This window comes from Rattus norvegicus, chromosome 2, assembly GCF_021556685.1.
Source record: "Rattus norvegicus strain SHRSP/BbbUtx chromosome 2, alternate assembly SHRSP_T2T, whole genome shotgun sequence".
Taxonomy (NCBI): Eukaryota; Metazoa; Chordata; class Mammalia; order Rodentia; family Muridae; genus Rattus; species Rattus norvegicus.
Genome location: NC_141535.1, coordinates 103992267 through 104064355, shown reverse-complemented (window position 1 = coordinate 104064355; position 72089 = coordinate 103992267). Strand labels below are relative to the sequence as shown.

At 38.2% G+C, this 72089-nt stretch overlaps 1 protein-coding gene across 3 annotated transcripts; it reads left to right on the top strand.

The window, feature by feature from the left end:
* The first annotated feature begins 13867 nt into the window (after positions 1-13867).
* Positions 13868-71668, top strand: Cpb1 (carboxypeptidase B1). 3 transcript variants are annotated; one of them, XM_087615958.1, is made up of 12 exons: positions 13868-14093; positions 41203-41346; positions 41438-41513; positions 50568-50692; positions 56597-56696; positions 56787-56888; positions 57785-57886; positions 59619-59729; positions 59811-59901; positions 60777-60979; positions 69154-69238; positions 71348-71668. In XM_087615958.1, exons 2-12 carry the CDS (start codon positions 41282-41284, stop codon positions 71533-71535), a joined length of 1248 nt encoding a protein of 415 aa, XP_087472084.1. In that variant the 5' UTR covers positions 13868-14093; positions 41203-41281; the 3' UTR covers positions 71536-71668.
* Positions 71669-72089: the final 421 nt, after the last annotated feature.

Genomic DNA, 72089 nt, shown 5'->3' with positions numbered 1-72089 from the left:
GTGATACTGACAGAGCCTCATAGTATCTTTGAAGTCAGTTAATGCACTCTAAACTCCCCAGCAGGTGCAAACATGCTCCTCACTACTCACCCAAATGTTTTGGTTTCAGAATGAAACAGAGAGAGAGAGAGAGAGAGAGAGAGAGAGAGTCAGTCTTATTTTTTATGTGCCCTAACCAGCTCAACAGCTGGGCCACTCCCAAACTTCTCTGTTACTAATGCCTCCCCTCCAATATTCCTGAATTATTACTTACTAAAATCTATATTTCATCTCTGCTACTCCAGACCCAATTAGAGGAGTGGCTGCTTCTCTGTCTTCTGCAGCTCCCATGCTCGTTTCCTATTCTTTTCTTGGTATGGTAATTCTCCTCCTCCTTCAAGTTCATTGCCCAGGAACCTCAAAGTCCCTGACTCTGTCTCCCTTCCCAGCCATTGCCACCTGCAATTTTATTTCCCAATTAGAACCAGCTGGGATCATGTACCATTGCTGTCTCACAGGCAGACATGCAGATTCCTGCATAATTTGGGAACACAACATAATATAAGCAATAAACTAAATCCTCATTTCTAATGGATGGAACTGCAGTTACTGATTGGTAAGTGGTGTTTGTGAGTGAATCAAGCTACTGGTGCTGATTTGTGTGAACTAAACTGCTGACATCCTGACAGCAAAGATTGGGATCACCACAAAGAACTATTTCTAAACAGGTCCCTTTGCTCTATTAACCGTTACTTTTGACTTCTGGTAGATGGTGAACTAGAAGGGAGGTTAAAGTGTTAAAGAACCCTTATTAAAGTAGGCTTTAAAAAAATCTAAGCCTACAGGTATCCTGCGTGCAAATAGACTATTAGGGCTAAGATGGCATACAGTTTGTGGGAGTAACCAACCAATATGTGACTTGACTTAAGGCCAACTCCATGAGATGGAACCCATACCTCACACTGTGTGGGTGACCAAGAGCCAGAGACTAGATAACCCAGGAACTTAGAGTAAAACCAAATACTATTGGTCTTAAAATCAAACAAAACAGAGTAATAAAAATGACTCCTAAATGGCATGCTACTACGCTGAAAGATCAGTGCCTTGCTTCGCCATCATCAGAGAAGCTTCTTCTACAGGATATGAGAGCAAATACGGTGAACCACAGCTGGACATTATGCATAGGAAGAGGGAAACTGGAACACTCAGTCCTACATGGGATGTCTCCTCAAAACCCTCTCCTAAGAACCCTGTGGAGGAGGAGGAAGAAAGAATGTAAGAATCCAAAGAGATGGAGGACACCATGAAAACAAGAACCTGTAAAGCATCATGAATAAAGCTCATAGGAACTCACAGAGACTGAGCCAGCATAAACAGACCCTGCAAAGGTCTACATCAGGTCCTCTGTGTATACATCATGGTCTTCAGTTTACTGTTTTTATGGAATTCCTGAGGGCAGGAATTGGTGGGGCTCTGATTCTTGGGACTTTTCTGGGGCTCTTTTCCTTCTGCTAGTTTGTCCTATCCAACTCTGATGTGATTTGTTTTGTTCTGTCTTATATTTTAATTTGTTATTTTTTGTTATTATCCCTTAGAAGCATATTTGTTTAATAATGAAAGACATAAAGGGAATGGAACTGTGATGCAAGACAGATGAGATAAATTAGGAAACATTGAAGGAAAAGAAACTGGAATGAAAATATATTACATGAGGAAAAATATCTATTTTCAATAAGGTGGGGAAAATGTGATAGGAAATATATCACATTGTAACATACAAACTGAAGAGATTATTAGTTACAGAGGAGTTATTTTTTATTAAATTGCCATTGAACTACTATATATTTCAAAATATGGATAAATAATGGCTTTATGACTATTTTTCATGTATAGACATTCTATGCACTAAGATGTATTTACAGTTTTAGTTTATGATTGGATAGAAATTTCCATTTGGCTATAATAATACATTTTTTATCCATGTTATAATCATTTTAAACACTGTTCCCTGAAAAATAAATTTCTCTATCCTTGATCCTAATGAAGCTTGTTTGTGTTTTCCAGAATAGAATCTACCTCCTCTCTCAGAGAGTAAATTGTGAACTGTATCCATATGGACCCATTGCATTGCATACGTAAACTTGGCAGCTCTGATAAGTTCACGTCTAAACTTCAGTAGAATGGATGCCAAGGCAGAATCCAGGGGTTTTGAGCAGATTTGCACCTTCAGTGCATTAAGGTTCATCGCACTGTTCTCTAAGAATAAGCCAAAAATTATCTTTTAACTGCTGTCTAGTACAAACCAAATATTTTTTCACTGTGGGTTTGGGGTTTGTTTTGTGACCATGACTTTAAAAATATTTAATGGAAATCATTGTATATCTACTCAGCTTCCTTCTTGGTTTTTCCAAGAAAGACTTGGCACCCACAGCAACAGAGGCAAATCATAGAAGTTCCACAATGAGAAAACGTTGAAAAGAGCTATTTTAATAATAAATCCTCCAGCTGGACATTCTTCCTGATAGTGGGAGCAAAAGTCTGATGTAGACCTTAAAACTGAGTAGCAACAGCAGGTAATATTATCTCAGAAATTATGCCAACTCTTAGGAAAGACGTGAAAACTAATAAGAAAAATACATTTGGGTTATTTGTAGTTTGCATTAACATTTATACCCTCCCATAAAGGTCACTGTTGTGAAGTTATGCATCCTTTTTATGTGACCAGTGTTCTTTGCGTCTCTGTCTCCAGTCACATAAGTGTCAAATAACCCACTGAGAGCTTAGGGAGAGAAGCCAAAAAGTTTCGGAGCTAATACAGATGATATCACACACAGATGACTAGATATTAATATAGTCTGTGTATCTAGGAGGCAGCAGTTGAACCACATTAATCAAGACACTTTCTAAGAAGAGAGACACTGTTGGTGTGGATATAATTTTAAAAATTAAACTTATGATTGATAGTTGAAGAAGATGATTATATGCATGTATTAATTGAGGGTTTTCCAATGTGAAACCCTATGTGGAGGGTCAGAAGAATAATCTGTTTTCCAGGGAGGTATGGGGCTCATTAAAAGGTCAGCCTTAAGAGTATTTTCCTCATATGTTGAATGTGTTGTGTTGCTATAAATGTGTGTTTCAAAATGAAATAACAGGCCTGAGTTTGGAACAAGGTACTAACCTTCCATTTTTCAAAGAAGATGTAATGCTTTTATCCATTTATTGATCACTTAGATGTATAACGATCTACATGATGGGAAACTTCTGGACTTTCTATCTAACTATGACATAATTCAAGATGTTTCCAGAAAATGAACCAAAATATTTTTCTTTTGGCTTGCATGCACAGTACTGAATTCTAATTGTGTTTCTCTAAACCTCTGAATGACAAGATCAATTAATTTTGATACATCAGATGTTTTGGTAAATATTTTTAAAAGGGTAACCTTTTTTCCCTCCAACCCTGGTGCTGGCACCTTTGGGTCACATGGCACTGTGGGGTACTCTTATCTCAGCAGCTCCATGCTGCCCCAAGTACTCTCAGACCCAGGCAGTCCACAAGCCGTTCCAGCGTGGAACCTTGCCATGCTAGTCCCTAGAGTTAGTTCTGGCACTGAAGAGCCATATGGAACTAACCATAATTTATCTCTGGTTAGTATCTCTCCCAGTGGCTCTCTACTAGCTGTCAACTCTCTGGTTCCAGCTACCCAATAAAATTCCAGGTCTAGAAGTCCAGCATGTGTTGGCCTATTGTGGCTCCCTGCCACGGACTCTGCCCACATCCCAGCAACCGCCCCATTGTAGTTAAGATTAAAAACTCTCAACTACTGGGTGAAATCATGACTCAATAAACTGTAACTTAACAATCAGATTTATATGTTAAATTCTCAATCTATAATACATCCACACAAACTCATAACCAAATTATAAATATATAAACCACTCACCTAGATAAGATAAATTGACCTATATAAATCCATCCCTTAAGAGATATTCATAACAACCTGTATCTATTTAGAGATGGATGGCGATGGATCATTTATGTCTGCCTCCATGTTGCCTCTCCCTTTTGTCTGCTTCTCCCTCTCCTTCTCTAAAACTTTGTTCCCTGCTACGACAGGCCTCATTTTATCTTGTGTCTGGCATCACCTGCATAATGACATCAAACTACAATCAGCTACTTCTAATGGTTACCTACACAAAACTTCAGCTACTATATTTTCCTATACAAAATAATGAAATAAACATGTCTCAACTATTGCTGAATTATGAATTATTCAAGTGACTTAATGAACTGCAAAGCCTGTTATGAGAAATCTGGCTCCCTTATTATGGGCAAATTACTTAAAAGGAATTGTGTCATGATTATGCCTATGTTATTGCCTGTCCTGATTAATAAATTACTTGGGAGAATGGAGGAGTTGTGGGGACATTCAAGAACTTTGATGTTTAATGTTTTTTACTTACTTTAACCAACTTGGTTCACAAGAGGAAAAAGACTTTTTATTCCCTTTACAAAATATATCCTTAAAGTATGAGAAAGGCAAGTATATGACCATGTAGCAATACTTTTGATAACACTCATCTCAATCAAACTGAAAAAAAATCTATTTCAGTGTCACCACCATATTATTTCAGCTCCTCTGTTACATGTATGTTGCCAACAAGAACTTTTACCAGATCAAAATGATCGAAGAATTAGACTCTAAAAAACTTTATCTTAAATAAGGAAAATGAAATGACTTTCAGGCTAAGATTTTATTAATATTGGCTACACAACAGGAGCCTGAAATCATCTCACGGTTAGTTAATATGTGGCTTATACTATGTGACCAGAAGTAGGAGGCATGTGACTTAGATTGTTTGGCAGGATTTACTGTTTATCTGGGTTAGAGAATAGGGTGTGGTCAGTGTGTTAGCCATGCAACAGGACAACAATAAAGCTGCTTCTAATCCTTGGGCAGAGAGAAGGAGAGATGAAGAAAGGCGACATTGTTGCTCTGTTTGATACTCACTCTTTATAGGGACTGGTAACCTAGAAGGTTTGAAGTCTCCTATTGACTCCATTTTCTATTTCTGTCCAAAAGATCATTAAGTCTATTGTTATAATAAAGCTCTCTGACCACAGGTAACTTAAGAAAGGACACATCAATCTGCAGATAGATAGGTAGATAGATAGATAGATAGATAGATAGATAGATAGATAGATAGATAGAGATAGAGATAGAGATATGCAGAAAGGAGAGAGCAAACTGAGAGATAAGTGAGATAAGGCTACAAATTCAAAACCCACTCACAGGGGTATATGTCCCTCGTCAAGGCTCCACATCCTAAACTAATGCCATCAACTAGTGAGTAGGTATTCAAATACATGAGCCTATGGATGGATGACATTTCTTATTTAAATTATTACATGTATAAAATTATTCTTCAGTATCACTAATAATTAGCATTTCCAGTAAATTAATTATGTCAAATATTAGTACTCTTCAAATACGTTTTTGAGTGATTATGTAACATGTAATGGCTCATTCCAGGTCTGCTTAGACCTTGGCCACCAAGTGCTGCAATTGGAGAAGACCTGACACATAAATGAAAAGACTTGTCAATCCAATAAGCAATGGCATATTTTCTAATTGTTGTCCTACCTGGACACTGGGAAAGAAATTGGCATAGGTATTAAAATTTGTTCTTGCATACTGTACAAAAGAATGGGACAGCAACATTAAGAAAAAAGTGTTAGCATCTCACAGAAGATTTGAACATCGGTAAGAAATTGACCCTGGATAGCTACCCACAAGAATTTAAAAACAATGTTTTGTTCTGTGAGATGAAATCAAAATTTAAGAGTCATTGGGTCAGATCAGTGCTGGGATGGTCAAAGTCATTTGCACTTTATTGCCAAATAAAAGAGATTCTCTAGATAGTATGTATTCAGAGAAACCCATGAAGTATTTTCTTCCTTCCCCCATGGAAGCTAAGGGGATTCCATTTTCTTGGCTACTTGAGCTCTAGTTCCCTCCTTAGCACTCAGAAATCTTTAAGAGTATTCTCTAAGTTCTTATTCCTTTCTGTAATGAAACTTCTCTCTCCCTAAAATAAAGACAGCCAATACCATTTATGAAGAAGTGTGATGTCACTGTAACACCAATGCCAAGAATCAGAGTCATTAGTAACAGTTTAGAGTTTGGAACAGTATTCTGAACTTATTTAATCTCAGAGAAAATAGGAGGCTCAGGTTTGCATAGATAAAAATCAGGCTATTTGAGTTCACAGCCTGAGGCCTTTGTCCCCAGTGACCAAGAGCTTAATTACTGATAATATTCGTGTCACAGACCTCTTTGCTATCTCTAAATACTGAGAACTCAAAATATTTTTAAGAAAAAGCTATTTTAACATGATCCTTATCTTGAAGGGAAAACTATTTAGACATCTTTTTTTAGAGAAATTACTTCAGCTTCATGATACATTACCCTATGCGAAACTGCTACATGCAAAATAAAATGAAATAAAATCATGTTTGGTTTTACAATCATAAACAAAAAAACCAAAAATTTTCTAATCAAAGTATGCAAGAATGTTTGTGTTGTTGATAGTTCTTTCCTGCTAAAAATATTGAGAGGAAAATAACTCACTAAATAAGATAAGAGTGTAATGAACATGCCACTAATAAAGGAAGGGCTTCTCCTTCCATGAGTACCCAACAAGGCCATCTCTGCTACATATCCAGCTGGAGCCCAGGGTCAGTCCATGTATAGTCTTTGGGTAGTGGTGTAGTCCCTGGAATCTCTGGTTGGTTTGCATTGTTCTTATGTGGTTGCAAGACCCTTCATCTCTTTCAACCCTTTCTCTAATTCCTACAATGGGGGTCCCCTTCTCAGTTCAATGGTTTGTTGCTAGCATTCGCCTCTGTATTTGTCACTCTCTGGCTGAGCCTCTCAGGAGACAGCTATATCAGGCTCCTGTCAGCATGTACTTCTTAGCTTCATCAATATTATCTAGTTTTGGTCACTGTATATGTATGGGCTGTATACCCCTATGGGGCAGGCTCTGAATGGCCATTACTGCTGTCTCTGCTCCTAATTGTGCCTCCATATCTCCTCCTATGAATATCTTTGTTCCCCTTTTTAAGAAGGACTGAAGAATCCACAGTTTGCTCATCTTTCTTCTTGAGCTTCATGTGCTCTGTGGATTGTATCTTGGGTAGTCCAAGGTTTTGGGCTAATATCCACTTATACGGATAAGTGCATGCCATATGTGTTTTTCTGTGATGGGTTACCTCACTCAGGATGATATTGCTATGAAAATATTGCCTATGAAATTCATGAAGTCATTGTTTTCCATAGCTGAGTAGTACTCCATTATGTAGATGTACCACATACTCTGTATCCATTCCTCTATTGGATCTGGGTGCTTTCCAGCTTCTGGATGTTGTAAGTAATTCTATGAAGAGAGTGGAGCATGTGTCTTTGTCCTGTGTTGGAGCTTCTTTTGGGTATATGCCGAGGAGGGGTATAGCTGGGTTCTCAGGTAGTGGAATGTTCAATTTTCTGAGGAACCTCCAGACTGATTTCCAGAATGGTTGTACCAGTCTGCAATCCCACCAACAATGGAGGAGTGTTCCTCTTTCTCCACATCCTCGCCAGCATCTGCTGTCACCTGAGTTTTTGATCTTAGCCATTCTCACTGGTATGAGGTGGAATCTCAGGGTTGTTTTGATTTGCATTTCCCTGATGACTAAGGATGCTGAACATTTCTTTAGGTGTTTCTCAGCCATTCGATATTCCTCAGCTGAGAATTCTTTGTTTAGCTCTGTAGCCCATTTTAATAGGGTTATTTGTCTCCCTGCTAACTTCCTGAGTTCTTTGTATATTTTGGATATTAGCTCTCTATCAGATGTAGGATTGGTAAAAATCTTTTCCCAATCTGTTGGTTGCATTTTGTCCTAATGACAGTCTCCTTTGCCTTACAGAAGCTTTGCAGTTTTATGAGATCCCATTTGCCAATTCTTGATCTTAAAGCATAAGCCATTGGTGTTTTGTTCAGGAAATTTTCCCCAGTACCCATGTGTTTGAGACCCTTCCCCACTTTTTCTTCTATTAGTTTGAATGTATCTGGTTTAATGTGGAGGTCCTTGGTCCACTTGGACTTAGGCTTTGCACAGGGTGATAAAAATTGGCCCATTTGCATTCTTCTACATGCTGACCTCCAGTTGAAGCAGCACCATTTGTTGAAAATGCTATCTTTTTTTCCATTGGATGGTTTCAGCTCCTTTGACAAAGATCAAGTGACCATAGGTGTGTGGGTTCATTTCTGGGTCTTCAATTCTATTTCACTTATCTAGTTGCCTGTCTCTGTACCAATAACATACAGTTTTTATCACTATTGCTCTGTAATATTACTTGAGATCAGGGATGGTAATTCCCCCGGAAGTTTTTATTTTTTTGTTGAGGATAGTTTTTGCTATCCCAGGTTTTTTTTTTTTTATACTCCAATTGAATTTGCAAATTTCTCTTTCTATCTCTATGAAGAATTGTGTTGGAATTTTAATGGGGATTGCATTGAATCTGCAGATTGCTTTTGCCACAATGGCCATTTTTACTATATTAATCCTGCCAATCCATGAGCATGTGAGGTCTTTCCATCTTCTGAGATCTTCTTCAATTCTTTCTTCAGAGACTTGAAGTTCTTGTCATACAGATCTTTCATTTGCTTGGTTAGTCACATTTGGGACTATTGCCAAGGGTATCATTTCTCTAATTTCTTTCTCAGCCTATTATCCTTTGAGTAGAATAAAGCTACTGATTTGTTTGAGTTAATTTTATACCCAGCCACTTTGCTAAAGTTGTTTATCAGGCTTAGTAGTTCTTCGGTGGAACTTTTGTGGTGACATAAGTCATATCATTTGCAAATAGTGATGTTTTGACTTATTCCTTTCCAATCTGTATCCCTTTGACCTTTTGTTGTCTGATTGCTCTGGCTAGGACTTCGAGTACTATACTTAATAAGTAGGGAGAGAGTGGGCAGCCTTGTCTAGTCCCTGATTTTAATGGAATTGCTTCAAGTTTCTCTCCATTTAGTTTAATATTAGCTACTGGTTTGCTGTGTGTTGCTTTTACTATGTTGAGGTATGAGCCTTGAACTCCTAATCTTTCCAGGACTTTTATCATGAAGGTATATGGAATTTTGTCAAATGTTTCTCAGTATCTAATGAAATGATCATGTGTGTTTTTTTTCTTTAGAGTTTATTTATATAGTGGATTACATTGATGTATTTCCATATATTGAATCATCCCTGCATCCTTCAGATAAAGCCTACTTGATCGTGATGGATGATCATTTTGATGTGTTCTTGGATTCTGTTTTCAAGAATTTTAGTGAATATTTTCGCATCAATATTCATAAGGGAAATTGGTCTAAAGTACTCTTTCTTTGTTGGGCCTTCATGTGGCTTAGATATAAGTGTATTTGTGGCTTCATGGAAGAAATTGGGTAGTGCTCCTTCTGTTTCTATTTTGTGGAATAGTTTGAACAGAATTGGTGTGAGGTCTTCTATAAAGGGCTGGCAGAATTCTGTAGTAAACCCACCTGGTCTTTGAATCTTTTTGGTTGGGAGACTTTTAATAATGTCTCCTATTTCTATAGGAGTTATAGGGTTGTTTAGATAGTTTATCTGTTCTTGATTTAACTTTGGTACCTGGTATTTGTCTAGAAAATTGTCCATTTCCTCCAGACTTTCCAGTTTTGTTGAATATAGGCTTTCGTAGTAGAATCTGATGATTTTTTTAATTTCCTCAGATTCTGTTGTTAGGTCTCCTTTTTCATTTCTGATTTTGTTAATTTGAATACATTCTCTGTGTCCTCTGGTTAGTCTGGCTAAGGGTTTATTTATCTTGTTGATTTTCTCAAAGAACCAGATCCTGGTTTCGTTGATTTTTATATAGTCCTTTTTGTTTCTACTTGGTTGATTTCAGTCCTGAGTTTGATTATTTCCTGCCTTCTATTCCTCTTAGGTGTAGTTTCTTCTTTTTGTTCCAGAGGTTTTTGTTGTGCTGTCAAGGTGCTGGTGTATGCTCTCTCCCGTTTCTTTCTGCAGACACTAAGAGCTGCGAGTTTTCCTCTTAGCAGAGCTTTCATTCTGTTCTATAAGTTTGGGTATGTTGTATCTTCATTTTCATTAATTTCTAAAAAGTCTTTAATTTCTTTCTTTATTTCTTCCTTGACCAAGTTGTCATTGAGTAGAGCGTTCTTCAACTTCCATGTATATGTGAGCTTTCTGTCTTTTTTGTTGTTATTGAAGTCCAGCCTTAGTCCATGGTGATCTGATGGGATGCATGGATTATTTCTTTCTTCTTTCATCTGTTGAGGCCTGTTCTGTGGCTGATTTTATGGTCAGTTTTGGAAAAGGTATAATGAGGTGCTGAGAAAAAGGTATATTCTTCTCTTTAAGAATCAAATGTTCTATAAATATCTGTTAAGTTCATTTGGTTCAAAACTTCTGTTGGTTTCTCTATGTCTGTGTTTAATTTCTGTTCCCATGATCTGTCCATTGATGAGCGTGGAGTGTTGAAATCTCCTACTATTATTGTGTGAGGTGCAATATGTGCTTTGAGATTTAGTAAGGTGTCTTTTATGAATGTAGGTGCCCTTGCATTTGGAGCATAGATATTTAGGATTGAGAGTTTATCTTGTGAATTTTTCCTTTGATGAATATGATGTGTCCTTCCTTTTCTCTTCTGATAACTTTTGGTTGAAAGTCAATTTTATTCGATATTAGAATGGTTACTCCAGCTTGTTTCTTCAGACCATTTGCTTGGAAAGGTTTTTTCCAGCCTTTTACTCTGAGGTAGTGTCTGTCCTTGTCACTGAGGTGTGTTTCCTGTGTGCAGCAAAATGCTGAGTCCTCTTTATGTATCCAGTCTGTTAGTTTATATCTTTTTATTGGGGGAATTGAGTCTATTGATGTTAAGAGATATTAAGGAGTAGTGATTGCTGCTTACTGATATTTTTGTTGTTAGATGTGGAAATATGTTTGCATGCCTCTCTTCTTTTGGTTTCATTACAAGGTTACCTTCTTACTTTGTCTCCCTCCTTATGTTGGAGTTTTCCATGTATTATCCTGTGTAAGGCTGGATTTGTAGAAAGATGTTGTGTAAATTTGGTTTTGTCAATGGAATATCTTGCTTTCTCCATCTATGTTAATTGAGAGTTTTGCTGGATATAGTAGCCTGGGCTGGCATTTGTGTTTTGTTTAGCGTCTGTATGACATCTGCCCAAGTCTTGGGCTTTCATAGTGTCTTGTGAGAAGTCTTGTGTAATTCTAATAGGTCTGCCTTTATACATTACTTGATTTTTTTCCCTTATTGGTTTTAATATTCTTTCTTCGATTTGTGCATTTGGCGTTTTGACTATTATGTGACTGGAAATTAACATAAGAAATTCTTTTCTTTTCTGGTCCAATCTATTTGGAGTTCTTTAGGCTTCTTGTATTTTTATGGGCATCTCTTTCCTCAGGTTATAGAAGTTTTCTTCTATAATTTTGTTGAAGATATTTACTCGTCCTTTGAGTTGAGAGTCCTCACTCTCTTCTATACCTATTAATTAGCCTTAGGTTTGATCTTCTCATTATGTCATAGAATTCCTGGATGTTTTGGGCTAGGAGCTTTTTATGTTTTACATTCTCTTTGATGGTTGTGTCAATGTTTTCTTTGGTATCTTCTGACCCCGAGGTTCTCTCTTCTATCTTTCGTATTCTGTTGGTGATGTTTACATCTATGACTCCTGATCTCTTCCCTAGGCTTTCTATCTTCAGAGTTGTCTCCATTTGTGTTTTCCTTATTGTTTCTATCTCTATTTTTATATCCTGAATGGTTTTGTTCAATTCCTTCACCAGTTTGTTTGTGTTTTCCTGTAATTATTTAAGGGACTTTTGTGTTTCCTCTTTAAGGACTTCTAGTTTTTTACTTGTGTTTTCTTGCATTTCTTTAAGGGAGTTATTTATGCCCTTCTTAAAATACTCCATCAACATCATAAAATGTAATTTTAAATCCAAATCTTGGTTTTCGGGTTTGTTTAGGTGTCCAGTATTTGCTCTGGTGGGAGAACTGGGAGCTGATGTTGCCAAGCAGTCTTGGTTTCTGTTGCTTAAGTGCCTGTGTTTGCCTCTCACCCTCAAGTTGTCTCTGGTGGTAGCTTGTCTTGCTGTCTCTGACAGTGCCTTGACCCTTCTGTAGGCCTGTGTGTCAACACTCCTGTAGACCTGTTTTCTTTTAGCCGGATCTGGGAATGGAGAGCTGCTCCTAGGTTTGTGTGACCTGAAGCCTTCAGTCAGGTTTCTTGGTGCAGAAGAGTTGGTCTTACCTATGCTTTCTGGTATAGAGGCACTCCTGGCAACTGACTTTCAGCTCTCAGTGCATGTAGAAACCCAAACTCTCCTGCCCCTGACTGCTCCTAGGTCCCCATGCCCAGTGGGCAGATGGCACTAGGCGATTTTTCTTTGGGTGAGGAATGTGGGCAGCAAGTAGTTGTCTCCTCCACATTCTCAGGATTGTCCACACTTCTGGGAATTCAGCTCTCTCTCCCACAATGGATTTTTGTTCAGGAAGCTGTTTGACAGGTTCAGTTCAGTTCCAGGTGCAGGCAGAAACCAGTAGGTTTCTGCTGCTGACTGCTCCTATATTCCGGTATCCAGAGGCCACTACATAGGTTCCTCTTTTGCCAGGAATGTGAGCAGAAGTGGGCAGAAGTGGTGGTCTTCCCTGAGGTCTCAGGATTGTCCACACTTTCTTGGAGTTCCTAAAGGATCTATTTTTAAGAATCAGTATTTTAAGAAATACTCAAGTTAATAATAAAAAAAAGAATCAGTATTTTTCTCTATATTGTTGCCATTTGATTTAAATTAAGACATAACATTTGCCATTCAATCTTTTCCCCAAAGCAATATGCATTTATCTGTGCACCAGCTACTTTGTATGCAATAAAGAAATGAGGAAAAGAAAATGAAATGTCAGAGAAGAGTATAGCACTCAGCATGTGGTTGAATTAATATCTCTCTCTCTCTCTCTCTCTCTCTCTCTCTCTCTCTCTCTCTCTCTCTCTCTCTCTCTTAGCATGCCCATTCTCTCTTTCTCCCCCCAACCCATAGTGACTTCCCTGACCTTGGTCCTTGGGGCCACTGAACTTGCCTAAGAGCAGCTTACCCTAAACCTGCATTTAATATAATATAATCTGGCTTGAACTGGCTCATTTCACTCATTTCACCAGCAGAGAAATAATTTATTAATACTCTCCAAGGTAGATTTTGTAAGGCTCTGAAAATTGCTCAGATAGTATGCAAAGAAAAGAGTATTTATTCTGTAAGGACAACATAAACCCCATTTGTCTCCATTCAAAACCTGTTTTGGAAAAGCAGTGTAAGGCACCAGCTCCAGGAACAGACCCTAAATCCCAAAAACTGGGTCATAAGACACCAGTTCCATGGACAGACCATAAAATCCAGAACAAGATCATAAAACCTCCTCCCAATGAACAGTCTAGGGATAACCACAAAAATGGGGAAACATCTCATCTCAGAATGGAACATGTGCTCTGGCAGCCCAATCTCATCCTATGGTTAAACGTTCATGACATAGGAATGCAGACCACTGACCGCCTGTGACCCCTAGCATCCACCAATGAAATTTTCGATTACCTAATCCTTCTAGAGAGCTCCCCCAATTCCCAGTTCCCTATAAGAAGGTCTGTGTGCCTTTGTCTGGGGTTACTTTTTTACAGAATGGTTCATTCCCACCCCCAACCCCATCCCCATCCTCACATGCTGGATGTTTCTGCAGAATAAGCAATGCTCTCTGCTTGTGCCTACTATCCGAGTCTGGAGTCTTCTTTCAGTGATTTTCCAGCCCTCACAATTCTGCAGAAGCATCTAGCAAGCAGGGATGAACAATTCTTCAGAATGCTCCACTCAGGCTGAAATCCTAAACTATATAAAAAAGGAAGAGAGCTGAGAGAACAACCTGTCCTTCATTGCTCACTTAATCCTGGCTCCAAACACAATGTGGTCAACTACTTCAAGCTTCTGCTGCTTTGACTTTGCATCCTGAGACACTGCACTGTCTGTGAGTCAAAATAAACCCTTTCTTACTTAGTCTGTTTCATCAGGTAATTTTGTCACCTCTACAGAGTAATAACAGAGTAGTTTAAAAAGAATTCTAAAGAAATAGAAAATCAAGAGTTTTTCAAATTAATGAATTTGAGACAGGACAGGGAAAATTATGAGTCTTATTGAAAAAACTCATTAGGTGAGAAGCCAAAATTCCAGTGTTATAAACATTTGCCATATAGTGACATACAGTTAATATTTTATTATATATAGACATTTTATTGAGAGAAACAATGAAGCAGGCTCAAAGCCTGAGTGTGTTTGACCTAGGATAGGGTCTCATTCTTTCCCTATGCAGTGCCTGCCAATCTCAAACAAGACTGGTAACTGTGCATACATGAAAGTTCCTGCCTCCTTGTATCTCCGTATTCTTTACCTTACCAACTATAGTCCTGTGAGTACCCAATGATCTCATTTCAAATCTCTAGCTGCCCTTTGTAATTGGAATATAGTAACATGAAAACCCAGTAAAACATTATATAGAAGTCATATCCACACTTGTAGATGTCTTTTAACATTCTTTTTTTCCATTTTTATTAAATTGGGTATTTCTTATTTACATTTCAAATGTTATTCCCTTTCCCAGTTTCTATGCAAAGACCCCTCTAACCCTTCCCCATCCCATTTTATATGGGTGTTTCCCTCCCAATGCTCCCCCAATTACCGCCCTCCCCGAAAGAATTCCGTTCACTAGGGATCCAGCCTTGGCAAGACCAAGGGCTTCCCCTTCCACTGGTGCCCTTACTAGGCTATTTATTGCTATCTATACAGTTGGAATCCAGGGTCAGTCCATGTATAGTCTTTGGGTAGTGGCTCAGTCCCTGGAAGCTCTGGTTGGTTGGGATTGTTGTTCATATGGGGTCTCAAGCCCCTTCAAGCTCTTTCAGTCCTTTCTCTGAATCCTTCAATGGGAGTCCCATTCTCAGTTCTGTGGTTTGCTGCTGGCATTTGCCTATGTATTTGCCATATTCTGGCTGTGTCTCTCAGGAGAGATCTATATCCGGTTCCTGTCAGCCTGCACTTCTTTGCTTCATCCATCTTGTCTAGTTTGGTGGCTGTATATGTATGGGCCACATGTGGGGCAGGCTCTGAATGGGTGTTCCTTCTGTGTCTGTTTTAATCTTTGCCTCTCTATTCCCTGCCAAGGGTATTCTTGTTCCCCTTTTAAAGAAGGAGTGAAGCATTCGCATTTTGGTCACCCTTCTTGAGTTTCATGTGTTCTGTGCATCTAGGATAATTCAATCATTTGGGCTAATATCCACTTATCAATGAGTGCATACCATGTGTGTTTTTCTGTGATTGGGTTACCTCACTCAGGATGATATTTTCCAGTTCCATCCATTTGCCTATGAATTTCATAAAGTCATTGTTTTTGATAGTGGAGTAGTAGTACTCCATTGTGTACATGTACCACATTTTCTGTATCCATTCCTCTCTTGAAGGGCATCTGGGTTCTTTCCAGCTTCAGGCTATTATAAATAAGGCTGCTATGAACATAGTGGAGCATGTGTCTTTGTTATATGTTGGGGCATCTTTTGGGTATATGCCCAAGAGAGGTATAGCTGGGTCCTCAGGTAGTGCAATGTCCAATTTTCTGAGGAACCTCCAGACTGATTTCCAGAATAGTTGTACCAGTCTGCAATCCCACCAACAATGGAGGACTGTTCCTCTTTCTCCATATCCTCGCCAGCATCTGCTGTTGCTGGAGTTTTTGATCTTAGCCATTCTGACTGGTGTGAGGTGGAAACTCAGGGTTGTTTTGATTTGCATTTCCCTTATAACTAATGATGTTGAACATTTCTTTAGGTGCTTCTCAGCCATTCAGAATTCCTCAGCTGTGAATTCTTTGTTTAGCTCTGAACCTCATTTTTAATAGGGTTATTTGTCTCCCTGCAAGCTAACTTCGTGAGTTGTATATTTTGGATATAAGCCCTCTATCAGTTGTAGGATTGGTAAAGATCTTTTCCCAATCTGTTGGTTGCCGTTTTGTCCTAATGACAGTGTCCTTTGCCTTACAGAAGCTTTGTACTTTTATGAGATCACATTTGTCTTTTAACATTCTTAATCCTCATGTTTTTGTAAAAACATTTCTATTAAATCCCAACTCTGCTTCATTAACTAATTAGTCCTAAAATTTTTTCTATGCTGAGTCCATAAAAATAGATTGACCTTGTAAGTGAAGTTCACTGAAACTACTAAACCAGACTGTTCAATAGGGAAAAAGACAGTTTATTGAGGAGACAAACTGCTAAGCTCTGGCCCAGGTTGGAGAACATCACCCAGCCTTGGGGAACAAGTAAGTCTTATAGTGTTTCTGAACACTTAAGGGCCATCCCTTCCACTGGGGAGATTTCTTTTTAACTATCTTAGATAGAACAAGGTCCCCGGGTTGTACCCATCAGAAGTGGGTGTGTACCTGCTATTTGGCTATTTGGTTTCTCTTGCCTATAGGAGATGACCCTTTAGGAAGGAATGAGGAAACTGCAGATAGCTCTGATAAAACAATGTTTCTCAGTTATGGAGTTTCTGTTTCCTCATGGTCACCTGCCCTGTCTAAGTTCAGGAAGCCACTCTAGGGTATTAGTAAATATTCCACCATCTCATGGACATTCTTTGTGACCTAACAGCCCTAAGTTGAGACCCCTAAAAGTCCAGGTTCCTCTAGAAACTCCTTAGGCTGCTGAGGGTGACAGTGGGGACCTAGTCTCTTATTCATGTCCCATAAAATTCTAACAGTGAAATTAAATTCCAAATGAGGAAATGGAATTCATTAAATGTTAAATATTTAATAAGTCACATGTAACAACTTCAATTAGAATTTCATGAAAAGCCATCTGAATTAATTTTATAAAAATAATAACAAACTCAGCAACCTAAGTAGGACACTATCTGGAAAACAAAAGTATCAATAAGAATGTAAACTGGGAAAAAACATTTACTCTTATACTATCTAGCCAATAAAGAAACAAGAACAATTTTAATTACTTCAGTTTGCCAAGACAGATTTTGTGTTGTTTCGATGGTCACAAATTATTATGAGAAAAGGTCAACTGAGAAATAAACACTTAGAAAAGTCACACCTGAATCCTCCCCCCTTTTTTCTTTGTTTGTTTATTTGTTTCTTTTTTATTTCTTTGTTTGTTTTGAAAATCACACATTCAAGCTTGAATATGGGCTCCCTGACAGCTTGTTTACAAGTACATAAAAACTCGGTGTCTGAGTCAAGTCTTAGCCTCCTTTTCAGATATGTGACCATTAGTATTCTGAGGTTATTGTTGATGCTGGTGGTGATGGTGATGGTTTGTTCTTTTGTAAGGCTTAGTTTCCTCAAATTTAATACAAGTAAATTCATAAACTTTGAAAACCAAGTTAATTACCACATGCTGGTATACTAAACCTGACACAGAGTGAATTCTGAAAAAATAATAAGTTGGTGGTCTGTTGCTGATCCAGCCAACTGACTGGATAATGTCTCTAACTATAAGGCTTGACATGGTGGTTCACACCTTAATCCCAACAAGAGTCAGAGGCAGACCCATCTGGGTATGCTCTAGGCCAGCCTGGTTTATATATTGTATTCCAGGCCAATCAAAGCTACACGGTGAGACCTTGCTTCAAAATAAATAATTAATTATTAATAAAAATGAGTAAATATAAAAATAAAAAATATAAAGAAGAAAATAGAATTGAACTTTAAACGATATGGAATGCTTATTTTGAATCCTAGTTTTGTTCTTCCAATATTTGGTATAGTATGTGCCAAGATTCCTTCGCTCACTAGGCTGGTAAACACATGATTTGAGCACCAAGGCTAAGCAGGCTTATAAAATGTTTAGACTATGATGTGCCATAAAGAAAGAAATCACATCCATCTGGTTAACTGACCCCAACATTTCTATTACAGAGAATAAATTAAACTTATGTGATTTCTTTGTTTTGAAACCCACAGAACATTTGTTTAGCTAAGAGGATCCAAAGATAAGTATTATAAATAAAGTCATATAAATAGTGATCTTCCAAACAAAGAAAGTTGTTAAAAAGTTTCTCCATCCCGTTCAAAAATATCTATAAAGAGTTGTGTTATAATAATCTCTTACTATCATCTCTCTTCTTGTTTTGTTTTCTAATTTATTGCTCATCAATCATAGAATTGGACTAAAAACAAAATGAGTTTCATTTAGCTCCTTTTCAGTCTGGACCTTTGCTAATCCTTCTAAGTGCACTTCAGTGATGTTTAGTTCTTAACCAGGGTCTTACTGCACTATCTGTCTGTTACTCCACACAGAAGCATTTAGTTGGGCAAGCCAAGTCCTCCACCTAGCCAGCATTAGCTAAGAGAAAACAGGAGGTTCTTTAGATCCTGATTCCATACTGGTCTAGAAAAGTGGCAGAACATGTGCATGTCTGGGGTGGAGCTCTGCTCTCTGTGCTCAAGGAGCTCCCCGGTGAGGCGCCATTACAGCCATCTAGATAAAAAGTGACTAGTAATAGCTCTCAGTGAGGATAGCAGACCTGTCTTGGGCATTTTTTAAAATGCGGCAGTTTGTTTTGTATTTTGAAATGGGATCTCGCCATGTAACAGGCTAACCTGAAGCTCTTTATATACTTGAAGAACTCGCAAAAAACTTTGTCTCCCAAGAGCTGAGATTAAAGGCATGTGACAGGTTTAATAAGCTAGTTGTGTGTGCATGTGTGTAAATGAGTATCTTTCAAGAGCCAAGTGTGGTGGCGTATGCATTTGATCCCAGCACTTGGGAGGCAGAGGCAGTCAGATCTCCCAAGTTCAAGGACAGCCTGATCTACAGAGAATTACAGGACAACCAGAGTTATACAGGGAAATCAAGTCTCAAAAATAACAATAAAAACAAACATTGTTTCAAGATTGTAGTGTTCATCAGTGCAACTATTCAAGTGTACAAAGTAACAGGATTATTCCTAGCTTTTTTTGATAAAGGCCCAGCTGCCTCTGGTTGACAGACATTGACATCATGAAGGAGACACTACTTTTTATATGTGTGCTATAAAAAGTTTTGTAATACTTTTTTTGAAATTATGATTTTTTTCATTTATTGAATAATGTCATATTTGATATATTTTACAGTCTATGCACTTTAAGTTAAGCTGCCTGAAGTGTGGTTTGAGACATGTTTATACTGTAAGCAATGGAAGATACTAGGTTTTGTCACCTGCTGCTGAATTTAGAAACAAAGACCAATGTTCCTTGAAGAAGTAATTATAATTAGAAGTAGGCTATTGATGTGATAATTGATATTTTTAAGGTAAACTTGTTTGCTTTTGTGTGTAATACCTGAAATCTTTTTTAAGAAATGTATTTTCATGATTTAAAAAAAAAGAAAAAGAAAAGAAAAGTGGCAGAAATAGATTCTTTTCTAAGGTCCATAACCTCGCTAGTCCTGGGAAGCTAGCACGTTTTCTAATACCATCGTGATTTTCCTCCTGTTAGGTGTCTCTTAAGTCCACCTAGCAGCACGTGAGTGCCACTAATTAACCCTTTATATATGTTTTGTGACGCTGTGATTGCTGTGGTTCATCAGTGCTGCAGATAGTTTAGTTGCTTCCTTCCCCACAATCACTGTATTTTCTAGAACCATAGACGCTAGACTTCAGAAAAGAGTGTTTTAAGTCATATCTAGCATAAATAATCTAAGTACTATATTCTAAGAATGTGCTGTCTTTCTCAAGAGAAGACCACTCTCAGCACCTGAGAGGTAATCAAGGGCTCCACCGATAGTCTATAGTGTTCTGGGAGTCACTTGTACTACCCTAGCCAGACTTCTCCTCACACAAATTCATTCTTGGACCAGGTACTAACAGTAAAATATCAATCAATCAATCAATCAATCAATCAATAAATTTATGGATATAAGATATATTTTTATAAAGGTTAAAGGAAAAAAGAATTTTTTTAAATGCAAAACATTTTTTATGGGTTTTGATATAGGATTGTTCCAAAGTGAGAAATAGAGATTAAATCAAACCATATGTTAAAATATGTCACTGTGGTAGTTTCAATAAAAAATGAGAAATGTCCGCATAGTCTTGAGTATTTGAGTACATTACCCAATTGGTTATACTGGTTGAGGAGGTTTAGGATATAGTCTTGTGGGCGGAACGATGTCACTGGAGGTGGGTTTTGAAAGTTAAATTACTCGTGTCATTTCCAGTTTGCCTTCACTGCTTTGTACTTGATATGTGAACTCTCAAGTTTCTGCTCCAACTGCTATGCCTGTCTGATGCCTCTTCTCTGCCACTATAGACTCTAACCTTTTGGAACCATAATTCAAACCAAAATATTTCTTTTATAATTTTCCTTGGTCATAGTGTATTCCCACAACAACAAAAAGGTGACTAACATACTCTCAAAAAACTTGCTTGAAGAAAAAAAGTTTTACATTTCATCAGGACAATAAACAGTCAGGCTACTAATGAGCAAACAGAGTCTAAAGAACATGAAGTTTAATTTAAAACTGTTGGATAACAGTTATGTTTTTACTAATAAGTCATAAATATACTTCAAAATCGTTCTTAGGGCTTTACAGCTATAGAAATGGCCCAGTGGTTAAGTAGATACGTGTTGCTCTTCCAGGGAACCTAAATCTAGATTTTAAAATCCATCCTGGGGGTTGGGGATTTAGCTCAGTGGTAGAGCACTTGCCTAGGAAGCACAAGGCCCTGGGTTCAGTCCCCAGCTCCGAAAAAAAGAACCAAAAAAAAAAAAATCCATCTTGGAGGAGAGTCTATGCTTTCTTTTGGCCTCCATAAATACCCACACTTACATAATCAATATACATACATACACACAGTAGATACACACATATCACAAATACATACACACATGCACACACACACACACACACATACATACACACACACAAATAAAAAGTCTTGAGAAAAACAAATCTGTGATATACATACATAGAATTAAAGTATTTATTAAAATGAAAGATTTGTATACTAATGAAATGGATGTGCATATTTTTACATGACAATTTGATAATGAGGGTCATTAAACATCTTCCACATTTTTCCAAGTTGATCTGTATTTTGATTTATAATGATCAGTACTGAAAACCCTGCTTCATATACAGTATAAAATTTTAGAACAATGTTTAGGACCATATCAGAAATTTGGAAGGATTATGCCTTAATCACAATCCAAAATTCATTCAATTTTTCTCATTTTTAAAATCATTTTCCACAAATTAACCTATAATTTGAGTTTTAGTACTAATGTAACTCACCTTCTGAGTTACTCAATAGCTGTATTCAGAGGCCAAAGTCACTGAGGATATAATGGCTAGCAAGATTGTCAGTTTGGTTCTTGCCCCCAAGTCATGAGGAACCAGAAAGCAGGATATCTCTAAAATGGTCCTATAGCTCTAGTACATTCCTGTCCTCTTGATCAGAAAGGACACATAGAGACTCTAGAGGTTGAACTCTAACAAGTATACATTCCAAAAGGGGGGCGGGGTTCAACACTGGGAATAATGGCTTCAGTGTTTCCAATGGAAGCTGAAAGGTCAGAAAGATCTTGACCCATCACAGCAGATGGTTCAACAAGTAGAAGAAAAGTAAGGGAACCATGGAGCTCTACCTAGTTCTTAAAATCAGTCCCTTCAGAGCCTCAAGCCGACCTCAAAAGTAAAAAAAGAAAATGATTTATTTGGGCCAAATGTATAGCAGGAAGGAAAGTATATCTAAAGAATAAATGACTGGTAATAATTCAAAGAAAACACAAACAAGACTTTTAAAAGGAACAGACCAATTTAAGGCCTTTATAGGTCTTAGCTGGAGTATGAGTTGCTGACAAGCTAGGTTACAATCTGGGAACAGTTTAAAGGTAAGTTCCAACTTGCTTTCGTTTGAGTCATTGTTCTTGTTTTTTAGTTTTTGAGTTTTGTTGTTGTTGTCTTGTTGGCTTTTTTTAACTATTAGACATTGGTTATAACTTCATGCTCTTTTCCCTTTAGTTTATTCTACTACTACACTCCTTTAAAAATTTTTTGTTTAATTTTTCCATATTTTCAATATATAATTATCAATATATTTTTAACAGTGAGAGTGATCCCACCTCCAAGAACAAGATATCCAAGAAGGGCTTTCCTGGTTACCATCCTTTCTGGAGTTATTGGTTGGCATCATCATGAATTTGTATTTTTAATTGATAAAATTTGTGTCTTTTAGGATATTTGACAATGTCAAATTCAACTCCTTACAATACAGGAATTCTAGTCAGATCTTAAGTTAGGAAATGCAATACATAAAATAAGAAGAAAGTTTTGTGGTATGTACAAAGCTAAGCAGTGTGCTCATCATCAACATGAAAATAGTTATAAAATTTAGTTCATTAGCATGGAAAGATGGCTCAGCCAGTCAAGAAAGATGTTCATCACACAAGTTCATCTTCAAAACCCACTAAAAGGGGGGAAAGACAACCAATTCTACAGAGTTGTCTTCTGTTGTCTCCATGTTTGTTATGCCTACATATACACTGGATATAATAATATTAATGATAATAATAATGATAAATACTTTTTGAAAAATTGATTGACCAAGGACCTGTGACAGAAGAAACAAGCCATTTGACAGAAAACACTTACATCCTTATCCATCTGAACTACATGAAACAAATAGAGCATTCACAAGAGAAGTTCCTGATATACAAATAGGAGAAGCATGTGTCATGTTAATGAAAAAGTCTCATGGCCTATGTGTTCTTTTAAGCATGTTATTTTTCTGAGCACACTAATCTACCCCAATTCTTAGCAGGGCTTTTCTTTCTTCATAAGCTATCTTTTTTGTTAGTAATAATTTCTATTTCTATTTCCTTGTTGTATGACACTGGAACAATTCTTTGTTGTGGGATGCAAGAATCTAGAAGCTTTAATGATGATTGCTGAACTCAAATTCATTCCTGTAACACTACCAATGGGCATAAGACACCAACAACAAGCCTATTTATAGATTAGTAATGATGCCCAAAGCATTTCCAATGGGTATGGAGATCCAACCCCTATAATCTAAAAGTCCATACCCAGAGATAGCCTAGGAAAGCTAGCCTAGCCATCAAGAACTATTTATGTGGATAGTCTCCCATAAAATGTGGGATGATTCTACTCACATACCTGATCATTTGTGTCACAGGACTTGCATTGTCAGATTGATTTTTCCCAGCACCAACCAAATGCAGAAATTGCTAAAATGACAAAGCCCCTAAAGAGCTGGGATCTCACCTTCGAAGTGATATGGAAGAAGAGAACTTGTGTCTCGGCTTTCTAGTCTATTACAATCACCTGTCTGATAGAACAGTTAGTAAAAACCAGAGAAAATTTCACTGGTCACAAAGTCAGGTTCTCAGGGGAAATGGCTAGCCCTGGAATTATATAACAAATTGGTACCCTTCAACAAGAGTCAGAGTTCAACCTAATTCTCACAGATGTTTTTCTCCTACTCATATGAATTCAAAAATTATGGCCAAAGAAACATCTTCGTTTTCCTCTTCCAACTTGGCATTATAAGTGTGGTGGTTTGAATATGCTTGACCCAGGGAATAACACTATTAAATGTGGTCTTGTTGGAGTGGGTGTGGCCTTGTTGGGGTGGGTGTGGCCTTGTTGGAGGAATGAATCACTATGGGCATGGGCTTTAAGACCCTTGACCCTAGCTGCCTGGAAGTCAGTATTCTCCTATCAGCCTTCAGATGAAGATGTAGAATTCTCACCATCTTCTGCACCATGTCTGCCTGGATGCTGCCCTGCGCTGGCCTTGATGATAATGAACTGAGCCTCTAAACCTGTAAGCTAGCTCCAATTAAATGTCCTTTTAAGACTTTCCTTTTTACATGGTATCTGTTCATAGCAGTAAAACCCTAAGACAACAGGCAATGATCTAGTAGGTCTGATATGTCAGTATTCCAAGGATCCCATCTGGAGAAGTATAATGTCTTAGAGAAGCCCACCCACAAACTTCTTGACTTTAGAAGAAAGAATAATGCCTGTACTTCTTGTGATATACTGGAGCAAGCATTATAAAAGATAGGTTAGCAAAGGCAAGAAATATTTGCTAATTTGTATGTTTCATATGTTCAAAGGACATGTCCAGGAATGACAACCAGAGTATAACTTACCTGACTTTGTTTGTTTGTTGGTTGGTTGGTTGGTTGGTTGGTTGGTTAGTTGGTTGGTTGGTTGGTTGGTTTTGGGATTTTTGAGAGGGAAGGGATGTTTGGTTGGTTTGTTGGTTTGGTTTTTTTTGTTGTTGTTTTTGTTTTTGTTTGCTTTTTTGTTTGTTTTTGTGATACTGTAAATGGAAACCAGAGCCTTGTGCTTCCTGAGTAAATGCTCTGTCACTGAGTTTCATGCCCAGCCCCAACTTACAATTTACACTCATAAATTATCTTCACCAAACAACAGTACATTTTAAAAGAAGTAACAAGCTATAGGAGTCAAAGGTTTTAGGAACAAGAACTGAAATGACATAGCAAAATAAACAATAAAATTCTTTCAATGCAGGGTCAGTAAGAGTTTAAACCAGTGCTCAGTGATGAATCTTCATTCTTTTTGGTAGAATGAGCAAATATAAACTACAAGATATAAGAAAATTTAAATATAACCTTTAAATATAAATTTGTTTCTGTTTTCAGACAGAGAGAAGCCTTAGACAGTCTTCTGTATTTGCTTCCTTAAATTGCTCTCAGTTCAATACTAAAGTCACTAATGTCACATATTCTGGTCCCAATACAATGATCCTCCATAACCTTTTTCCTTTATATTTTACCTTGATCTCCACATTCAAATTACCTAAAACACCCTTTCTCTGTAAGAAAAAGTGAGACTTAAAGACACTCATTTTTAAAATGCTTATGGAATAAACATACATTCTCAAGAACTCTAGGGGCTAGAGACTATGCGTCAGGCTGGTAGAATGCTTGCCTAGCAGACATAAAGTCCAGGGTTTGATTCCCAGCACCACATGAACTAGACATAGTGGCACAGGCCTATAATTCTCACACCTGTGAAGAAGGAAGAGAATCCAAAATTAAGGGTCTGTCTAAGCTATATAGAAATCTCAGGGACAACCCTGCCTCAAAAAATGAAGAGACAGATAGACAGAGAGACAAAGAGACAGAGAGAAAAGAAAAAGACATCTCTTTTGGATGAAAGAAAGGGAAGGATGGAGGGTAAAATTTCTGTAACTCAGAAATTAGCAAAATTATGCTGATTCAAGAATTTTATTTTCCTTAAAAATATTTACATTAAAATAAAATTAAAAAAAGAAAAGTATTTATCACCAGCACAGATTTCTTTCTTTTCTTTTCTCTAAACTAATATTATTAGGCAGACAACTGAACAAAATGTGCTAAGGTCACTGGACAAATACAAAAACTAGCAAAACAAGCAAAAACATTTAACTGGATCCTAGAGAAAGAAGAGCTAATAGACCACTCATCTTTACTACACTCTGGGGGAGAAAGTCTCATAGGCAAAACAGGAAGGAAACTGATAGAAGTAAACAGTTGGTAATTTTCTTGCCCCCACTTGTCATCCCTTGAAGAAGGGGAAATTGAGCCCTGGGGAACTGAGGAATAATAAAGCACTGGCCACATTAACTGCGCTTCCAGTTCCAAGCCCAACTGTGCTGCTCAGGCAACTCCCTTATCCTGAAACATTGTCAACACTTGCCGATGTTCACAGGAACTAAGTACCAAGGGGCTCGAGACCCCATATGTACAACAATGCCAAGCAACCAGAGCTTCCAGGGACTAAGCCACTACCTAAAGACTATATATACATGGACTGATCCTGGACTCTGACCTCATAGGTAGCAATGAATATCCTAGTAAGAGCACCAGTGGAAGGGGAAGCCCTGGGTCCTGCTAAGACTGAACCCCCAGTGAACTAGACTGTGGGGGGGAGGGCGGCAATGGGGGGAGGGTTGGGAGGGGAACACCCATAAGGAAAGGGAGGGGGGAGGGTGATATTTGCCCAGAAACCGGGAAAGGGAATAACACTCGAAATGTATATAAGAAATACTCAAGTTAATAAAAAAAAAAGAAATACTCAAGTTAATAAAAAAAAAGCAAAAAACCAAAAAAACAACAAAAAAAGAAAGGTGAATAAAAGCTCTTTTGAGAACAGGAGTTGGCTAGGAAAAGGAATATCCGCTTCCAACATGCTGGCCTGTGAGGATGAACCCCTTTAGTAATCTTGGTATAGCTTTCTCTATGACCTATATCACTGCCAAAGAAAATGTTCCATAAAAATATTCAAATGTTATATGGCACTTAGCCATCCCATAATGTTCATCTATCAAAAACACAATATTATATATTGTATATCTATATATGTATATATATGCACATATATAAATTATTATTTATCATTACAAAATGTTACAGATGTAAATAGGGATGATGATAAAAAGATGGGATGAGAGGGAAGAATGGGAAGGGGATGAATTAACTAAAATCAAGGGTGTATAAAATATCCATAGGAGGGGATATGGAAACAAAGTTTAGAGCAGCAACTCAAGGAATGGCCATTCAGAGCCTGACCCACATGTGGCCCATATATATATACACACACACACACACACACACACACACACACACACACACACACATACAGCCAACAAAGCTTGATAAGATTGATGAAGCTAAAAAAAATGCATGTTGAAAGGGACCGGATATAGATCTCTCCTGAGAGACACAACCAGAACATGTCCAATACAGAGGTCAATGCTAGCAGTAAATCACTGAACTGAGAATAGGATCCCCTTGGGGGGAATTAGAGCAAGTATTGAAAGAGATGAAGGAGCTGGCAACCCCATAAAAAAACAACAGTGCCAACCAACCAGAGCTTTCAAGGACTAAACCACTACGCAAAAACTATACATGGACTGACTCAGGCTCCAACTGCATATATAGCAGAGAATAGCCTTGTTGGGGCACCAGTGGAAGGGGAAGCGCTGGGTCCTTCCAAGGTTGGACCCCCAGTGCAGAGGAATATGGGGGGGGTGCATAAGGGGGAAGTATAGGTAGAATACCCATATGGGGGAGGGGGAGGGGATGGGATGGGAGCTTATGGACAGGAAACCGGGAAGGGGAATAAACTTTGAAATGTAAGTAAAGTCACAGCTGAGGAATGCGGAATGGCTGAGAAGCACCTAAAGAAATGTTCAACATCTTTAGTCATAAGGGAAATGCAAATCAAAACAACCCTGAGATTTCACCTCACACCAGTGAGAATGGCTAAGATCAAAAACTCAGGTGACAGCAAATGCTGGCGAGGATGCAGAGAAAGAGGAACACTCCTCCATTGTTGGTGGGATTGCAGACTGGTACAACCATTCTGGAAATCAGTCTGGAGGTTCCTCAGAAAATTGGACATTGAACTGCCTGAGGATCCAGCTATACCTCTCTTGGGCATATACCCACAAGATGCCCCAACATATAAAAAAGACACGTGCTCCACTATGTTCATAGCAGCCTTACTTATAATAGCCAGAAGCTGGAAAGAACCCAGATGCCCTTCAACAGAGGAATTGATACAGAAAATGTGGTACATCTACACAATGGAATATTACTCAGCTATCAAAAACAATGACTTTATGAAATTTGTAGGCAAATGGTTGGAACTGGAAAATATCATCCTGAGTGAGGTAACCTAATCACAGAAAAACACACATGGTATGCACTCATTGATAAGTGGATATTAGCCCAAATGCTTGAATTACCCTAGATGCATAGAACACACGAAACTCAAGACGGATGATCAAAATGTGAATGCTTCACTCCTTCTTTAAAAGGGGACAAGAATACCCTTGGCAGGGAATAGGGAGGCAAAGATTAAGACAGAGACAGAAGGAAAACCCATTCAGAGCCTGCCCCACATGTGGCCCATACATATACAGCCACCCAATTAGACAAGATGGATGAAGCAAAGAAGTGAAGGCAGACAGGGGCCGGATGTAGATCTCTCCTGAGAGACACAGCCAGAATACAGCAAACACAGAGGCGAATGCCAGCAGCAAACCACTGAACTGAGAACAGGACCCCCGTTGAAGGAATCAGAGAAAGAACTGGAAGAGCTTGAAGGGGCTCGAGACCCCATATGTACAACAATGTTAAGCAACCAGAGCTTCCAGGGACTAAGCCACTACCTAAAGACTATACATAGACTGACCCTGGGCTCCAACTGCATAGGTAGCAATGAATATCCTAGTAAGATCACCAGTGTAAGGGGAAGCCCTGGGTCCTGCTAAGACTGAACGTGATTGTTGGGGGGAGGGCGGCAATGGGGGGAGGATGGGGAGGGGAACACCCATAAAGAAGTGGAGGGGGAGGGATTAGAGGGATGTTGGCCCGGAAACCGGGAAAGGGAATAACATTCGAAATGTAAATAAGAAATACTCAACTTAATAAAAAAAAAAGAAATGTAAGTAAAGAAATTTATCTAATAAAAAAATTTTTTAAAATGACCTTTTGGAAATCTACTGGCTTATAAGCTAATTTTAAAAGTATTTAATTTGAAAAAGAGGACTTTGAATAAAGGTAATGTGCATGAATAGACAATGCTGTTCCCAGAATATATGGATAATCAAAGAAAATATTTCTACTAAGCGTTATACTTTCCCGTGAGTCAAGGAAGCATTATGCACCCTGACAACTATGCAGGCTATTGTCATTGATTTTGATTGTCCACCTTAACAAGACAGTAATATCCTACTTTTGAAGATAGCACATAATTTGATTTCAGAAAGGAATCAGCTTTGACTCATAAGGAAACGTTCAATGACTAGTTTTCATAGTGTCCTCAGGTGCTGCAAGCTGTTGAGGAAGAAGATTTATCAACAGTGTTAACCAGTGCTACACCCTGAAGGCTAAAATGTACATACAGATGCAATAGCCGCCTGACTGTTATAGCAGTAAGAACTCTTTTTCCGATTGGATTTGAGGCCTGCTCTGTAGGAGGGGAATTGCTACCTCTTGGTATCACTCCCTGGACCAAGCATATTTAAACCACCACAGTTCCCTTACTAGTCAAGGAAGCATGGAAACCTGACAGGACAATTGATCTTAAACAATAATCTTGTGTACCCTGTATAACGTGCAAACATCATTGGCAACTACAACTGTATTGATCCTGACAATTGCCACTATAGTCAGTTTCTGATAAAGATATAGAAAAAGTCTGATTGCTATCATTAAAATTGTCACAGCTTCTATTGTGCTGTGGCCCCTCCAACAATTTAACTTCTTGTGGCCATATCACGCGACCTGAAACCTGTAAGTAAGCATAGACACTTACAAGCTTCTCTGATGATGGCTGAACAAGACACTGATCTACGAGGATAACAAAATATCATTAGGAGACATTTTATCACCACTTCTTTTCTTTCTTTAGACTAATATTATTCGGTTTTACTGTAGGTCCCTGGGCTGTTGATCACCAAAGCACTATTATGCATGGGTTCCATCTCTTAAATAGGCCTTAAGTAAAACCAGTTACTGGCTGGTTATTCCCACAAGCTTTGTGTTACCATTGTCCTAACCTATCTTACTGACAGGACACCATGTTAAATCAAAGGATTTGTGGCTGATTTGGTGTTTACATTTCTCTTTTAGTACATTCTCATATAAAAGATGCTAGAGTATAGCTCTATGTAGAGCTTGACTTCTCTGTGTCCAGTGAGCTGTGGAGGTGTTATCTTCAGCAATAGGATCCTGCTGTCAGTTTTTTGAGAGGACAGCCTGGAAATTGTTGTTGGCAATTCCAATGGAACATTTTTTGTCCAGCAGCTCAATTAGATGTAATCCAGTTGCCATACTGGAAGCTTCATTTGGTGAAGAGATGGCCTTCTGGTAGCCTGCCCTTTGCACTATTTGATAATTTCACTTAGATCTCCTTCATATATGTATATAGTTTAGGAAGTTTCTACTATGTTAGGCTTCCACACTACACCTCAAATAGCCCTTAATTTTAGCTGTCTCTCCCAGGATTCCCTTCCTCAACATTCTCTCCAACCCCTCTTCATCTTAATATTCCCATTCAGTGCCCACTTTGACCCATAATTGTCAGTTCTATTATACTTTATTAGGGACATTTTTCTGACCCATTTCTGTTCCCTCATTCTATATCTAACATCTATGAGTCTACAAATTGAAGCTTTGTTATCATTGACTTAACAGTCAATATCAAAAAATACTAAATACATACATATTTGTCTTCCTGGGTCTAGGATACCTCACTCAGGATGATTTCTTCTTAGAATACCTTCCTATACAACAGATGCTAGAATGTAGGGGTGAAGGCTCTATGAAGAGCTCAACTTTTCCATGTACCAGCAAGTTGTGTCATGTCAATTTTGAATTGTTGAGTAATATTCCATGGGTAAACATTTTCTTTATGTCTTCTTTCATTGAGTGACATCTATGTTATTTTCAATTTCTGTCTATTATTAATAGAGCACCGATGAACATGGTTGAATGAATGTCTCAATGGTAAAATTAAAGGTCCCTTTGGTATATTTCCGAGAGTAATATAGCTGGACCTTGACAAGATTGATTCTAATCTTTCCAAGAAACCACCATACTGAATCTCAGACATTCTGACGGGCGCAAGATAAAATCTCAAAACAGTTTTGATGTGCATTTCCCTGATGGCTAAGGATACTGTACATTCTTTAAGTGCTTCTCAGTTATTTGAGTTTCATTTATTGAAGATTCTGTTTAGATCTATACCCATCACTTAAGAGCATTATTTGTTATCTTGATATCTAGTTTCTCGAGTTCGTTATATATTTTGGACATTAGTGTTGTATCAGACATGGAGTTGGTGAAAAATCTATCCCATTCTGTAAACTGGCACATTGCCAAATGATAGTTTCCTTTGCGATGCAGAAGCTTCTCGGTTTTATAAGGTCACACTTATTAATTGTTGATCTGCATGCCTATGCTAATAGTTTTCTGTTCAAAGACTATTCTGGACCAATGAGTTCAAAGCCATTCTTTACTTTCTCGTCTATTAAATCCAGTGTTTCTGATTTTATGTGGAGTGATAAATACGAGTCTGTTAGATATTAAAATAACTACACAAGCTTTTTCCTTAGGTTCATTTGCTTGGAATATGCTTTTCTAACTCTTTACCCTGAGGTGATAGCTATCCCTCATGTTAAGGTGTGTTTCTTGGATGCAGCAGAAAATCTGGATCCTATTCTCACATCCATCTTTAATTGAGGAACTGAAACCATTAATAATTGAAAAATATCAATGATTGTTGATTCTATTACTTTTCTTGTTGTTGATGGTGGTGGTGGTGTGTGTGTGGGTCTGCATATATATTTCTTTTGAGGTGGTTAAGAAAACACCTCTTTCTGGCAAGGGGTTTATTTATTCTGTTTTATCTTGGTTGTAGTGAACCTATGGGTTGAAGTTTCCCTTCTAGCACCTTGTGTAGGCCTGGATTTATAGAGATATTGCTTATGTTTGGTTCTATCATAGAATGTCTTATTTTCTCCATCCAGGTTGATTGTAAGTTTTGGTCGATATAATAGTCTGGACTGTCCTCTGTGGTCTCTTTGAGTCTCCAATACTTCTGTCCAGGCTGTTCTTGCTGTTAGAGTTTCCATTGAGAAGGTATAATCCTAACAGGTCTGTCTTTATATGTTACTTGGTCTTCTTCCCTTGTAGATTATAATATTCATTCTTTGTTATGTACATTTACTGTTTTGATTCTTGTGTGATGAGGGGACTTCGTTTTCTGGTCCAGTCAATTTAATATTCTATATGCATCTTGCACTTTGATATGTATTTTTTCTTTAGATCACAAAATGTTCTTCTACGACACCACTAAAAATATTTTCTGTGCCTTTGACATGTATTTCTTCTCCTTCCTTTATTCCCATTATTTTCAGGTTTCTTTTCCAAAGGTTTCCAGATTCCCTGAATATTTTGCTCCAAGAGTTTTTAGACTTAACACTTTCTTTGACCAATGTATTCATTTTTATGGTGTCCTCAATACCTAAGGCTCTCTTTTTCATCTCTGTATTCTGTTGATGAAGGTTTCTGTTTGAGTTTGTAAATTTTACATTTCCAGATATACCTCAGTTTGGATCTTCTTTATTGATTTATTTCCACTTTTAGGTCTTAAATGGCATTATTCATGTCCTTACACTGTTTGTGTTTTCACATATTTTAAGGGGTTTATTCATGTCCTCTTTAACCTCTCTCATATCCATAAGGGCTATTTAAAGGTCCTTTTCTTGTGCCTCATCTATACTGGAATACTCAGGGCCTGCTTTGGTATGGTTGCTGGGCTCTATTGGAAATACAGTGTCCTGGCTGTTATTGATTGTGTTTTCATTGCAGAGTTTAGGAATCTAGGATGGATAAGATTGTTATTCTAGGTACTAATATGTATTGTTGTCTTTGTTGGGTTAGTGTTCTGTTTCTTGGTTTCTGTTTCCTTTCTGGTTCTTAGGAGAGTGTGATAGCTATATTGTATCCTCATAGGAAATTTTTCTGGGATTCTGATAGATATGGCTCCTGAGGGTTCCAGAAAAAAATCTGTTTCTTATTAATGGATCTGACAATTAGGAATGAGGATGGGCTGAGGGCATGGTGAGAGTTTATAGAAGAAAGAATTGCCTAGGTAGTATCTTGGAAATGAGAGTGGAGAATGGGTAGAGGCTATAGCAAAAGGTCTTCTATAGAGCTGGGGATGAGATTGGATGGTTGGAACTGGAGAAATGGAGGAAGAGGTGAAGATCTTCAGTTATCCTACATGTTTTCCTGGTCAGAGTAGCCTGTGAGTTCCAAGAGAGTGGCTGCTGGAGTTGCAGATAAACCATGGGGAGGGGGAAAGATATTTGGAAGGGGAAATCTGTGTAATCTACTGAAGATCAGTGTAGAGGGGGGAGGGAGTCTACAACAGGTGTTCTGCTACAGAGCTGGGGCTAGGAAGGAGAGCTCATATGATTTGGAGGAGCAGAAGGAGAGGTGAAGATCGGCAGTTAGCCTAACTTCTCTGGACAGAGTGGTCTTTGTGTTCCCAGAAAGTGCCTGCTGGAGTTGTGGGTTGGGATAAAGCCAATAGTGGAGGGACAGAGGTTAAAAGGGGACCATCTGTGTGGTCCACTGAAGATTATGGAAAGGAATAGGGGAAGTCCCAGATGGTGTTCTGCTACAGAACTGGAAATGAAACTGGTGCATTGGACTTAAAGGAATGAAAAAGAAAGGTCAAGATTTGCAGTTAGACTACTATCTGAGTTCCTGGATAGAGTGGCATGTGATTTCTCAGAAAGTGCCTTTTGGAGTCAGTGGCTTCCTTCGGTACAGTTATGAATAGGCGAAGGGAGGTTATGGGTGTGCACTAAAGGTGAAGAGCTGGTGTGCCTGCAGCAGGTGTTCTCGTGTGGTATTCCGTGAATAGTGGTGAATGCAGATTCTTGGCTGCAAGTGACAGTAAGAGCGGGTGGCAGGTGAGTGCACTCAAAGCTGAGCAATATATTTATAACATCCCCTTTAAGGCTTGGAGGAAGAAGGAGAGAGAACGTAAGAGCCTGGCAATAGGAAGAAGAGATAGTAAATGCCCCCTTTTTAGAAAGATACAATTGTGACCTTAAAGCAGCTGTGGTTGCCTACTGGCTCTACACAAGAATGCACCATCAATGGTAAGAAATGGATGGAGGAGTGCTCAAGAGCCCCTGTCACTGATGATAGATTCAGGGAGATATTTTACTAATAGATTCAAGACAAGTGGGTTGTGTGCCTGCTGATAACCCCACAAGGTTCCAAAGAGCTAATTTTAATTTAAGGGTCACACAGATGGCCCTGGTTAAAATAAATCTCCAGAAACCAAAACCCAAAATGAAGAATCTGAACAAAGATCTGGAAAGGATGAATGAGGATTGATAGGAGAGGTGGTAGATAAAAGAGAAGAGGGGTAAAGAGTAACCAAACATACAGTGCACATGTGTAAAAGTTGTTGAATAAAATTTTAATTAAAAAAAAAAAACAGAAACCAATAGGGTCAAGCTTTAAGGTAGGCATGAACCCAGTTCAGATATTCCCAAATTGTGTCCAAAGCACTGCTTTTGAAGAAACTGATCCATAACCAGATGCATGCAGATGGAAGATTGGGTTTTTAACTTCTTACTTTAGACCGACTCAGCCAGCCCCAGCCCCAGCTGGGAGATGTGTTCTGGAAATGTTGCATGCCAGACCACTCTTAGTGATTTACAGCACATACTAAAAGTCCTGAGAAGTCACTTGAAAAGGAGCTTGTTTGTTTTAGTTTCAAGAAAACATATTTGACCTCAGAAACTCTTTGTACTTAATATTATGGGACAAGTTTATGGAAAGATGTTTTTCCAAATATGTAAAGATCGTAGAGGATGAGTTATAGCATCAGAGAGCAATTTACAAATACTCCAAAATCTCACACAATTACACAAAACATGGACAGATACAAAGGTGCTTCCTGCTTTCATAATCACCCAAACTATACATACAAAAGGCTATACTCCCTGACATTGGATTACTCTGTTCATTTGAGTCATTTCTGAACTCTTCACTCCATTCTGTTTGTCTATAAGTCTAGTTTTATTTTTTTCTCCCTCGATTAACTGACCTAGAACTAAGCAAAATGGTTTCTCTAACTTTCTCTCCCATTTTCTTCCCAGAACTATTATAGGTACTTTGAATGTCTATATATTTTTTAAATAATCTTATCCATTGCTTACCAAAAATTATTTAGGAATTTGATTTGTTTAGGAGAGCTAATGGTGTCAGAGTATTGAATCCTCTAGTCCATGAACATAGTGTCTTTTCTTACTCTTTCACATCTTTTAAAAAAATGTGTTTCTGACCTAGAGAGCTGACTCTGCCTCTTGCTGGCGGAAGCATTGGGTAGCCCAGCTAGAGTAGTGCTGGAAAGCCCACCCTGGTGATGTGATGCAGGAGAGCCAGAAGGCTGAGCAGCAATGCTAGCTACTACCCAGGACCACCCCAAAATCTACAACATTTGTGAACTGTTGGAGAACATAAAAGGACCAGCCCTCCTGATCCAAACCTACAGGATCTCCATGGCACAGAGCAACAGCAGGATAATAGGAAGGAGTCCCAGTAAGGATCCAATATTAATGGTGTGACAGAAGCCTCAAACCAGACCAGTGGCTCATTACATTATCACTTGCAAGTGAAGATGTGTGGACAAAAGGATATACTGTGGGACACATTGTGACTTACTACAGGCGACACAATGAGATGTTTCCTATGCTTTGGTTTTGTGTGTGTGTGTGTGTGTGTGTGTGTGTGTGTGTGTGTGTGTGTGTGTGCGCGCGCGCGTGTGTGTTTAATTTTATTTTGAGGGGCAGGTTGCAGGAGCAAAGGACAGCTATGATGGAGAAATTGAGTGGGACTGGGGTGCATGATATGAAACTAACAAAGATTCAGTAAAAAGTGATTTTTTTAAATGTAGGGAGAAAGGGGTAATTTAAAATATAAACATGAGACAGGAAACAGAAATGTCAATATCTATGAAAATTATGGAACCTAATTTCCTCTATTTAAATTTATGAATCACTAATTTGAGATAAAATCTCAAGTATTTCCCCAGTTCAAAACACAAGTCAGTTGTAGAAAATCATGTTCTTACTAAAAGAATGTGTTTTATTCTCAGCCATCTGGATTTGTGTTCATTATCTGAACTTAGAGAATTCTCTGGTTAAATTAACATAGGAAGCATGAAATACTCTAGCAAAGTTAGAAGCAGAATTTATTTTTATTTATTTACTTATTTATATACATCCCAAATTCTGCCCCTATTCTGGGTCACCCCCTCACAGAGTCCTTCTCCCCATCCCCCATCTTCTTTTCTGAGAGGGTATCCCCCAAAATAACCCCCTTCAGTACATCAAGTCTCTGCAGGATTAGGAGCATCATTTCCCACTGAAAGGAGTCAAAGCAGCTCTGTTAGGGAAGGATTAAAAAGTGGGGAATGGAGCTAAACAGAATTCTCAACAGAGGAATCTTGAATGGCCAAGAAGCACCTAAAGAAATGTTCAACATCCTTAATCATCAGGGAAATGCAAATAGAAACAACTCTGAGATTTCCTGAGAGCCACCATGAATCAGAGTGGCTAAGATCAAAAATTCAAGCAACAGTACATGCTGGTAAAGATGTGGAGAAAGGGGAAGACTCCTCCATTGCTGGTAAGATTGCGAACTTCTAAAATTACTCTGGAAATCAATATGGTGGTTTCTCAGAAAATTGGAAATAGTTCTACCTGAAGTCTTAGCTATACCGCTCCTGGGCAGAACCTAAAGATGTTCCACCATGCCACAAGGACATGGGTTTCACTATGTTCATAGAAGTAAATTTTTAATGTTCCCAGTCTTCCTTGTAGTAAAATTATGAGTTTAACTTTCACATGGAAATCAGAAACGGTGGGAAACAGAAAGAACTTCTCAAGATCTGAACAGAAATAGGCAAAACCAAAATCTGGAAAATACTGCAATAGCATAAAATGCATGTGCATGCCAGGTTAGATTAGGATAATTCGGTATAAATTCATGAATAGTGAATAAATCATACCATTTACCATTTATGTAGAAGACAGAGTACAGTGCATGATATGAGTGTAATAATCACAAAGGTAGCTAGCATTGTGAACCTAGTGTTGGGATGAGGGGGTAAGACAGGAGGATTGCTGTGAGTGAGCCTGAGGCCTGTATGGATGCACTGTTGATCATCTCTGAAAAAGAAGAAATAGAGGGAGGGATGTGGAAAGGAAGGGGGAAGGGGAGTGGATTCTAAGAAGAATCTCTCAGTGGAAACTGACAACCCTAAGAATGTAGACATCTTAGGAACAGAATTATGATCCGAGATAAGTTTCTAATTTTTCTTTCATGTAACTTTTTATATAGTCATAAAAGGGGGGAATTCTAGAAGGGATCATTGCTTTCAATCAAGGAGAAGAACATTTGCCCTTCCTGTAAAAGGACTACCTGTCTTAGTAATCTCCCTATAACGGTTTATTGAATAGTACCAACACAATTGGGATTTTTATGATATGTCAGACTGCTGTTTCTTTTTACTTCTACTCATCAAAGAGCTCTGTACTTACTACAGTATAAATTAAAATGAACAAAATCTGGAGCCTGAGACCCACATAATAGAAGAAAAGAATCAACTCCCTTAATTTATCTTTCGACATCTACAGACAACCCATGTATCCTGGCTAGCTTCATGTCAACTTGACACAAGTTAAAGTCATCTGAAATGAGGGAACCTCATTTGAGAAAATCCCTTCATAAGATCAGGCTACAGGAAAGCCTGAGGGCATTTCCTTAGTGTTGATGATGGAGAGTCCAGCCCATTGTGAGTTCTATAAGAAAGCAGGCTCAACAAGCTATGGGAGGCAAGACAGTAAGCAGCACCCCTCCATGTCCTCTATAGCAGCTCCTGCCTCCAGGTACCTGTCCTATGCGTGTTCCAGTCCTAGCTTCGATCAATGATAAACCCTTTCCACCCTAAGTTGCTTTCATCCTGAGGTTTTATCAGAGCAATAATAATCCTAAGACACTGAGGCATGTACATGAGTGAGTGCACACGCGTGCACACACACACATACACACACACACAATATATATATATACACACATAATAAATGTAATTTAAAATAAAGTCACCAAAAACTTAACAAGATATATTTAATAAGATGCATTTTAATCTGTCTGGGTCCCTGCAATCCTAGTAAGATGAAAACATTTAGAAATATTCATCCAGGTTTGCATAGATAAAAGCAAAACATTAGAAGATAGTGTAAAGAAGGGAATATCTCAAGAGAAAGCAGCTTTTCAATATCAAAGCAGCCTAAAATTTAGTTTTGTCTGTAAAGTATAGATCTACAAACCATTTATATCTTTATATTCAGGATGCTGTGCAGTTGAAATTTGTTTCTAGTTTTTTAATGAAATCATGACAAATATGAAGGCAAATCAAACAAAAGTAAACTGATTTGAACTCTTTTAAAATGTCAATGATATTAAAGATAGATGGCAACATTCTAGTCTAGGTTAAAGAAGACTAAAAAGCAAAACAACACTCAAATGTTACCCTTAGTTGGACCCCAACTCATTTGTACAGAGAGTGCTTCGACTATCGTGGCCCTAGAAGACAATAAAGTCAGTTCCTACACACTGGCCAAGGATATTGAAAGTGATCTAGATTTCCTTCTGACAGAGTGTAATAGAGTTTGATGTACCCAAGATCTACTAGATCTTTGATCCAGAATGAAAGTAAAGGAAAGCAAAGTCTGAAGCTTGAGAAAACTGCCCAGTTTTAAAAGGAAAAATTTGCACCTTTTGAGTCTAATACTTTGGGGAGGCAGCCCTGAGGTCAGGGTTATAAACTAGCTTCATTACATCACTTAGAGTCATATCAACATTAGGGCTAATTTGCACCATGTTAGACAGACTGAATGGATTTAGTACCAGTTCTCATCGGGTTAATCGGTGCTTAACCAAGTGACATATCAATGGGAAGGTTTGTTAAAGAAGATAAAGAATGCTTTAATGTCATTGAGAGCCAACTTGATGTGAGTCATTCTTTCCCCATTTCTAGAACAGCTTTATTCTGCTTTGTCCCTGTATTTTGAACAGCAGAAGATAGAGATGCTGTCCTCCTATTTTGCCTTTCTCTACACAAAGGAAAGGGCTATTTGATAACCAAGATAAAAAGACTATTGCATTCGCCACATGAGATGGTTTTCTAAACTCAGTATGCTTTTAATGTGATACAAGCCTGTGTACAAAGTATCTAATGAAGCAGATCCACTCAATTTCATCCCACCAGGAAGTAATACTGATACAAATGTAACTCTTGGGTTTCAGGAGCAATGAACTCCTTTGCTTCTGACTTGAGTTTCATGTCCTCTAACAACTCGTTTGGGACTAGCCAGGATAAAGTGCTATCTTGTGGATAGAAACAAACAAACAAAAAACAAATTTCTTGACAAAAATTAAACTACTGCCCCCCAAGCATCTCTTTTATGAGATAAATGACCCATTAAATGAGTTACTAAGCCTCAAACTTGTTTGTAAGATAGGTAAAAATCCCAGTGAAAGTAAGATTTTTCATGAAAAATGAAATTAAAATATATGTAAGTGGAAAGTTCTTATCAAACTAAAACAATATTATAGAAGAAGAAAATTGCAGGACTAGGTTGTCCGATCGTAAGGCATACTTTAAAAAAATAGTAATCAAGAACCTTATGTGTATGTCTCACATTAGACTAATGGGCACATGGAACATAATAGGAAGTACAGAAATGGCCTCATGCACACATAGTAAGAACATTTTAACAAAGAACCCATAGTAATTGATCAAGGAGAGAAAACTGCATCTACTGGATATCCAAATATTTTAAAATTAGATAGCCCATACAAAAAAAACAAAATAGGGGTTGGGGATTTAGCTCAGTGGTAGAGCGCTTGCCTAGCAAGCGCAAGGCCCTGGGTTCGGACCCCAGCTCTGAAAAATAGAAAAAAAAAGCCTCAAATGGCAAAACTTCTACAAGAAAGCAGGGTCTTTGAGACCCTGGAATAGACAACAATTTCTTGCAGAAAAAATGTGTACAGACTCAATTATAAAAACTGAAACAATGAAAGTGTAAAAAAAACCACAACATTTTAATTCATCTAAAGAAGACATTCAGGAAATGAAAATGCAAACTATGTACTGGAAAAAATTACATCATAAATGTATAACAGCAAACATGTAATAAGTTCCCATCAGTAGCTCAGAAGACAGAAGTTACTATAGCCTAGTGTCCTGGCTCTCATCCTTCGGAACCCACAGAGGAAGAAGAAGACAGATTCCTGAAAGTTGCCTTCTGACCTCATGTACACTGTGGTACGTGCATGCCATTGCACTCACATATATGTGCACACACATGACTAAATTTTTCAAGAACATGTATTCAAGCTATGTAAAGGAGCAAGCCCTAAAGACATGCATATGCACAAAAATAGGTAAGTAGAAAATTTTGAAGTCCTACAAAAAATGAAGAGAAGACGCAAACAATAAATTTCTTTTAAAAATAGTTCAGGAGATACTGTACAACACTAGATTTACACATTGCCATTAAACATATGAAAAGGCATTGACCCTCTTCAAGTTTGGGAAGACTACAATCATTTTGAAGTCATTTTACAGTTACTAGAATTAGCAAAGTGAAAAAGAATGACAAATGTGGAGAATTCAGAGCAACTAGTTAAAGCTTAAAGTCATGTAAACACTGTGGGAAATGCTTGGCAGGATCATGGTAACCTGCACTTAAATTACTATTTATCAGTTCTACCCAGATAGCTATATGCTATGGAAGCATATGCCAACAAAAAGACTTGCGTAAAATGTTTATTGAAGTATTATTTATAGTAGCCCAAAGTCACAAATGAAACAAGTATTCACTAACAAGGGAACAGAAAAACTGGAGAATTCTCATACAGTGAAATGGTACTCGTGAGTAGAAAGATATGAATATTATAAACAAAAACAATCTCAAAGACATAACAGAAGTCATTATACAAAGGAATGTATATGATAAGTATAATCTCATTTATATGAAGTTTGAATGGACAAAATTAGAATAAAGATTAAAAATTTCAATAGTAGTTGCTTGAAGAAAGTTTAAATATCTTTGAGGAAAGGTGCCAATGGAACTTAGCTAGGAAATTTCTTCTGCCTTTGCAGGGATGTTAATTATCTGGGGTTTACATTTGCCAACACTCATTAAGCATACTTAAATCTATCCCGCTCACTGTATGTCAATCTCAAATCAAAATGGAAATAAAAAGATTACAACATAGATTTTATTTAACACCCACGCACACTAATGATTCTAGGTTAAATGTGAACGTGAGATCATTTGTTCTTTCTACAGGTGCTCAAAAGATAACTTCTTAGACTTTAAACATCTACCAAAATAACTGTGCCAGGAAAATTATTAATCAAGATCTGATAGTGCCCATTTTTTTTCAGTCTGGACAAGAACAGAAAGAACACTCTAGACTATAAAAGCAGGAAGGACCCAGGTTGCCCAGTAGTTCAGGCAGGCACCATGTTGCTGCTACTGGCCCTGGTGAGTGTGGCCTTGGCTCATGCTTCCGAGGAGCACTTTGATGGGTAGGTCCAAAATTACTTTCAAAGTAGGTTTTGACAGCTTTTGGACACATTACTGAAATTTAAGTTTCTATTCATTCTTTCTACCATTTAGCAACCGGGTGTACCGTGTCAGTGTACATGGTGAAGATCACGTCAACTTAATTCAGGAGCTAGCCAACACCAAAGAGGTAAAGTAGCAGTTCTCCGTTTTCCACTAACTTCAAAGCCCGATTTACTCTGATTCTATCGAAAGCAATGACATGAAATATTCCCTGAAGGATTTTTAAAAGCAAGAAATAAAACTTGGAAACTACTTAATGCCACAGTACTTTCTTTTGCTGCTTAAATTAGCTGGTGTCAAGCCATGTCGTGTTATAAATCCACACAACCTTTTAGAAGAGCTGATAGTGACAGCTAAATAAGTTGGCTCTGTCTTGAAGGCTGTAGATCATCTAACATGCAAGTCACTTCCTTCCAAGACAAAGGGGAAAATGATCAATTTGGAAATGACTGAACAACTGGGCTTTTTTCCAACTTCAAATCCATGTGTCATTTTTTCCCTTTGATTTTTCTTTCATTCTTAATCATACAGCTTGAGTTTTCCTGGACTTGATTCTGGTTGTTTTAATGGTGTGACGAGAGAGAGAGAGAGAGAGAGAGAGAGAGAGAGAGAGAGAGAGAGAGAGAGAGAGAGAGAGAAGAATGCACAACCAAATTCCATATTATTCTTTTGCTTTAAAAAAAAAGTGAAATTATGCTACCCCAAAAAATATCTATAGGGTTAGAATATACAAATTTAATTATATGTATATTGTGGCAAAAATCTACTCCTGAGTATAAATAGCGCCACTTTGGTCAATGCTGTTTATTCTTGAGTATATAAACTAAAACAATGCCTTAGCTCCTAGGGGTCAGTTTACCCATCTACCCCCTCACCCAATCCAATTCATCCATCTATCCATCCATCCATCCACTCACCCACCCATGTATCTCTCCATCCATCCATTCATCTACCTATTTATATACTTATCATCTGTGTGTCTTTCTGTTTTAGCTTTAAAGGCATAGGTAGTGAATTAAAGTAAAAGGTAGAAGGTGTCATAATCATAAATGTGAAGTGTTGAATTGAAAGAGAACATGAAGTCACCTACTCTAACCTGTCTTTCAAATCTGGAATTTCCTCCTCCAGACTAGCATTTCTGCCTGCCAGGCTTCATCGTAACGTGTTTAATTGCTGCCAGGGTCGTGGGAACACTTTACACCCTAACCATTGGTTTTCTTTAATACATCAATATGGAAGGTACCTTCCTTCTAATATTGACTCAGTAGAACCAAATGAGTCAGATATCAGTTAACTCCAAACATTAACTTCTCTATGCCTTTCTATTGATTCTCCTAGTGCTTAGCTCACAAAGTCTGGACATCCTGGTAAAAACTAGAGACAGTTTAATCTTTCTATTTCTCTTTGAAAATGCACCTTTCAGAATGTGCAGTGGGTTGGGTACATGCCACGGGTAATTACACGCTTTCATTTGTATAAAAGACATTTATTACCAGGGCTATCACATGTTTTCACACCTTCAGGATCCTAGAACACACTCTATTTTTACAAAATTAGGGTCTAATATAAACCATGTTTTATTTTCACACAAATCATCCTCAAACAAGTTATCCCCTCTTTTCTGTGCTTACCTATTTTTAATATATCCAGAATTTTAGGCTTGTTTTTGCTAAATTTTATCTTTACATCTTTTTTTTTCAAGACACTGAAATCCTTTGAGCAGGATCAAATTCTCCAGGACTGGAGTTACAGGTAGTTGTGAACCACCACATGGGTGTTAAGATTAGAGCCGGTCTTCTGGATCTGCATCCAGTGCTCCTAACCTCTGAGCCACCTCAGCTCCCCATCCCATCCCACCCCACTAAGCCTTCTTAATGTATTTTTCATGGGTGAAGAGAATGTAGAGTAAGTAAGGAGACCACACAGAGACCTTCATTACAGTTCTTTTAGTCAATATGTATTTATCATCAGTCCCAATATACCATATTGGGTATTTAATAATAAAAATGATTCATCAGTTTGCTCTCTTGAGGATATGCATGCTCAGCTACCTAATGTAAGTGGGGTGTTATCTAGATACAAGACTGTGTGGTTTTCTGGCTTATGAAAAGGTGCATTAGTGCAGATATTTTTTTTCTCCATCTTTATTAAATTGGGTATTTTTCCATCTTTATTAACTTGAGTATTTCTTATTTACATTTCGATTGTTATTCCCCTTCCCTGTTTGCGGGCCAACATCCCCCTAACCCCTCCCTCTCCCCTTCTGTATGGGTGTTCCCCTCCCCATCCTCCCTCGATTACTGCCCTCCCCCAACAATCACATTCACTGGGGGTTCAGTCTTGGCAAGACCAAGGGCTTCCCCTTCCACTGGTGCTCTTACTACACTATTCATTGCTACCTATGTGGTTGGACCCCAGGGTCAGTCCATGTATAGTCTTTGGGTAGTGGCTTAGTCCCTGGAAGCTCTGGTTGCTTGACATTGTTGTTCATATGGGGTCTCGAGCCCCTTCAAGCACTTCCAGACCTTTCTCTGATTCCTTCAACGTGGGTCCCATTCTCAGTTCAGTGGTTTGCTGCTGGCATTCGCCTATGTATTTGCTGTATTCTGGCTGTGTCTCTCAGGAGAGATCTACATCCGGTTCCTGTCAGTCTGCACTTCTTTGCTTCATCCATCTTATCTAATTGGGTAGCTGTATATGCATGGGCCACATGTGAGGCAGGCTCTGAATGGGTGTTCCTTCTCAAGGGTATTCGCATTTTGGTCATCCTTCTTGAGTCTCATGTGTTCTGTGCATCTAGGGTAATTCAAGCATTTGGGCTAATATCCACGTATCAATGAGTGCATACCATGTGTGTTTTTCTGTGATTGGGTTAGCTCACTCAAGATGATATTTTCCAGTTCCATCTATTTGCCTATGAATTTCATAAAGTCATTGTTTTTGATAGCTGAGTAATATTCCATTGTGTAGATGTACCACATTTTCTGTATCCATTCCTCTGTTGAAGGGCATCTGGCTTCTTTCCAGCTTCTGGCTATTACAAATAAGGCTGCTATGAACATAGTGGAGCATGCATCTTTGTTATATGTTGGGGCATCTTTTGGGTATATGCCCAAGAGAGGTATAGCTGGGTCCACAGGTAATTCAATGTCCAATTTTCTGAGGAACCTCTAGATTGATTTCCAGAATGGTTGTACCAGTCTGCAACAAATTGGGTATTTCTTATTTACATTTCAATTGTTATTCCCTTTCCGAGTTTCCAGGCCAACATCCCCTTCCCCTTCTATCTGGTTGTTCCCCTCCCCATCCTTCCTCCATTACTACCCTCGTCCACACCAATCCCGTTCACTGGGGGTTCAGTCTTGGCAAGACCAAGGGCTTCCCCTTCCACTGGTGCTCTTACTAGGATATTCATTGCTACCTATGAGGTCAGAGTCCAGGGTCAGTCCATGAATAGTCTTTGGGTAGTGGCTTAGTCCCTGGAAGCTCTGGTTGCTTTGCATTGTTCTTTATATGGGGTCTCGAGCCCCTTCAAACTCTTTCAGTCCTTTCTCTGAATCCTTCAACGTGTGTCCAGTTCTCAGTTCAGTGGTTTGCTGCTGGCATTCGCCTATGTATTTGCTGTATTCTGGCTGTGTCTCTCAGGAGAGATCTACATCCGGTTCCTGTCAGCCTGCACTTCTTTGCTTCATCCATCTTATCAAGTTTGGTGGCTGTATATGTGTGAGCCACATGTGGGGCAGGCTCTGAATGGGTATTCCTTCTACCTCTGTTCTAAACTTTGCCTCCCTATCCCCTCCCAAGGGTATTCTTGTTCCCCTTTTAAAGAAGGAGTGAAGCATCGCATTTTGGTCATCCTTCTTGAGTTTCATGTGTTCTGTGCATTTAGGGTAATTTGAGCATTTGGGCTAATGCAGATAGTTTATTAAATGCTTTCCTGAAAACAAGATTCTACCATGATAGTAGTGGGAGCTTTTAATTACCAGATGAAGTTAACTGAGCCTCATTTACTCTTGCTTTAATTCACACTCTCTCCAAGAGATCACCCTTCCTTTCCTGAGCTTTCATGCTCCATCTGCTTCCAGTTGGCTCTGAAGCTTATTGAAATCAACAACAGATCCCAGAGCTGCCACTTCTGCTTCATTAATTTCCAAAAAAAAAAAAAAAAATGCCTTCATTCCCCTATGAGCCTCTAGAACTTTTTTGCTCTTTTCAACACACTGAAATCCTTTGAACAAATCAAATCCTCTTTGGACTGGAGTTACAGGTGATTGGGTCCTCTGGAATCAGTACTTTGATGCTGTCTGATACATCGTTTGTCACCTAGATTCTCCCATTTATTGTGGTCAAGCACAGACAGGTTATTCTCGGATTCATGGGGCTTAGGTTCTGGCCATATCAATTGAAGATAGCCTGGTCCTCCTCTCTGCACCTCACCTTTCTCATTAGTAATGGTGGTAATACTATCTTCCTTAGAGGATTGTTGTAAGAATTGAAATTAGAATATAAGTAAGCCACTTACATTAGGTAGCTGAGCATGCGTATCCTAAAGAGAGCATGCTAATCCTAAAGAGCCATGTAACTGCGTAATGGCTGCTGTCATTGGATAGAACTTTTGAGTACAGTTTCCGTGACAGTATAATCACTTCTATCCTCATCTACCTTGAACCTCAGTGTTCTCTTTGGAAGCTGAGAAACCTTAGAAAAAGTGGAAGCCAATGGAGAGCTAAACAAGCCAGCTTTCCTACAACTGCAGCAGAGCACTCTAATTCAATGTCAGAAGGTACATGTTTCTTCTTATATTTTTCTTTCTTTCCAACATAAATTTTCAAAAGATTAAAATCATCTGTAGTGATGATGTGGGTGCAGTGTATTCTGGGATGTAGCCTTCCTGATAAGATCATCAAAGGGCATCTCATCTTTTGTTTATCCTTGGCCAGTGTGTCCTTCCTCCCAGCTTTTGAAGGTATCCTTTTAAGACCTCAGTATGTTGAAAGGACCAGAGTAACACTGCACTTCAGTACTTCCTCTCTTCCTTTGTAATTTCAGTGTGAGGGTTTTATTTTACTCCTTGCACTCACATTATATTGGTCCTCTCAATCAACATAATTGTAAATGTAAATAAAACATACTCTCTCCCTCTCCCCTCTGGGTATGCTTAGACTCCCTGTTTCTATAGTTTTAAGTTTATTTTCCTCTGTCTAAGGTAGCCTTATTACTATCTTCTTTATTGTTGACATAGAAGAAAGTTCCTTCCTGCTCTGTGAATTAGGCCTACAGTAGAAATTGCTTTACTTACACACAAGAAAACAAAATTCTCAAGATACATGAGAGGCCTACTAGGTGTTTGACTCCCAATTACACACAGTGTGAAACAAATTTTGTGCTTATTTCTGAAACCCCAAATGTTCCCAGCACTAATATTTTTGATTTTATCACAGAAATTACCCTCCAAAGACTTTAAAGGGAGAGATGGGGACTCATGTATCTCAGATTGGCTTGTTCATGATATGTAACAGAAAATAGCTTTGAACTCCTCTTCCTGCTTTCACCTTCTATGTCCCAAGATTACATGAATTTGCAATCATGTATAGTTTTATGCAGTGCTGGAGAAAAGATCCAGAACTGTGTGCTCAGGCAAGCCCTGTACCAAATAAGCAACATACCTAGACTGGATTTTACATTAATACCTAAGTTTAACTTCTTTTTGTGATAGTGTAGTGCCTTATATTAGTAAGAATTCAAGTTAGCTATCATCTAGCTGACCAGGCTGATACTCTCATACGACTATGATTTAAAGATAGCCCTTTATTCCCCAACCAATGTTTCATGTGAATCTCTGTCCCTTGGTGCTCTGTAATATAATTTTTAAACTTCAGTTTTCTAGCAGTGGCAGGTATAGCTCAATTTCTCACATTTTGTGTCTTGCATTTTGCCTCACTTCCCTCTATCTCTTTCTCGAGTCACTATAATTCCTGAAATTCACACTCTCTGTTTATGTTCTTACTTGAGTTTCTCATTTGTAACCACATGGTGATTAGTAAGTGCTGTGGGGATGTGCTGCTGCTCCTGGTTCTGTTTCTTAGGGAGCAATGAGTCTATCTCCAGGACTGCAGGTCTGTGTCCCACTTACAGTGCTCCACATGGGTGGATACTGACAGATGTGCTGCTCCCATCAATCTTTTCTACATCAAAGGGTGTCTTTTGCTTTAGTCTTGTCTTGTCATGTCCTGTCATGTCTTGTCTTCTCTTGTCTTGATGTATTTTACAGGGCTAGGGAAGCCCAGAGCTTCTCCTATGTGTGGTAAGCACTCTAATACTAAGTTATGATCAGCCTTTAAAACTGAAAATGTTGAGCAGCCTCAAATTAGGGCTGCACGTTTTGTCAAACATTATAATAACCCCTCTTTAAAATCCATTATTCTTACGCTAGATGTTCAAGAAAAGGTTACATAGACACTATAGTGTTCTAATATTTGACCAGGTCATAACCAAACATATCATATAGGCATTTGTTGCTCTAAATAGGAAGTTAACATCTTGATAAATACTCCAGGACAGGCTTGATCGAGATTTTAAAAAAATTAGCTCACTTGAAAAATGCAGTAAGCACCAAGAAAACATGTGGAAGGGGAGATAGAGAGAAGGGAACACCTCAACACAGCATTACTGAGCCACCGTCACAGAGGATAACTGGAGCTTAACCCACAGGGAACCTTCAGGAAATGTTACAAACCACACAGTTCAAAATTATACGACCTGTGAAGTTAATGAATTGTAAACCTAGACAGTTATCTGCCAGGGTCATGTGTTCAGTTTGTGTCCTGAGTTATTTCTGCAGCACCTCCTATCAGCCTGGAGATATATTTGGTTCTTCAAATTGGAGTTCTGAGCACACTAAAAGGTCCCAGTAATTATGAATGAGAAGGGCTCCATCAGCATTATCCACAGACACTTTGAGGACTCCAGTGCTAACCCCTACGTCTACAATTCAGATGACATTGGAAGGACAGGAACACAAATGAAAAGTCAATGTTCAAAATTGGACTTTCTAAGCCAGGTGTGGTGGCATACACCTTTTTTTTTTAACTTTCTTTTTTTTAATTAACTTGAGTATTTCTTATATACATTTCGAGTGTTATTCCCTTTCCCGGTTTCCGGGCAAACATCCCCCTCCCCCCTCCCCTTCTTTATGGGTGTTCCCCTCTCCATCCTCCCCCCCTTGTCGCCCTCCCCTCAACAATCTAGTTCACTGGGGGTTCAGTCTTAGCAGGACCCAGGGCTTCCCCTTCCACTGGTGCTCTTACTAGGATATTCATTGCTACCTATGAGGTCAGAGTCCAGGGTCAGTCCATGTATAGTCTTTAGGTAGTGGCTTAGTCCCTGGAAGCTCTGGTTGCTCCTTCAAGCTCTTCCAGTTCTTTCTGTGATTCCTTCAACGGGGGTCCTGTTTTCAGTTCAGTGGTTTGCTGCTGGCATTCACCTCTGTGTTTGCTGTATTCTGGCTGTGTCTCTCAGGAGAGATCTACATCCGGCTCCTGTTGGCCTGCACTTCTTTGCTTCATCCATCTTGTCTAATTGGATGGCTGTATATGTATGGGCCACATGTGGGGCAGGCTCTGAATGGGTGTTCCTTCTGTCTCTGTTTTAGTCTTTGCCTCTCTATTCCCTGCCAAGGGTATTCGTGTTCCCCTTTTAAAGAAGGAGTGAAGCATTCACATTTTGATCATCCGTCTTGAGTTTCATTTGTTCTAGGCATCTAGGGTAATTCAAGCATTTGGGCTAATAGCCACTTATCAATGAGTGCATACCATGTGTGTTTTTCTGTGATTGCGTTACCTCACTCAGGATGATATTTTCCAGTTCCGACCATTTGCCTACGAATTTCATACACCTTTAACCCCAGCACTTCGGAGGAAGAGATGGGCAGATCTTTGCAGTTTTGAGTCTAACCTGGTCTACAAAGTCATCAGCTATGGCTGATGCACAAAGAAAAAGAAACCCGGTCTCGGAAAAAAAAGACTTTCTCTTCTATCACCATTACTTTTCTCTTCTATTGTCATTGCTTCTCTCCCTGTCACTAGACCTCGGCTTCCTCTGTGCTTTAGTCTACCTTTACACTATCATCAGTCTTATTTTAGCTCCAATCCTCCCTACTTCAACTATCCTCTTTAGCCAATCCTTTGCTACCCACTGATACAGTATGCTTTCAACCATCCCTTATAGTCACATTCTTCACTCTTATTATGTAATAATAATACTCCATTATGTAATAAACTCCAATAACAGTTATGAATAAGATAGAAATCTCAGTGTACTGCTGGAACCTCAAGAGTCTTTTGTTTTCAGTCACAGTAGAAACACAGCAGGAAGATGCTTCTGTGACTTTCACAGAAGTTCAAAGTTTATGAAAATAAGTCTAAAGTAAAGGAAGGCTGAGTTTCTCTCCACTACCTTTTTGGACTGTAGTGTATTTATTACTGCTTGGCAGTTTTATCCATTACCATAGAGACTGTTGTCATAATAAGTAAGTGTTGCAAAAAATCAAAAACCAGAAGAGGGTAGCCAGAGAATACTGCAATTAAGTGGAATTATGATAAATAATCATGTTCTTCATGCTTCTTGCCAGTTTCAGTTTTGCATATATGTCTGCATGCATTTGTGTGTGAGTGGGTATGTGTGTTTATGATAATGCAATGTGTACTAGTACATATATCTATCTATGTACAAAAAGGCCAGAGGGGGATGCTAGATATCTGAACTACCTTACTCCCTTGAAACAGGATCTTTCACTCAATGTGGAGTGAGCCTGGTGGCTGGTGGTCAGCAAACCCCAATTATCCTCCTGACTCTCCCTGCCATCCACTAAACATAGGTTACAGGCACATACAACCACACTCAGCTTGTCTTTGTACATACAGTGTATTCTCAGTATTTGAATTCAGGTCCTCATGTTTATGCAATAAGCATTTTTACCCACCAAACCACATCTCAAGCATTGGAGACATTATTATTGACATCTAACTGGTTGGTCCTTATTAATTCAATGGAGATATTTATAAGAACGCACCTGAATTGGTTAAGTCTTAAGATAATTATATGGAGTAGAACATTCATATGCTCTTGAATCCTAACTTGACATTGAGCTATAGATGTTTATTACATAAACTTTTTTATTCAGATTGATTTCTGGAAACCAGATTCTGCTACACAAGTGAAGCCTCTCACTACAGTTGACTTTCATGTTAAAGCAGAAGATGTTGCTGATGTGGAGAACTTTCTGGAGGAGAATGAAGTTCACTATGAGTAAGTTTATGCTTTACAGGAATTAGAATTCTCTCCTCTTCTCCATAAGCCCATGAATGACCCAGTGAAGGTAAAATGAGGATAAGACTATATTTTTTCACACAAAAATATAATGGCAGAGCTGGCACCATAGATTAAGACTTAGTGACTTTTCTGTTTAGCTATTACACTAGTGAAAATGTTCTACATTCTTGATCCAGCCAAGTCTTGATCTGACTTAATTTTGTTTTTAAAATTATATAGAGAGGAAAGGTCAAACTATGGACACTTTTATCATGTTGGCACCATTTTATCCTCAAATTTTCGCTCTGGGTGACCAACTACATCTCTTCTGGGCAGTTAGGGCCTCTCACATTCCTTTAGTTTAAGAATAAGTTTAAAGATAATATATTCCTTTTAAAGACCCTATCACTAGTATCAGGAAACATGAAAATGGCCAAAAGACAGAAACATGAACTCTGAATAACAAAAGTAGAGTTGTCTAAACTGGTTAGACTGCTCCTCCCAAAATATTACATTGTTAGGTCATCTTTCAAGTGAGAATGCCCTTCAAAGAAGAGAAAGTTGTCTATTGGCTGATATCCCAAAATAGATATTTAGTGCCCAGGTGCTTTAGATATACAAAAGCATGGCTAGGACTTTACATATATTAGAAGAAAATAAACTTCAAGTGAAGGAGTGAAATTAGAAAGAGCAGAGCACCATCGAATAAGCAGAATCAATAAAACTTTTGGCTCATGGAGAGAAGACCTGTAAAATGAGGCTTCATTTGAGAACTGAAGGGTACATAGGCAGAGAGCAGAGAATGTGTTGTAGCTTGAAGTTAAAGAGACCATGCTGATCCAGTAGCAATTGCAGGACAACACAGAACATTTCATCCAGGCATAGACCAAGAATAAAGAAAAAGAACTCCTAGAGCTCCAATCCAGGATGTTCGAATGCTTATCCAGCAATCCTTGGCCATCCATACATGGAAATTTTCATTATCATTTGAGAATATAATATCTACAGAATTTTAGCTTCAGAAACACTTTGTTGGTATGTTTGCATGTTAAAAATGGAGAAAATAGTATCCATGTTCAAGGAACATGTCAGCAGTCAACTATACAATGTGATCCACCATGAGAAGTAGCATAGAGAACAAGAAAATTTTTTTTCAGAGAAACTAAACAAGAGGCTATCATTGCAACTCCCTGGCATGAGAACTTGAGAACATCTTAAGCTTCCCAAGCCTTAGTTTCCTAGCCCACAGGATGAGGATATAATGAGGAAAGATGACACTGATAAAACAACAACATACTATTATTTACACATAATAACATTACTGTTATTGTGAGTTCTACTCTGTTGACAAAGAGGAAACATGTACTTGCCTTTTTATTTACTTATTATTTGAAAATTATGTATATAGGTATCTATATGAATGTGGGTTTTTATATATGAGTACAGTACTCACAGAGGCCGGAGAGGCTGTCAATTCCTCTGAAAATGGAGCTACTGGCTGTTTTGGACCTCTTGATGTGGGTGCAGGGAGCTAAACTCAGGTCTTCAAGAAGAGAAGTGCCTGCTCTTGACTGCTGAGACATCTCTCCAGTCCAATATGGTGATTTTAAAGATACCACAAAACTGCTGCTTCACTCTATTATCATGCTTTATCTGACTTATTCTCTGATCCTTACTGAAGAAAATATCAAAATGCAACACTAAACAGACTATCTTTTTAAAGCAAAATATAACCTTATAAATTGCAAATTGTGATTAAGAGGCATGTCTGATATTTTATTCTCATTTTCTAGTCAGGATTACTAAAATCCCAGCTTAATATGCCTGATGAGTTTCTATAGAATTCTTCCAAGAAAACAAAGAAAAAGCAGTGGCCATGCACTATATTTTGAGAGACTGAAAGGCTGTCTTGATTCTGTTCATATTTTACATCAGTGAAATGATTCCGAACCCCCATCAGTCCTCATTAACAGCATCAAGTAAAAGATTCTCTTCCATTTTCTAGTTACAGATTTCATTCCGTTATGGGTGCATGCTGTCTCCTTCAGTATAGAGTGTACGTTGGGCTTAGATCTTGTGAATGTTTGCATTTTTTCTGAGAGTACTGCACCACATAATTTTCTGAATAATAAATAAGTCCCCAGGAATCTTGAAAGATCACTCCAGCAATAACTATACTAGTCACAGTCACTATATACCCTATTATTAGTCCATATGGTAATTAGTTTATATCAGCTAGTTTCTCACTGGCAAGAACTTGCAGTTAGACGTTCTTGTGTATACAGAGACGATGAACTTGACAAGTCCCATGAAAATATGATTTACATCTGTTCAATGGTTCACACACTCTTCACCATAGCTCGTATCATTCAACAATTTCAGACAGACCTTGAGTTATCATGGGCCAAATTTCAAAATGTGTACAGAAAGAAAGATAAAATTAGTTCCATGTAGCAAGATTGTCTCCTTGAATACAGAAAGACTGAGAATTGGATAGTACATTGACAGAATCTTTGATAAGCAGTAAAAGACATTTTACTTTTTTGTATTCTACAAAATTGCTTCCTAAGAATTCCAAAAAGGTTTTCTCTCCCCTTATTCAAATCACAGTGAGACTGTATTTTGCTAACTGCCTGTACCATCATTTTTCTACACATTGAAAAACTTTGTAGGACTGGAGAGATGGCTCAGCAGTTATAAAAATTGACCGCTCTTGCAGAGGACCCAGGGCTCAATTCCTAGTACTCAGATGGTGTTTCACGACCATCTGCAATTCTAGTTCCAAGTAATCTAATGCTTTCTTCTAGCCTTCATGGGCACTACATGCACATGGTGCATAGACATACATGTAGACAAAATACTCGTGCACATTAATTTTTTAAAAAATACTTTTAGTAAAAAGAATTAAGCTTGTGAAGTCTCTTTGATAAATTACACCATGTTTCCATTTCCTTTCCAGCCATGATGTTCTGTGCTTTATTGAAAGTCACAATGATCTAATTTGCTCACTTGTTTTTAAAAATTAAAAAGAAATTGGATGGCACTAACATAAAAGAATATGAAAGTATACCATGTATGTCTGTGAATTTTATAACCCCAATGATGTCCTTAAGAGGCCTTGTTTTAAGCATTTACAATAGTAGCTAATTGCTATAATAATATTTTGTAATAGAGCTTTATTGTAAATCTAATAAAGCCAACTAACAGAAGGCTGCAAAGGATCATTCGGGGTGCGCCCCAGCCTCCAAGTAGTTAGCAGTGCACTTCAACCTGATCGACAACATCCAGTTCCCAGTATCTCTGTATTTAACTATACAGTCTTGAATGTAAAACTACAATTTATATTTCTTTGTGCACAGATTTTTAAATTTTTCTCCAGGATAATTCATGATCTGACTAAAATTTCAAAATGATACAAGTCTTCTGACGCCCTTTCCCAAGGTGCAAAGGCTATCTGTGCTATAAATTACTATTATTTATATTATTAATTTAAACTCATTTTTTATACCTTGTCATGTTTAAAATATTGGCTATCACAGTAAGAACTTTAAAAGAATGTCTCCTCCTACAACAAAGCACAACCAGTTAGTTTCATAGTTGCTAAGCCTCCTCTAAGTCATGTGAGCTTGAGGTGAGCTGTGTTAAAAAGATCTACATGATCTGTGAGCTTTGCTGTTGCCTCTACCCAACACTGATTGCTGAGAATCAGCAATGGCCATGAGTATAGCTTTAAATAAAAGCTGGCTACAAAAAGACTTATTTTTCCCGGACACCTAGTAAGAACCCATGTACATTACATATTGTGTAACACATCAGATTGTATTTAAATAAAAACTAGAGATACAGATCGACTCTATGTTTGCCTGTACATGCAAGGCCCTGAGCTCAGGCCCCAGCAGTGGGAAAATAAAAAGTTAAAGATACATCACCTGCCATTTCCACTGGATCCTTCTTCCATTCAGAGAATTCCCCCTGTGTTTGGCAGGATTTGTCCTTTCCATTGGATCATGTTGAAATAGAATTGTTTTCACCAATCGGTTGTGTTTTGTGTTTAGATTTTTGTTTTGCTTGTTTAGTTCTTGTTTGACTATGTTTTATTACTAATTTTCCTTGAAGATCATTTTCTGAATCTCTTTCTAATTCATGGCTCAATATCTATGTTTTATTAGTTTATAAAGGTTGTAAATGAGGTTTTTCTATTTCAAAGTCATCTATGTAAGTGACCAAGATCAATTTCATCTCAGAATTTAAAAGGTCATTGAGTATTCTCTAATCAAAAGCCCTATTCTAAAAGCATGAATTTAAAGCCAAGAAGTACATGATTTTTTTCTGAAGTCAATACATAAATTTAGCCAAACCATTACCTTGACCTTTTAATTCCCAATTCACAATTCCTTTTAACTCCCCTTCAAATTTTTCCACATTGATATCTTTCTTGCAGCCCAATGAGACTCCAGAACCATACATTGGTAGACCTACATTTGGGATGAATTGCAAAAGACTAAGTCACTAAGTTTTGATAACTGTTTCCAAGAAAATTTTCTTTGCTCAGATAAGTGCTAAGATTTGCTCCTTTTTATTTTTTAAATATTAAGAGAGTTAATTTATAAGAAAGAATTTGCTAAGAGCTCCAATAAGTCATTTAGTATTAATTTATTGCATTTTCCACAAACAGAAACAAGCTCATACCCAAATTTACCAAAGAAAAGAGGAGCACACGAGAGGTTCAGCCCCTGATAGGTGCCCTGGAGTCTAAGAGACGAAAAGAAGACTTTTATGTGTGCCTGCAATTCTTTCATGTCAGAGAAAACCAGGGAAAAGCTTAACCGTGAATGACAGAAGATTTTACAAACTGACTTGTTCTAGAATATTCAGTGATCACAGATATTGGTGATCAGATTTTTTTCTCCCTTCTAAGCATACTTTCCACTCAAAATAGTAATAAGAAATAAAGATAAATACACACACACACACACACACACACACACACACACACACACACACACACCCCAGATACAGGAATTTTCAACTGAATTAATATGAATAGGCAGGTCTCTAGGGTTGTCTCTTCAGTTTTAATATTGCATTTCTTATAGCTCTATTAGATTATCAAGTCAGCCAAATAGCACAGACACTTGTTGTTTAAACTCAATGTCATTTACCCAATAAATATTTAGTGCTGTTAATATTTCTGAACTTCCAACCAGCAAGTTGTTTTTCTAAAATCCTAAAGACTGGCCCTCAGTGGCCAATTCTTACATTACTTTGGTTATTACGAGTAGGATTCTGGGACATGAGGCATTTAGTGCTAAAATCAGGAAAATGCCTGAGGTTTAAGAAATAAAATAGGACTGGAGAGATGGCACACAGGTTAAGAGCACTGACTGCCCTCCCAGAGGTCCTGAGTTCAATTCCCAGCAACCACACGGTGTCTCACAAGCATCAGTGATGGGATCTGATGCCCTTTTCTGGTGTGTTTGAAGACAATGACAGTGTACTCAGGTACATAAAATAAATAAAGTTTTAAAAAGAATATAAAACAAATATGTGTCAAATATGCATTGTTGTGTGGATGTCCAAGGCCCTGAGGCAAATGTCTGGGTATCAAAGAAAATGTTTCTGTGTTTAGGGTCACTAAGGTATGTGACCTATGGACCCTGGAAGACTCCATCTTACATGAGTAAGTGTGTCCCTAGGTGTCCTCAATGGCTCATGTTTTGTAATTGCTACCAGAATCTCCAATAGTAGTTTAGCCCGAAGACCTCAATAAAAGTCAAAAGGCAACATAAGTCAGGGGGAGATACTGTAGCATCTTCTAAAGCTGTGCTTCTTAGCTGCTTCATGTGTGTTCCCTGGGAAAGAATATATTCATACTCAAAACACCCATTTTGACTCATCCAGGGTACTGATAAGCAACGTGAGAAATGCTCTGGAATCCCAGTTTGATAGCCACACCCGTGCAAGTGGACACAGCTACACCAAGTACAACAAGTGGGAAACGGTATGGGAAGTGCCTGATTCTGCTGCTTTTTTGAGGACTTGGGAGTTTAACCAACTATGTCGCATTAATCCAAGAATGATTCTTTGGTAGATTGAGGCGTGGATTCAACAAGTTGCGACTGATAATCCAGACCTTGTCACTCAGAGCGTCATTGGAACCACATTTGAAGGACGTAACATGTATGTCCTCAAGGTAACAATTTTTAAAGATGACATAAGTGGTTTAAAATCAATGAATTCTGATTCACTAGCATTTCTTTCACAGACATGTTTATCAACAAAGGGGAAAAAAATGCCCTACAGCTCAGATTCCTTGGATTCTTTTATTTATATGCATTTTTGTGTTTTGGTTTTTTTCTTTTGGTTCTTTTTTTCGGAACTGGGGACCGAACCCAGGGCCTTGCGCTTCCTAGGCAAGCGCTCTACCACTGAGCTAAATCCCCAACCCCCTTATTTATATGCATTTTTACATAGTTACTTTTGATTTATCCAAAAGTAAAATCCAATAAAACAAGAGAATTCTTGTAAAATTTACCACAACCCTGTAAGCAGTCTAAGCAACGGTCAAATGTGATGACATTCTTCTCTCCCAGGTGTGGTTTCCAAGTCCACTTGCAAGTTGCAAACTTTTTTGGCAAGCTATCTGTCATGCTTTCCTCATTTATCAGGTCACATTACAATGAGCAACAACATTTGTCTCCATCACCCTGAATGCCACTTTTATCATGAAATTCCAGTGACAAAATGAACAGACAAGAAACAAGTGGGGAGAAGAGAAATTTTCATAAACTTAGCAGCAATTATAATTGCTTATGATTAGTCATCAACTGTCATAGTCACATCACTTAATAAGAGTAGCTGGGCAAGCAGTGTAACCAAGCCTTTTGTGGCAATGTAGGCTTAATAAGCCTAATAGTAATTTGAGCTTTCAGCTTAAACACAGGGACCCTTCAGAGACAAGGAGAGTTTGAGTGTTGGGCACCACCAGATGCTGTCAGGATTCACCTATAGATTCCAACAAAAGTGGATGTTAACCCCTGAGTGCCATGTGGTAAATAACACTTCTCCTTTACCTTTTTCTCACAATAGATTGGCAAAACTAGACCGAATAAGCCTGCCATCTTCATCGATTGTGGTTTCCATGCAAGAGAGTGGATTTCTCCTGCATTCTGTCAGTGGTTTGTGAGAGAGGTGGGTTGACAGAATAATTTTTGATGGAAGAAATAGAAAGTATTAACTTCAATTCATTCCTTTATAAACTAAAATAAGAAAAATGACATATGCACACATGCATACATACATACACATGCACACATGAAAGAACACACATACACAGACATACACACGTAGACACACACAATCCACAATTCCAAGTTTCTATTGGGCTAAATTAGTTTTAACACGTGTCAACAGATCTTTGTACAACATGCATTTTTTTAAGTTAGAAAATTTGGTTTATTTCAATCTCCCTAAGTTACACTTTCTCACCTGCCTTACGTGGACTAGTTGACAGCTAAATTAACAATTCATCCCTTAAAAATTGATCAATATGGATAAATCAGCAGCTACATATTAAATTATGATAAACTGAAATGTTCAAGTTTTAAAATGTACATGCATTCATATTGATACAAATATATTTCATAAATAAAATAAGAGAAAATAACTATTTTTATAGGGTAATTACAAACATTATGTCCCCAAATAAAGACCAAAATCGCCTTTAGAATATCATGGTAATAATGATTTCAGCAAATCTATTAAAAGTGCAAAACTTAGTGTATAAAACTTTAAGAAGATACAAGACATTTTCAGAGCCACAAAGTATGTTCCATGCAACACATATTAATTACAAAGTGAAAGCTTACAATGGAAAATATTTTTTAAAAATTATTTTAGCTAAGTACTTAAGAATAATATCACCAGGGCTGGAGAGATGGCTCAGTGGTTAAGAGCACTGACTGCTCTTCCAGAGGTCCTGAGTTCAGTTCTCAGCAACCACATGGTGGCTCACAACCATCTGTAATGAGATCTGATGCCCTCTTCTGCTGTGTCTGACAACAGCTAAAATGTACTTACATATAATAAATAAATCTTTAAAAACAAAAGAATAATTTCACCAGTGTTAAGTAAAATTGTAATATCATGTAAGACAGGTCACCTTCATATCCCTTTCTAAATATATGATCTCCCTACAATTGCCAATCAACCTAACCCATGCTTTTCCACAATGTGAAAGTTATAAAAGATGAGAAAATATTGAAAATCATCATACATCAGCGGAGAAGGAGGAAATGTAACAGCTGTCTATTCTGCTACAGGCCTATAATCCCAGTGCTTGGAAAATAAAGGCAGGATGATAAGAAATTCAAGAACAAGCTCACCTACAGAGCAAGTTTAAGTCAGTCTGGGCAACATGAGAGCCAAGAAAGAAAGAGACAGAGGAGGAACAAAGTGATCCCTATAACCAGAAGGGAGCATTGATTAAAAAAACTGTGAATAAGATCTGAAGTTTAGTTTATAATATTGTGCCCGTGCTAATTCCTTTACTTTGATACCTGTACCTATACTTTATTGGAAAAAAAATGGTAGTGTTAGGGAAAGCCAGATAAAAATTGTATGAGAATTCCTTGAATTATTTTTATAGCTCTTTTCTAAATGTAAAACTTTACATTGATATGCTCTTAAAATATAAGAATTTATTATAAGAAACCTAATTTCCTTTGCTCAAAGGACTTCTGAATTAATTTGCAATGGTTCATCCAAGAAAGCTCCAGAAAATTTTGGATTTAAATGCAGTCTGGCCATGAGGCAGAGAATCCTGCTTCTATTACTAAAGTCAACTGCACCCAGGCATTGTAAATTTTGACAGCATCATCCATTCCATGGTTGCATGAAATTCCACATTGTTATTCACATCCAGGCTGTCCGTACCTATAATCAAGAGATCCACATGAAACAGCTTCTAGATGAACTGGATTTCTATGTTCTGCCTGTGGTCAACATTGATGGCTATGTCTACACCTGGACTAAGGTATGTGAACTCAGAGGGACTTGTGACATTCACACTGTTACTTCCTGTAGGTTTTGATCTAACTGTTTAATCTACTTTCAGGACAGAATGTGGAGAAAAACCCGCTCTACTATGGCTGGAAGTTCCTGCTTGGGTGTAGACCCCAACAGGAATTTTAATGCTGGCTGGTGTGGTGAGTATATGTCTAGTTAACTATTTTTTATACAACATTAAAAACATAAAAGATAAAGAAGCATGAGAAAGCATTAGGTCAATATTCATAACAAAAGAAACCACAAAGTTTTATATTTTACAATTTTAACTTTCTCAAAACACAGTAAGTAGTTTATTGATTCATTTGATGAAAAAAATATAGTGCAAAGTTCTGTGTTGTGTTCCTAGATATGTTAATTTCTGTAACTGCACAACTGACATACCTGATGCAATCCATCAATGTGTGTGATATATTTACAGAGTCAAATCAAATGATAATTTATACACAATAATTAACAATCATTTAAAATTGAGATGTAATTCAGTGGTTATAGTAACAGGATTTTTCCCTAGACAGGAATAATAATTTAATGATTATTAATGATTGACCCCACTGTCTTGATCTCACTGTATATAGATGTATACATTGCAGACTGAAGCACAGGGAGCACAAGGATACTATCTGTCTTCATAAATATTGATGTTTTTAAAGGTCTATAATGTAATGATGTTAGTGATTTCATATGTAATTTCTTATTATATACGTTTTAAAACATGCTATCCTAATAGGTGCATAGATAGACAATAGATAGATGATAGATAGGTAGATAGATAGATGTTGATAGATAGATAGATAGATAGATAGATAGATAGATAGATAGATAGATAGATAGACAGACAGACAGACAGATGGCAAACAGATGAAAACTCATGAAGAATAGTTGGAGAGAGTGCTAAGAAAACAACTTATATTATTTAGCCTCCTACCTGAAGATATGAAATACCTAACATCTCCTATGAAAACTTCAGTAAGTGGCCATTGGCCACTAATAGAAATACACTTATTTTTGGCAGAAGTGGGAGCTTCTCGGAGTCCCTGCTCTGAAACTTACTGTGGACCAGCCCCAGAGTCTGAAAAAGAGACAAAGGCCCTGGCAGATTTCATCCGCAACAACCTCTCCACCATCAAGGCCTACCTGACCATCCACTCATACTCACAGATGATGCTCTACCCTTACTCCTATGACTACAAACTGCCTGAGAACTATGAGGAATTGGTGAGTGGGAGCAATGAGAGGGAGACCACTCCAGTGCTGAAAATGCTTTTCATTCTAATTCTGACAAAAATTGTCAGAACAAATCCTTATTAGTTTCTGGAGTAGAAAATGTGTGTGTGTGTGTGTGTGTGTGTGTGTGTGTGTGTGTGTGTGTGTGTGAGTGATGTATGTATGTATGTATGTATGTATGTATATACACATATTATACACTAAGGAATTAAATTTTCTGGACAAACTGGATGGGACTAATGGAATTTTGATACAAGGAGCAATCTCACTTGAGTAGGAATTATTTACTAATGTGCAAAATGGCAGTAGTTCCATTTAGCTATATCACAATAATGATTGTATTGTTACTGTTCTATTTCTGTGATAAAGTATTCTGACAAAAAGTGAGTTAAGAAAAAAGGATTTATTTTGGCTAACAGTTCCAGAGAAGACAAAGTTCATCATGTCAGAGAAGGCGGGACAAAAGGATAAGGCTGGTCTGGCTGTCAAGAAGCAGAGAAAGAAAACAGGAAGTGGGGCCAGGCTACATAACCATGACTGGCTGCATTTACCAGTTATGACAAATAGCACAATCTTAGGTTGATACATACAGACTAGTTCACAACAATAATAAGTAATATTACACTGGTTCAAAATGTATTTTGGAAGAATATCAGCTGAATACCTTGTCCCACCTCACACACTTAGCCAGAATTAAACAGAGTGAACCCAGAACTGCCAATCCAGGACACAAGGACCTTTCTGCATTAAAAACTATAAAATAATCTTAGAAATTCTCTGGTCTGTCTCTCATTTTCCCACCTGGACATGAAGGCTTAGACAAGCTGACATAAATGATAGAGTAACCCTGAGCCTTAGAGGTAGTGGCCATTTCCTAGCTTGCAACAACTTCCAAAGACACGCTTTAATATTTTTTCTTTTATTTAAAATAGATTTTTTTCTCATATAATACATATTTATTATGTTTTACCTCCCTCTGCTCCTCCCAATTCTTCCCCACTTCCTCTCTCAACCAGATCACTTCCTTTCTGCCTCTCATTAGAAAACAAACAAGCTTCCTGTTTGTTTTAAGGGATAATTAGAATACAACAAAATAAGTTATAAATTATAAAACTATTGTATATGAGCTAGACAAGGCAAATCTATACAAGGAAAGATCCCAAGAGTCAGAGACCTACTTATTTGCATACTCAAGGAGTTCCATAAAAAACACTAAACTGGAAGCCATAATATACACAAAGGACCTGCTGCAGACCATGCAGGTCCTGTGAATGCTGCTTCACTCTGTGAGTTAATAGAGCTTTGATCATTCTGATTTAGAGGGACTTATTTCTTGATGCCCTCTATCCCCTCTGACTCTTACACTTTTTTAAAAAACAATTTATTTATTTTATTTATATGAGTAGAGTGTAGGTGTTTTCAGATGCCAGAAGAGGGCATCAGATCCCATTACAGATGGTTGTGAGTCACCATGTGGTTGCTGGGAATTGAACTCAGGACCTCTGGAAGTGGAGTCAGTGCTCTTAAACACTGAGCCATCTCTCCAGCCCCATTTTTTCTACATACCCTTCCTCGTTCCCTGAGCTCTGAGCTAAGGGATTTGAAGTAGGCATCCCATGTAGGGTTGCAAAATTAAAGGTCTTTCACTCTCTGCATAATATCTGTCTGTGGGTCTCTGTATTGATTGATTTTGCTTCAGGAGGAAGTTTCTCCGATGATGGTTGAGAAAGGCAATAATCTATGAGTATAGCAGAATATCATTATGAATGATTTTACTGCTAATGGTGTCTAGTCCTTGGTTCATAATCATCAAAACAGTGTTGGGAGTTGGTTCTATTTGTGGAGTGAGCCTAATTGAAATGGTGCCACAATTTTTTGAGGAAATTCATAAAAAAAGTCTTGCAACCAATCTGTAATTATCTCTGACCCTTGATAGTACAAAAGATTTACTTATATTGCCTGATAGCACTGACTTCTAAGAGTACAATCTTGGATCCTGGACCATTCTTTTGATAAGTATTTATCCATTATCCAAAAGGAGAAAGATAATCAGAAAAAAATAACAATTCTCTGAAGAACTATTAACAGTAATGACAGATTTAAAACACCTTCCAATGCTGAAGCCTGTCATTCACTGTCTCTTCATTAAAATTTTAGTTAATGAGCTATAAAAATAGAACCCTGTAAAGCTAAATGTGGTAGCACACACCTTTAATCCCAGCACTGAGGAAGCAGAAGCAGAAAGATCTTTATGAGTTAAAGGTCAATTTGGTCTACATAGTAAGCTCCAAGACAACCAAGGCTACATGAGACTCTGTCTCAAAAATAAAATAATTAATTAATTAAAAACATAAATAAATAACACAAAAAGTAAATGAAACATTGAAAGGAAGGAAGGAGAGAGAGAGAGAGAGAGAGAGAGAGAGAGAGAGAGAGAGAGAAAGGAAAAGCTGTCACCTCACTCAAACATTGAGTATAATGCAAGGTCACAGAAGGGAACACTCAAAGGAAAGGAATACTGATTAGAAGGTAGCCACTACAACATATGCACAAACTCCTGACAGCAGTCATCATGTCCTTTGCTAATAACTAGTCTAATAAGGCCACAGACTCACAGTCAGGAGACCACGAGAAACCAATGTATATGGATCTTGAGGCACAAAATGTATATTTAAGGTATTTTCTCAGAATTTCTCATTTCAAAATTTATAAAGCCCGAAGAAGGTTTAAATGAAACAAAAAATTTGTTTTAGTAAAGAAGCTTGTTGCCAATGTACCATTAGAAACTTCAGGGGATTTTTTGGCTTGATAAAATTCTCTTCCTGGGCCTACATAGTTGTGCTTAACTGAACTTGACTTAAGATTAATTTCATTGAAAGCATACTAAGTTTCTATAAATTATAGATCATGCCAATTGAGAAATTATGATCTTGCTAAAATTCAAAGGAAGGAAACAATAATGTACAAAATGGGGAGTTTAATTGTGCACAGTTGTAGAGATTCATGATACAGAACTGGCGACATGTGTAGCACTCAATAAGAAAGCAGATGTAGCAATGGCATAAAACTTTAATTCCCCACTAAGGAGGTGGATGCACACAGATCTCTGTGAGTTCAAGGCAAACCTGATTTATATGGAGAGTACTAGAACCACCAGAGCTAAGTAGAAAGAAACTATCTCAAAGAAAGGAAGAAAGGAAGGAAGGAAGGAAGGAAGGAAGGAAGGAAGGAAGGAAGGAAGAAGGAAGAGAGAGGGAGGAGAGGAAGAAAAGAAGGAAGAAAGGAGTGAGGGAAGGAGGGAATGGAAAAGAAGAAGGAAACAAAAGAGGAAGGGAGTGAAGGAGAGAGGAGGGTAAGATAAGTCTAAAAAGAAAGGAGATGTAACTTGTTCTGAGAGTTGAAGAATGGACATGATTCAAATGGGGCAATGAACCATAGAGTAAAGCCAATAAAAGTCAGACTAAAAAACAGGGCTAACCCAGTGAACGTGATTGTTGGGGGGAGGGTGGTAATGCGGGGAGGGTAGGGAAGGGAACACCCATAGAGAAGGGGAGGGGGAGGGGTTAGAGGGATGTTGGCCTGGAAACCGAGAAAGGGAATAACAATCGAAATGTAAATAAGAAATACCCAATTTAATAAAGATGGAAAAAGAAACAGGGTTAAGGGGTGTTCTTGATAGAAAATGTGGATGGTGAAGTCCAATCAATAAGTTGGACATCTTGCAGAAAGACTGAATGTATTAATATGATAAATAGTAGCCAGGTCTGTTATATGACTCATTTAATTTGATTTCCATAAAACAACACTTTTTACTATAACCATGTCTCCAATTCATCATGAGATAGAATCATACTAGAGCAATGTCTTAAGTTTATGTGAAATTTACATTTAACTTGGAATCTAACGTTTTTGTTAAATTTAATCAAACCTGCTGGCAGGATGATATTTTGGGAAGCCAAGGTGCTAAAAACATATCTGCAAAGTTGTCAATTGAAGACACCTTTTAAATCTGTCTTCTTTTCTAACTTTTCTCCCAAATGCTCATTAGCCATAACCATATGTTTTTCCTTACTTTGAACTAATTTTGCTACCTACTTCTACCCAGAGAAGGCATTTGGTAATATCTATGAGATGTTTTTTATTTGTTATTTTATTGTATTTTTATTTATTTACATTTCTAATGTTATCCCCTTTCCAGGTTTCCCGTCCATAAATCCCCTATCCCATTTCCCCTTCCCCTTCTTCTATGAGGGTGTTCCCACCTCTCTGCCCTGATATTATCCAATACTGGGTGGGCCCAGCCTTGGCAGGATCAAGGGTTTCTCCTCTCATTGGTGCCCAACAGAGCCACCATCTGCTACATATGCAGCTGGGTCTGTCCATGTATAGTCTTTGGGTGGTAGTTTAGTCCCTGGGAGCTCTGGTTGGTTGGTATTATTGCAAGCCCTTTCAGCTCCTTCAATCCTTTCTCTAATTCCTCCTATGGGGGTTCCATTCTCAGTTCAATGGTTAGCTGCGAGCATCCACCTCTGTATTTGTCATGCTCTGGCACAGCCTCTCAGGAGACAGTTATATCAGGCTCCTGTCAGCATGCACCTCTTGGCATCCCCAATATTGACTGAGTTTGGTGGCTGCATGAATATGGGCTAGATCCCCAGGTAGAGCAGTTTCTGAATGACTGTTCCTTCAGTCTCTGCTCCAACCTTTCTCTCCTCCTTTGAATATTTTTGTTCCCCCTTTTAAGGACTGAAGCATCTGCACTTTGTCGATCTTCTTGAGGTTCATGTGGTCTGTGGATTGTATCTTGGGTAATCCGAATTTTTGGGCTAATATCCACTTATCATTGAGTGCATACCATGTTTGGTATTTTAGTGATTGGGTTACCTCTCTCAGGATGATATTTTGGGCTGGAGAGATGGCTCAGCCGTTAAAGGCTAGGCTCACAATCAAAAATATGAGATGTTTTGATTGACATACTGTGGAAGTTTAGTGACATCTCGTGGTAGAGTACAGAGAATGCTGATAAACATACAGGATACCAGGAAACCTACTCCCACTCCAACAGAGAGAGAGAGAGAGAGAGAGAGAGAGAGAGAGAGAGAGAGAGAGGATGATTCAGGAAAAGCTGGGAGAGCCTATATTGAGAAACTGCTTTAAACAAAGATAAGAGCAGAGTCACATTCCTGGCTAAGTCCTCTTGACTTTTACAAGATCTTATATCCTCCTCAAAATAATATACAGTATTCTGCAAATCTCAGCTGCTAAACACTGTCTGTACCTATGTTATACGGTGTTTATTTTTTAAATGTATTTGGGAGAAATATCATTTCTATAAAAAGAAAATCTCTCTGGACTGCAAATACAACTGCCTCACACTTGCTGTTTTCCTTGAATGTTGGGGGGAGGGGAATACACTTGCAGGTTGACTGGAAGAACAAGTCGCTTCATGTCAATGACAGCATTCCTCTCTCCAACATTGCTCCTGGGCTATGGGGGTAACACCAGGCCGAGCTGCCTTAAATCAATTGTTTCCCTGACTTCTTTTGTCACTGTAATCAGGATCCTCCTTTTATTTAAAGTCACATTGATGTTTCCCACTTCTGAATTCTTTCTCCTTGATGCCTGCTTGAAGCTTAAGACCTCCTTAGGCACCACAATTATAAAAGTAACATTTCTCACTGTTTCCTTGGTATAAGTTAGCCTTATCACAGAACAGGAGGAAGGAAACTGTTGTTAGAGATAATTTGAGGCTCCCATTATCACATGTCTTAACCACAGGGTACGAACTTTGGTCTTTAAGTTAAATTCCTTAGAATTATTTCATACCTCAGGTTTGATGAGGGTTTGGTTGGGGACTCTATTTTTCATGCTGTAATAATTTCAGTTAACCCACTGTGCCTACTCTGGCAATGTGCAAGAGACCGAAGTGAGGGTCATGTGCACTGCAGTGAAGCAGGGACTTTTTTTATCCTGTATTACCTGGGGATGCGAGTCTTTGGAACAGAAGAGTTCCCTCTACTTATGAGGCCCCAGCAGCCCAGGACCCCGTAAATAGTGTACTACTTTTCTTTTATCTCTCATGTTTTGAGTTCTGTGTGACATTTTAGACTCTGTCTTTTGGTATAGGTCCTCTTAAGTTAAGAAAACAAAGGTGACCCTCCATAAGATATGGTAGGAAATTCCTAGTAAGGATTGATACAGGCCATGTTGTCCCTTGATAAACAGCAAAGCTTTATCTAGGCTGATGAATATTTAACTTCCTTCCATTCCTGAAAATCAGTAAACCAGTTCCAACAACATTTCTTTTGGAGTATTTGAAGACTAGGAAAAGTGGAAAAGAAGGGTAGATGGATGGTGTCATAGCTTAAGCTAACCACACCTGGATGCATGCTCTTGGGTATGTCCTTTCAGTATCTCTGCATTTTGTTTCAAGCTCCTAGAAAATCTCTTTGTAAAGTGTAAGGTGTGAGCACATTAGTCATTTTTTGGCCCCTCTTCCACAAGTGGCAGGCTCCAATCAAAGTGTCAATTGAGTTTTCAGTTGTGGACTCTTCTCTTGTGTTGTTCCTTGGATCTTCTGGCATATATAAATGCACTGGTGAATGCTACAGTCACACTTCTATCCACAGTTCTCAACAGTCATTCAGCTTATTTGGAACATTCCATTGAGTGGGCTGTTCCACATGGCATTACATTCCACTAGAAAATTCTGTGGTGGTGAATGTGGACGGGTGATATTGGGATGATAAATGAGTAATATTGGTAAAATTATTTGAATTTTCCAAAAGAAAAGATTACAAGAAGTACTATTAAGTACTATAATTGAAATTTTATACATGACATTTTGGCTGATGTTTATTTGCCTTATTTTTCTGAAATCAGAGAGTGGCCCATAAATTTCTTCCTTTGTAATTAATGTCAGCATCTGAATATGACAGACATCAACCATAAATACACAGTATAACTGTCCACTCCATACAGTTGGCCTTCTCTACTCAGAAGGTAGCAGTCCAACTTTTGAAAAGTTCAGTATTATGAAACCCGGCCAGAAATGATCCTGAACCCCAGAAAATGACTCAGTCAACCACTTATACTGAGTTATCTGCTGAAGATACAATCAAGAGCCTGACTGGGGGCTATGAGGGTCTTAAGTTCAAGACCAACCTGAACTAAATAGAAAGAGAATAAAAGACAAAATTAAAAAAAAGAAAAGAAAAGAATAGCCACAAATCCAACAGGGAACTAATATACAATAATATGTGTCCAAAAAAAACTGACTTCAATAGAGGGAAGGAACTCTGAAAAAATGGAAGCTGCTGCAAAAGAAAAGTAATGTAAAAGTCAACCTGAGAGGAAAGAAAATTCTCTGTTTAAGTGAAGAAAGGGAAGGCCATCCCAATTAGGGAAGAAGAATATCCAAATACAGCGGTAATGAAAGGAAGGAAGTTCTACCTCAGAATGGATGTGAGATGAAAGTTAAGACAGACCTTGAGGTTCACAATGAGAGGAAGTGGGAGATATTGAAGTTACATGACAAGGTAACCTTAAAAATGGTGCGCACAATGAAATAACTATCCAGATGGGAGAGCAGCTAACGACAAGGACAACAGACACTGAGGCACAAACTAAATTTCCTTTAATGTACAATAGCAATAAGATAACAGCCTTTCAAAGCTGATGTGAGTCACAGAGCAATTTTGTCCAAAAGACGTGTCTATACAATCATGTGTGCTCCTCTGCTAATGCTCCAGCCGTAATTCTCACCATCCTGTAATGACTCAACTGGCTCTTGTCCAACCACATTGTCAAGTTATGGTTGTTTTGTTTGCCTTTCAGGTATGTTTTGTTTTTGTGCATTGACATCAATAACCTCTGTTTATAGCGTAAGGACTTCCTGGGGCTTGCTTTGCTCTTACACCCTGCAGCAATGAAATGAAAGAACTTCAGCATGAGTGCTTGTGGAGGGCATTGGGGAAGACATTCTTTCACAAGATTTACTTATCAATATGACTCAGGTGGAAAAACTGAAACAGACATTGAAAAGGCATAAAATATGAATCCAAATGTGCCGTAAAGGTCTTTGGTTTTTGACACAAGTGTGCAGGGTATGTGTTTGTTTGGCATTGTGGCTTTTGTTTGTTCACTTGCTGATGGTTCTTCAACAGAATGCCCTGGTGAAAGGTGCGGCAAAGGAGCTTGCCACTCTGCATGGCACCAAGTACACATATGGCCCAGGAGCTACAACAATCTGTGAGTTGTGGGTTCAGAACTATGCAAAGAAACCGCATATCTAGAAAGGAACTATGCTTCCTACTGTCTTTCTTTTCTCGTCATTTAAAGCACTTGTGCCTCATAGCAATTTTTAAAGGTAGTATATATTTTTCTATGCAATAGGTAGAAATAAATAGCCTTTCCAAACGACAGTGACTTCTGCTACTGTATGCATCCTTTGTGGATTTACTATGTGCCAAGCTTTCGGTAGGTGCTAAAAGAAAAAGAAAAGAAGGATGCAGGGAGGAAAAACTGGAGTAAGCAGACCAAGGCAGTCTTTGAAGAAGTGACCAAAGGGATTTTGGTACTAAGAGATAGAGCATTAGGTTACAAAGTAAGAACATACCCAAATCAAGTGTCCTATGTTTGGATCTTATTCCTAGGGTAATGACTTGGATGTATCACTAAAGGATCATTGCAGGATGAGAGCACAGGAGGGAGTCATTTCTTGAAAAAAAGACCATAGGTAGGGAAAGAATTGAGGAAATAACTCACCCTTCGGAGGAGCCCAATTCCTCTTCCTGAGAAAACAAGTAAAAGAAACACACAGCAAGACAGATACAGTAGAATTTTCTTAGCCATAAAGAAAACTAAAATCACCCAATTTGAAGAAAAAGTGGTGGAACTGGAAAATATCCCATGGAATAGGGTAACCTAGACTAGAAAGACAAAGGCCATGTGCTCTGTCTCATAGGCAAATCTTGGCTTTCCATACACAGGTATTTGCATAACTCACATATTCCAGACCCAGTGTCTATGCATTTCAGGAAAGTGAGAAAAGCCCAGGAGAGTAGGGTAGGGAGTAGGTCAGAAGGAAAAAAGGGAAGGAGGGGACTAGAACACATATGATAAAAGAATGAAACTCCTCTTACACAGAGCCTGGGTTCGGTTCCCAGCATCCACATGATTGAGTCACAATTATCTGCAGCTCCAGCTCCAAGGGATTTAACACCAGCTTCTGCACATATGCAGCACTCATAAAGCGAAAGCAGGAAGAGCTAGGCAAGCTGGACCCCAGCATCGCAGTCACTACAGAGTTTGAAGTTCTCTTAAAAGGCACATTCTGCAGGACAAATATTCTATTTCTATCTCCACTTTCTTCTGCCTCCCACTGATTTCTTCTTGACCAAGTTCTGAAAAGATCGGAAATAGACACAAGGCAAAAGACCCAGTCCTGTCACCAAGGGGCTATTGATGACTGCCATTGAGAAGGCTCCAGCCTTAGCTGTTGCATTTGCTAAAGCTCAAAAGCATGTGAAGTTTGTTAAAGAGGAACGCTTTCTGTGGCCTTGTTGTAAGGTGTCCTCTTAAGGTGGTTCTGACAGAGATGACTTGCTTGTTCACCTATTTTCAAACCATGGGTTTATGCACTCAAGTTTAATTAGGCTTATGTTGCCACTGTCTGTAGGTCAATAAGGGACAAGGAAAATGTCTTTCCTTTGTCCCAGCACCTCTAAAGATGAGCACACGACTTGCAGCTCAGTAGGGGATGTTGAGCTCTTGATTAAATAGATGAACAAAAAAGATAAATTAGTGACAACAAAATTATAATTGAATGATTTAACTAAATAATAACTACGTCAGGCACCAAAGATAAAAAGTGAATACTTAGGAACCAAAGGTGGTGTGGCTGAGTGGATAGCCCTTGCCTAACATGAGCAAAGCTCCAAGTTCAATCTGTAGCAGTGAAAAAGAAGAAGATGGTCACCCTTGCCCTCAAACTGTCAAGCTTCATGATGCTTAAGTTTCTACAAGCTTGAGGTGCTGTCCTCTTACCACTCAGTTTTCTTTGCTTTCCTGGGAGAAAGTCATTCTTTAGTGAGATGCCCACACACTTCCCCACTACATCTAAGTGCACTGAGAATTTCACATTACTAAAAGCATACTTTCTGGGATCGTTTGTTCAAAAATAATTCTAGGATGACATAGAATTGATTTCTTGATATACTTTGCTTTTCTGTTGACTAGGCAGCCTGTTCGTAATATGTTTCATAGTGAAAAACTCGTAGTTAGAAAGAGAAGCTGGTGATTTCTTTTACCCTCCTTGCTAGACTTGAAGGTTTTTCTTTTGCTGTTTTCTCATTTCAGATCCTGCTGCTGGGGGATCTGACGACTGGTCTTATGATCAGGGAATCAAATATTCCTTTACCTTTGAACTCCGGGATACAGGCTTCTTTGGCTTTCTCCTTCCTGAGTCTCAGATCCGCCAGACCTGTGAGGAGACAATGCTTGCAGTCAAGTACATTGCCAATTATGTCCGAGAACATCTATATTAGTGAAGAATCTGGACCACCTTATTCCAAAATGTTTACTGCTCATGTCTTGTTTCTCTTTCTCTTAATTTTTTGGGTGTGTTGACCAATTGGACCTCTAAAAATATCTTAATAAAATCATATCATTGTTGGAAAACATAGCAGATGGCCTGCTTTGGGAGGGAGAGGGAACAATGAGCGACTCAGCTGTGTGCACGTATTGGTATTATCAGTTATGGCGAAACTTCTCCTTCTGGAGTTTTTCAGAGAACTAACAGAGAACCCTGTTTATAATGGAAAACTTATGAATAGGAAAAAATATAGTGGAAAGTGAACATGGTAAAATATAATAGAGTTGAAAAATTGGCATCCTGGCTTAGGTTTTATCTCAGCTCATTCAAGTGACATAATGAAATAGCTATAGAATACCAAAAATTTTAGTAAGCGACTGAAGACAAAACAATGAAAGAGAAAGATTGCACATTTTCCTGTTTTGTGTGTGCGTGTGTGTGTGTGTGTGTGTGTGTGTGTGTGTGTGTGATAAAACAGAAACTGGATAAGTAATCAATAAAAATAAT

Bases quoted from the DNA above. Each gene is read 5' to 3' on its own strand.
- Cpb1 (XM_087615958.1), top strand. From the start codon at position 41,282: ATGTTGCTGCTACTGGCCCTGGTGAGTGTGGCCTTGGCTCATGCTTCC. The intron at 41,347-41,437 runs GTAGGTCCAAAA...TCTACCATTTAG, and splicing joins TCCGAGGAGCACTTTGATGG to CAACCGGGTGTACCGTGTCA. The intron at 57,887-59,618 runs GTGGGTTGACAG...ATTCACATCCAG, and splicing joins GTCAGTGGTTTGTGAGAGAG to GCTGTCCGTACCTATAATCA.